Source organism: Cololabis saira, chromosome 17, assembly GCF_033807715.1.
Source record: "Cololabis saira isolate AMF1-May2022 chromosome 17, fColSai1.1, whole genome shotgun sequence".
Taxonomy (NCBI): Eukaryota; Metazoa; Chordata; class Actinopteri; order Beloniformes; family Belonidae; genus Cololabis; species Cololabis saira.
In genome coordinates, this window is record NC_084603.1 from 9,480,498 (window position 1) to 9,543,020 (window position 62,523).

Here is a 62,523-nt window from a genome sequence, read left to right on the forward strand (position 1 = left end):
TTTTTTTATTAATTTTTGAAATCTGCCTATATTCCTGTGTATTGGGTATGATTTTAGGATGTAATTATTAGAAAATGCTAGGGTAAAAGAACTTGAAAATGATGTCAGAGGTACTTGAGGACATGCTGAACAAGAATATCTTACAGTGTGCTGACTAGTATTTGATTAGATTTTTTTATGATTTTTTTTAATCTGCCTATATAGAAATGAAGGGGATTCTGAATGGGATTGGTTTTTTTTTTTGTTTTTTTTTATCATTTTGTTAGACTTTAGTAAAATGCTAGGGTAAAAGAACTTGAAAATGATGTCAGAGGTACTTGAGGACATGCTGAACAAGAATATCTTACAGTGTGCTGACTAGTATTTGATTTGATTTGATTGTTTTTATTAATTTTTGAAGTCTGCCTATATAGAAATGAAGGGGAATCTGAATGGGATTGTTTTTTTTTGTTTTGTTTTTTTTTATCATTTTGTTAGACTTTAGTAAAACTACAAAAAGGAATGACATATGTATCTATTTCAAGACGTGAAAATAATAATAATTAAAGCTGCAAGCAGCGATGAACGGGCCCTCGCACTCACGGCCACCGCCCCCCATAAGCATATCAGAAAAGACACCACCCACGACTTCCTATGTCAAAACATTCAAAAGTTATAGCGGAAAAAAGGGACAACCAATCAGAAGAAGGGGCGGGGCTAATTCTGGCCAATGAAGGTCAAGGACTCCATACAGAATCTGATGACACCACCCAGGACTCTCTATGTCAAACCATTCCGATGTTATAGCAGAAAATCGGGACAACCAATCAGAAGAAGGGGCGGGGCTAATTAAGGCCAACAAAGCTTAAGAACTCATTACAGAGTCCCATGACACCACCCACAACTTCCTATGTCAAACCATTCAAAAGTTATGGCAGATAAAAGTATTCTAGGGGGCGCTGTTGAGCCGTTCGGCCACGCCCATTAATGCAAACCATGAAATATCAAATTTATCACCAAGTCTGGCTTGCATGCAAAATTTGGTGACTTTTGGAGAACTATCAAATATGGACGCCTTTTGGCGTCTAGCGTCGCCACGGTAACACTTTTGAAAGAGAAAAGTAATGCGTGGTGTCGCAGGATGTAGACGCACATTTTGATGTATAACACACCTGGGTGCACATTACGGTTCGGGCTGAATTAACTGCCTAAGGAATGGCATAAATTTCGCCAAAATGACAAAATTTATTCAAAATGGCTGACTTCCTGTTCGGTTTCGGCAATGTCGCCAAGAGACTTTTCTTTAAGTTGTGTACTGATACAGGTGTGTACCGATTTTCGTGCATGTACGTCAAACCGTATCGTGGGGCTTGAGGCACAAAGTTTTCAAGGGGGCGCTGTTGAGCCATTTTACCACGCCCATTAATGCAAACCATTAAATATCAAATTTATCGCCAGGCCTGGCTTGCATGCCAAATTTGGTGCCTTTTGGGGAACTATCAAATATGGACCAATCAGATGAAGGGGGGGTGCGCTTGTTGGCGTCTAGCGTCGCCACGGTAACACTTTTGAAAGAGAAAAGTAATGCGTGTAGTCGCAGGATGGAGACGCACATTTTGATGTATAACACATCTGGGTTCACGATACGGTTCGGGCTGAATTAATTCTCGAAGGAATGGCATATATTGCTCCAAAATTACGCGATTAATTCAGAATGTTCAAAATGGCCGACTTCCTGTTAGGTTTCGGCCATGGCGCCAAGAGACTTTTCTTTTAGTTGCGACATGATACAGGTGTGTACCGATTTTCGTTCATGTACGTCAAACCGTATTATGGGGCTTGAGGCACAAAGTTTTTTCTGTCGAACCAATCAGATGAAGGGTGGGTGCGCTTTTTGGCGTCTAGCGCCGCCACGGTAACGCTTTTGAAAGAGAAAAGTAATGCGTGTTGTCGCAGGATGGAGACGCACATTTTGATGTATAACACACCTGGGTGCACGTTACGGTTCGGGCTGAATTAACTTTCGAAGGAATGGCACAAATTTCGCCAAAATGACACGACTAATTCAAAATGGCCGACTTCCTGTTCGGTTTAGGGCATGACGCCAAGAGACTTTTCTTTCAGTTGTGCCATGATACAGGTGTGTACTGATTTTCGTGCATGTACGTCAAACCGTATCGTGGGGCTTGAGGCACAAAGTTTTCAAGGGGGCGCTGTTGAGCCATTTTGCCACGCCCATTAATGTAAACCATTAAATATCAAATTTTTCGCCAGGCCTGACTTGGGTGCAAAATTTGGTGACTTTTTGGGCACGTTTAGGGGGGCAAAAAGGCCCTCCTTTCGTCAGAAGAACGAAAGAAAAAAGAAAGAAAAAAAAAAGAAAAAAAAAAAATTCCTACAGATACAATAGGGCCTTCGCACTGAAGGTGCTCGGGCCCTAATAACCGTTTTGAAGCCGTCCACACGCTTTACCGTACAACGCGCTGTAGACGCGCAATCGATTTCCAAGCGCAGATACCGCGACTGCGCCTCTCCGAAGCGTAGATGGCGTGACCGCAGTCGAATTTAATAAAGATAATACATCGCTTATAATGTCTACTCACTGTATAATTATTGAAGTGAAGACAATGTAATTTGAATAACCTCCTGTAGCTCTGAAAAAGCTTAATTTGTAAGGTTAAATTACAATTATTACAAAAAGACAGAGGCATTCAGTAGGCAAATAAACTTGAGTACCAATACCGAGGATAATTAGGTATTTCAAACAAATCATCAAATACATATTAGAAATCTACCTAATGAATATAGCTTAAAATAACTCCACTCTCCCTCGAAAAGTCTGCAACATGCAGTTGTTTACTATTTTAAAAAATGTTAACCAATAGAAATGACACATTTCCAACATCCCTGAAAGTGTTTTTTCTGCATTTCTACATGTATAGCTTCCTGGTGCAGGGCTTCCTTCTTGACGTGTACTGTTGTGCTTAAGTTTCAGGTTTCAGCTGTCCAGTTGATGCCCTTTCAGTATTTCAGAACACCTGTCAAACTTTGAACGCACCATCTGCAGGAAATATTAAATAATCAAAATGAGCAACCCTTTAACGCCTTATATACTAAATAATACACAGAAAATCTTATAAAATAGGATACATTAAGTATTCATAGGCCTTGTAAGGCTTTTTTTTAGTGTGTTTGAGTGTGGAGGCCACTGAAGGAATGATGTGCAGATGCTGCCACCTAGAGGTTGAAGATGGTACTGTGCACAGATTCATGTTAATGTTTTTATGTCTATGTCTCTATTATATTATACCTTTTTATATTAATTATATTAAAACTCTTAAATTTCCTCCACAGATTCATTTTTAAAGCTGTCTTAAATGGCAAATCCTATCCACAAGGTGTGGGGAAGACCAAGCAGGATGCCAAACTAAATGCAGCTCAGAATGCCATAAAATGTTTGTACGAGGATGACAATCAGGACAAAGTAAGTTTATTGCTCCTCTCCGCCCAACCAGAGCATGTAAAAGAGTAAAAGGCAAGTGTTTATTTAATGTTGATGTATTATCTTAACAGAGTGAACATGCAAAAGAAGCTTCTGCATCAGTGTCTTGTGCAAATGTCAACTTCATTGGTTGGCTCAATCAATATAGTCAGAAAAAAGGGGTGACCCCAAAGCCTGTGGAGAGCTTTAGACCTGGAAAACGCGGTGCAGCATAGTAAGTCTCTCCTGTGCATCTTGTTAATCATATTCACAACTTGGAATTCATCAAGCACTTTTTTGTTTATAATTAGTTGGTGTAAGTTTGTGGTTGGTGACAAGGAGTACCCAGAGGTCTCAGGAAAAAACAAGAGGGAGGCCAAAGAGCAGCCAAACTGGTTTATGACATACTATGTAGCAGTAACACCGAAGAGGTATGTGTATATATACACAAACCCCCAGGTCTAAAACATTCTCTATAGACCACATTCCCTTTTATTAATCTCAAATATGTCCTGTTTTTATTTCTAGACTGCAGATGTATCAAGTCAACAAAATATGAATTTAAGTAAAACTGCTGCAGACATGTGGTGAGTGAATCACAGGGGCATTAGTTTTTACCTGTGCCATCTTCAGCACATCTTCATCAGCGTTGCATGTTAACTACAGCACTTGTTAATTGTTTGTTAATTACAGCACTGACACAAACACCTGGGGTTTTAGCACTGAAGACAGTAGCCGCACGGAGACTAATTTCATTGGAATCATAAACCACTACTGTCAGAAGAAGCAGTTGAGTTTTACGTACATTGAAGTGAAAAGAGAAGGTCCTCCTCATTGCCTCCAGTGAGTATGAGTTTTTACCCTGGAAAGTTTCTGTTGTCAGTATACTACCTTGCGACTGATGTGGGCCAGTATTGTGTAAAGACAAACAGTTTCTTCTGTTTTCTGTACACAGATTTTTCTACAGTTTAAAAATAGACAATAAGGAATACCCCATTGGTGAGGGTGGGAATTCGAAGGTGGCCAAACAAAAGGCGGCTCAACTGGCCTGGTCTGCTCTCCAGGAACAGTCAGACTGGGACAGCAAGGTATAGGAGATGTTCTGAGTCATAAAATTGTCAAATATCAACTGGCACAACGGTGCATGGAAATCACATTTGCACAATATTATATTGCATACTTTTTTATTTGTGCATTTCAGGTGTCCATCAGGTCAACAATGTCTGAAGACAATGTAACATCTACATCTTCAGAGCAAAGTTCATCAGAGTAAGGCACTCATGGATGTAGAATTAAACACCGTGACTGTATAACTGTATTACCAGTTGAAAGTGCTGAAGACGCTGTACTTACTTCCCTTACTGATGCATCTTCTGTTTTTAGGAACTTGAATAATCCATTAGCAAACAACATGGAAGAGAGAAAAAGTGAATCCATCATATTTGCTGATTCATCTAATGTCCAGGTCTGTCTACTCATAATTAATCCTTAACATATGTTGAGACTGCATGCCACAATAAAAGATCTGAATATTTCTCCTGTGCTCTGGAGACGCCATATCTGGAGAGTATTTATTGATCAGTGTAGTTAATGATACTGAATAACTGCAGTGGGAAAAAAAATAGGGTTCAGCTAACATTAAGGAATGTATAGTAATTAAAATAAAACCAAATCCACCATTACTTTGGAAATATAATACATCCATAATAACTAAATACATTTTGTGCATTTTAGGCACCCCAGGCTGGAGAAAATACACCATCTCCCCTGTAAGACTTTCTTTAGTGACACTAACATGGAAACAGATTGTTAAGTATGATAAACAGTGCTGTGGAACAATCATTTCTTGCTTTTTTTCCTTGAAGAGGGTCTGAAATGTCGCCAATGAGCCCGTCAACCAGTACTAGTGACTCTGCAATGGAGACTGGGTCGTCTCATCATTCCAGCAATAAGGTTTGTTATTTTTCTCAAAAATGTTGTAAAGGTCAGACATGGAAAATAAGGTTCATCATTGTTGATTCTCAATAATAATGCTATTTTTAAATCCGTCAAGACATTTTTAAATGTAAAAATGAGACAAAGTTGCTGTCAAAAATCGACGTTTAGTATTTGGACCTTGCGTCTCTGGATGTCACGACTTTAGGATGTAGGACCCAGATGCAGGAGACTGAGGCGGCAGGAGAGCCAAACCAACGTGATTTATTTAAACTAAAAACGCTGCTGAGCAGGATTGCAAGACAAAAACAAAAGCCCAAACTTGACAAAACCAGAAACAAACTACACAGAACCAGGACGGAGTACGTGAACAAAACAGTAACCATGGCAAGAAACAGTACGGACCAGCTGAGGGGAAGGGAAAGACAAGACGAGATATACTCACTTGGCTGACAAGACACAGGCGCAAACAATCAGGGCAGATGGGACAGAACTAAAACACAAGGACACAGACTTTCAAAATAAAACAGGAACAGATGTAAACCCAAACCGTGACTGGAGGGTTTGGACACCCTGAAATACAGTAGCTACAAAGGGGTTGCAAACATCCTCATGGCAAATTAATTTGCAGTCACTAGCAGTTGCACAATTAAGTAGTCCAAATAAATGTCATTTTCATTCTCATTTTTTATACCTTCTGTAGCAAGCTCGTTGCCACTGGGGCCGACCGACAGGACAGAGGACACGGGGTTTAGTAAAGGGACCGTTTTATTCAATCACTCACGTGCACCAGCACTTCCAGCAGAGACCCCTTTGTTGCTGTGCAGCCACGCCTTATGAAGGCAGGTAGGGTGGAGAGGTTGATTGGACACACCTGTGCCCAATCACCTGAGTGGCTGCACCTCCACCCTGCCACACCTTCCAAACAATGTGACGCAGCAACTCCCAAATCTTAATAATATTACAAAAGACAAATAAGACATGCCTCTTTTTCTGTTATTGCATTCTTTGAAATACACAAATCTAGATGACTGTAAAATAATTCATCAATAGAAATATTTATGTACAATACAAAAAGCCTTCAAATCAAATAAAAGAGCGATAGCTCATTTATATTTTGATAGTACCCGATTTATGATTTATGTCACTGTGTCACTCATGTGACGTGGAAGTTGTGAAAATAAAAAAAAATGAAATAAAAAAAGTCCCCATTAAAAACATGAATATAAACTAGAAAAATAACTTAAATGTAATTAAAAGAAGCATCTCTTTTGTCTTTTGTGAAAACACAATTCTGCTGAGGTCACATGGCGTAGATGCTAATAAAAAATTACATGAAAATGAATAAAAATCTAACATTTTCTTCCAAAATTGAAACATCAAATAGGAAAGCCCTCAAATGCATTTTGTGTAGTTACAATTCGGCTCAAGTTTGGAGTCATTGGACCAAATGGTTTGGCAGTTATTAAATTATTCTGTGTGAACAAGCAGCCAAAACTGGTATTTTGAAATGAGAATTAATATCTTTTATCTCTTTTTTTGAAAAATACCTATGATGTTTTTTTTTAATCCACAAGTTTATCAATCTTCAAGTCACTGTAGCTGTTTACTAATACTTCTAGTAATTTTTGCCAATAAGTGAAGACATGCTGTTGTAGAATCAGAATCAGAATCAGAATCATCTTTATTGGCCAGGTTCGAACATTGTCCAACAAGGAATTTGACTCCGGTAATTTCGCTCTTTGGTATTACAAATAAACAAATAAACAATAAACAAGTGTGGTATTTCTATGTACAGTATAAACATTTTAAAGGTGCAGCAGTTTGAGGTAATGACTTTTTAGAAGGACAGTTCTGAATAAAAATAAGAATAAGAATAACCTATTTACTATTTACAATTTTAACAGACAAATTATGCAAAAAATACAAAAAATTATACAAAAGAAATACAAAAGTGAGAGGTGCAGCAGAGTGAGGCAGGCATGATTATTAAAGAGGGTCCTGGATGATTTTTATTGCACGTGTTTGGTTACTCTGAGACTGTTAGTTGTGAGAGTTCATCAGAACAACCGCTTGCGGGAAGAAACTGTCCTTGTGTCTGGAGGTTCTGGCGCACAGAGCTCTGTAGCGCCCTCCAGAGGGGAGGAGTTGGAACAGGCGGTGTCCCAGGTGTGAGGGGTCGGCAGAGATTCGACCTGCTCATTTCCTGGTCCTGGACCGGTACAGGTCCTGGATAGATGGGAGATTAGTCCCAACTATCCTCTCTGCAGACCTGATTGTCCGCTGCAGTCTGTGCCTGTCCAGTTTGGTGGCTGATCCAAACCAGACAGTGATGGAAGAGCAGAGAACAGACTGGATTATTATGGCAGTGTAGAAGGTGATCAACAGCTGCTGTGGCAGGTTAAACTTCCTGAGCTGCCGCAGGAAGTACAACCCTTGCTGCGCCTTCTTTCTTACGGAGTTGATGTGGGTGGACCACTTCAGGTCCCGGGAGATGGTGGATCCCAGGAACCTGAAGGAGTCTGTGGTGGAGACGGTGCTGTTGAGGATGGTGAGGGGGGGGAGTGGCGGTGGGTTTTTCCTGAAGTCCACTGTCATCTCCACAGTCTTTTGTACAGACTCACTCGGCACTTTAAAACCTAATTTTGTACATTTCCGGTCTACATTTTATTCTACTGTTTATACTTTTTATTGTTTATACATTTCATTTTATTTTATCTCTTATCTCTTATATATTTGTTTTTATATTTGTATTGTGTTGCACCAATCCCCATAACAATTTCCTCGTGTGAAAACTTGGCAATAAACCCTTTTCTGATTCTGATTTCTGATTGAGCGGGTTGAGCTCCAGGTGGTTCCGACTGCACCAGTGGACCAGCTGATCCACCTCCTGTCTGTACGCGGACTCGTCACCCTCCCGGATCAGGCCGATGACGGTGGTGTCGTCCGCGTACTTCAGGAGCTTCACAGACGAGTCCCCTGAAGTGCAGTTGTTAGTATAGAGCAGGGGTCACCAATCCTGGTCCTCGAGGGCCGGTGTCCCTGCAGGTTTTAGATGTTTCCCTGCTTCATTGCACCATGATACAAGGAGCTGTGTCATCAACAGAACTATCCAGACTTTGATGACAAACTGGTGACGATGATTAATTAGAATCAGGTGTGTTAAGGCAGGGAAACATCTAAAACATGCAGGACACCGGCCCTCGAGGACCAGGGTTGGTGACCCCTGGTATAGAGGGAGAAGAGCAGTGGTGAGAGGACGCACCCCTGGGGGGCGCCAGTGCTGATGGTCCGGGTGCTGGATGTGATGCTCCCCAGCCTCACCTGCTGCCTCCTGTCACTCAGGACGCTGGTGATCCACTGACAGGTGGAGGCAGGCACGGTGAGCTGGGTGAGCTTCTGGTGGAGGATTGCAGGAGCGATCGTGTTGAACGCCGAGCTGAAGTCCATGAACAGGATCCTCGCATAAGTCCCTGAGGTGTCGAGATGACGCAGGATGTGGTGCAGTCCTATGTTGACTGCGTCATCCACCGACCTGTTTGCCCAGTAGGCAAACTGCAGGGGGTCGAGCAGGGAGCCTGTGGTGTCCTTCAGGTGGCTCAACACCAGCCGCTCAAAGGTCTTCATGACCACAGACGTCAGGGCGACAGGCCTGTAGTCATTTAGTCCTGTGATGGTGGGTTTCTTGGGAACTTGGATGATGGTGGAGTGTTTGAGGAATGAGGGCACCTCACACAGCTCCAGGGACCGGTTGAAGATCCGTGTGAAGGTGGGAGCCAGCTGTTCGGCGCAGGCTCTCAGGCAGGAGGGGGACACGCCGTCCGGGCCTGGAACCTTCCTGATCTTCTGCCGCTGGAATAGCCGACACACCTCCTCCTCACAGATCCTGGGTGTCGGGTGGGGGGAGGGGGGTCGACAGAGGTGGGGGGGGTTGGCTGTGGTGAGGTGTGAAAAGGCGGGCAGTGGGGGGGGTGATGATGATGATGATGATGATGATGATGATGATGATGATGATGATGAGCCGTTGGCCATGTCATCGAACTGGCAGTAAAAACTGTTCAGCTTGAGGTTGCCTGCAGGGCGTGTAGCTGTTCTATTGAGCCCCGTGATGTTCTGCAGACCTCTCCACACAGAAGAGGGGTCAGGGTTGGCAGAGAGACGATTCTGCAGCCGTTCACCGTAGGATCGCTTCGCTTTCCTGATCTCCCTCGTCAGCGTGTTTGGCCTGTTTGAACAGGGCTCGGTCACCGCTCTTGTAGGCATCCTCCTTGTCTCGGCGCAGCTTCCTGAGGTTCGATGTGAACCAGGCCTTGTTGTTACTTTTTTTTTTTTTTTTTTTTCAGAAAGGCTTCCGCTGTAGCTTTTCATGCCTCATGGAGCTGGGCTCGAAAACGATTGCCCTTTTTAACAATTCATTTTGACATTTTAAATCATTTTATGTTTTATTTTATTCTCTTAGAATGATGCCAAAAAGGAAAGTCTGGACAATGCAAGAACTACGCAGTCAAAGTACGGAGAACTTTAAAACAGCACTGCGAGGATGTGGTTGAGAACCAGGCATTGCGTTTACCTTCATGCCTAAACAGTTTCATCACTATCTGCAGATTTACTTCAGATTTTGACGACATTGAAAGGCTGGGCAAAGGAGGTTTCGGCCATGTTTACAAAGCAAGAGAAAAGCTGGTGGACAAGGACTTTGCTGTCAAGATTGTCCGTGGTACAAAGTAAGTGAAGGATGCAGTTTTGTTTCGCAGAATACAAACAGTAATATTTAGCGAATAGATGCGTTGCAAGGATTGTTTGAGTGTTTTATCAGTTATTTTTGTTATAATCCTTTCAACAGGAAGGCTCTGCGAGAGGTGACTGCCTTATCAGACCTCCAACACACCAACATTGTTAGATACTACAATTGTTGGATGGAGGACTCAAAATACGAAGATTATAGCTCCAGCTCCTCTGAGTAAGTCTCATCTTCTCATGAGATGTTACTGTATTTTATTTACAGAGTAACAGCCATGTCCCTTTTGTACTTTCTTGTGTAGGTCTAAAAGTAACTCATGTCAAAAGTACCTCTACATTAAGATGGAATTATGCAACTCTGGAACACTTAGAGACTGGATTAACAAAAAGAATAAAGATAGTCTGCAAGATACTCAGAGAAGAACAGAAAGTCTTCCTGTTGCTCAACAAATAGTGAAAGGAGTCGAGTACATCCACTCCTGCCACCGCATTCACAGGGACCTGAAGGTGAGCCTTGGTCTTTTCTACAGTTTAGTAGGTTTATGCAGAAAACGTATGAATCCAGTACAACATATTGAACTTGTTTTTGTTTCACTGTGTACAAAGATAATTTAAGTACCGGTAGCTTGTTTTTAACTGTTTTTCATTGCTGTTCTTACTTTTCAATGGCCAGCCCCCCAATATCATGTTTGGAAAGGATGGAGTGGTGAAGATTGGGGACTTTGGTTTGGTCACTACGGAGATCGAGGAGGACGATGAAAACCTGATGAGTAGAACAAAAAAAACAGGAACCAGGACTTATATGCCCCCTGAACAAGTGAGACTGTTTACTGAATGACACAAATATCTCATTTTTTAAATGCAGGTGTTTGTATTTTTAAACTCACAGAGTAGGCCACTAAGTTAAAATATTTCAGCAATCCAGCTGTTAATTATCGTTTTATAGTTCAGTTCCAGAAATATGCAAATATCCCTTTTACCTTCACTGAAAATATATGAACTATATTTCTATTACAGATGACTAATACATACAACCATAAAGTGGACATGTTTGCTTTGGGGCTGATCTTCTTTGAACTCCTTTGGAAAATTTCTACTGGCCACGAAAGAGCAGATGTGAGTCTAACATAAAGACAAGGTGTCAGAAAAGTTTAATATGAATCGAATAAGTTCATATTCAGATTATTTGTAGTTATAAGTAAACTCCTTAATATATTTTCTTTTAGAGTAATGTTTGCTGTCCATGTGAAATTAATCAGCATGTATTAATGTTTAGTTTAAAAAAAACAACAAAAATCTCCCATCTAAATTTTCATTTTCTTACTGTTTCTTTAAATTATTACTTGCACAAACAACACTCTTCTTCCTCTGCTCCCTTCTGTCGTCATCACAGCAAGTCATTCATCTCCATGTACTCCCTCCTATCCTCTGCATTCTCTTCTCCCACACCAACAACCTCATGTCTTCCTTCACTACATCCATATATCTCCTCTTTATCTCCTCCCTTCACTATCCCTCCTCTGTACTGTCCAAACCATCTCAATCTGTCCTCTCTGACTTTATCTCCAAAACATCTGACATGTACCGTTGCGTAAACTATGCTAAAAATCCTCTTATTCTTTCATAAATGCTTATTTTCCAGATATGGAAGGATGCAAGAAAAAGGACGTTTCCCAAAGAATTCTCAAGGGCTTTTCCCCAAGAGGTGGCCAGCTTTGTTTGTCTGACAAATAAATGCTAATATTAGTTAAAATAAAATTGCAAATATTAAAGCTGATACACAGATCTCAACCCATTTCACTCACTCTCTTTTTTTTCTTTTCTCGTTTTAAAGTTCCTAATAATTAAATCGCTGCTTTGTGAGAAGCCACAAGACCGACTTGAAGCAAGTCGAGTCAAGGAGGAGCTGGACAAGTGTGTATTAGATGTTCAAGGAAGCAAAGAACATGAGAATCGCACAGTCTGACTCAGGTCTTAAAGAGCAGAATGAGCACTTGAAGGCCTTTTTATTGTTTAATGACTTTTTTTCCTTTTAACTGCTTGGAAGCACTTTTATTCCGTTACAGTTTTACGTTGAGGATGATGCAATGAATGAAAAAGTATTAAAAAAATGTTTTTTAAATCACACTGTAGGCTAATAGGATTTTAACATCACTCCTATGTATTGTGTCATAAAGTAATCATGTTTATGTCATTTTTAATCATTTTTAGTCATCTTTATTCTGCTCTGCAAATCTCCACTTTTGTGATCCATTTATTTGTCTTTGTGTGAACTGTTACTGGGACTGTACTTTTTTTAATTATTTGTTACATATAACATTGCAAACATGAATTCATTGTAAATTAAAAATTATTTACAGTCATAAAGAGAAATTTTAGACATTTTAAGTATTTGTGAATACTACATGCCTTATTAAATTCACTGACATGGCAACATCTTATTGTAAATTGTCAACAAATTTACTTTAAATATGTCAAGTAACAGTGTAAAAAAACAATTGTTCTCCAGGTCAAAGTGGTTGTTACAGACTTGCATGCAAAAGTATTTCAATTTGCCTTCAGATTCGAGAAGAAAAAAATGTCTTCCTTACAACAGAGCAGGAATAAAGCTATTAAAAACCATGCCCATATATGATTTAATGATAAATATCTCCAAGTAAGGTGGTGGCTGCAACTTCACTGTTTGGAAGAAACATACTTCCATGAGGTTATAATTGTAATTTTCATGTATTTGCAGTATTAATCTTATAAATCATGTATGGAATAAGGACCAAAAAATTGTATTCATAATGCATTCAGCTTACACTGACATCTGTGTGATTGTTTGAATAAGGAGTGACAAAACTTCTGGTTTTTTTTTTATTATTGATGCAAACTACAATAAAAAGTGAGAAACTGGGCTGGTTGGTAGATGTTCAGTGATGGTATCAGTTACAAAGCCCTCTGGTGGACATACGACTTCATGTTATCAGTCTGGATCAGTGATTTTAAGTATGAATATGCCCATTTAGGGTGTTTTTGAGCTTTTGTAATGATTTATGGATTCCTTGTGCCAGGATTATGGAAATTGGCGGTGAAAATGTTTTGTCTGAAAACAAAAAAGAAAAGAAATACAGGTTTAAAATCTGACAAACGTCTCTTGGAGTAAAGGCCTGAAAGTGTCAAGGCAGATTAGTCCACAATCTTGCAAAGAGCTGATGTCGGGGAGTAGTTTTTATTGATGAAACTTTTCCCTGTAGTCAAGCAGGGAAAGATGAAAGTAAGAATTGAGAAAGAGACCCAAGGCTAAGGTGCCTGGAAGCAGATTGATCTCATCAGTGGAAATCCCTGACAAGCTGCTGGACAGCATATTATAGGTCGGTCATTTACCATATAGGAGCGTAGGCGATGGAAAGGGAGGACAAACCAGACTGGGTGCCACATGTTTTAATTTTCAAATGTAAAAAGTGGCGTCAACACCAGAATTGATGTCAAAGAAATCAATAAAACATGGATGGAGCATTTTGGAATGATGAAAGAGGTGGGTATTTAAAAAGTAAAAGTGTCCCCAACCAGCCATGGCTGTATAATCCCTCTGTAAAGTTCAGCATCTGCATGGCCTTCCATTGGGGATGAATTGCTAAGATTTTTACGATTCCAATTCCCTTTTCGATTCTGCTTAACGATTCGGTTCTTTATCAATTCCCTTATCGATTCTCATTTGGAAAAAGGGTTACATGCTGCGTGCGCAAATGTTTTGGCATGTTGGGATTATTTCCAACGTGGGTGACGTCATTTGTGCCCATTGGAATCGAAAAGGGAGTTGTTTGCATTTTTTAATTAACTTTGAATTCATTCATTTATGTACTACTCTCCCTACTTCTGTTAAGTTTACTGAAATTAATAACAATATTAGTTTAATCTGATTCATTATTTATCTATTTTAAGATACATATATATTGGAGCGCTTGTCTGTCTTGTCCTTGAATATAATTTCTTTTCAATAAAAAAAGGGAGTCGTTTGCAAGATTTGCAAGCGATTTCAAGGAATTGAAATACTGGGAACCGGTTCTGATCAAGAAGGGGTGATGCCAGATTTTTAGTGTGTTCGTGAACTTATTTGGCTCTTCCTCACTTCATCCCATGACATATACAAGGATTTCGGTTTGCTGAAAAAAAGAGGAATTTATGAATCTATGAAGCCATCTAAGATCTTCAATAAAGAAATACATGAGCAATGTCATGCAACCCACACACTAAAAGTGTATGGTCACTAAGGGGTTAACGCTGTGCGAGTCATTCTTTTTGATCCTCGGCAGCACCCGTTGGAACGGCAGATCCCGCCCTCCGCTGGTGTGTCTTGTAATTAACGGGCACGCGGGAGAAAGGAAAAAAAGGAGAGTGTCCAATGCATGTGAACGGGAAGGTGAAATGAGTGCAGGTGAAATTATAAAGGAAAAAACGATAGAAGAGACGATAAAGAGTGCGGGAGGGAGTGCTGCATGGTGCAGTATTGCTGAAAGAATTGGTTAAATTGACAGAAGAACTCCGACTGGTTTTTTGAGACCCCCTTCTATTGCATGAGGGAAGACTTCGGCTGTGATGGCGAGTCAGACCCACGGACGATGCGTTGCGGACTACTGGAGGTTCCTGCCAGTAGACTGGCCAGCTGCTGCAGGGATTGACAAGATCAGCTTGAACTCAGGATTTCCCAGCTAAGGAAATACCGTAACACCTACACTTATACCTACCCGGGTAGTGTACATACATACAAGACACGGAAAAGAACAAGAAACCAAAAGAACATTTACCAGTACAAAAAGAACTGGAAAAATCTCAGAAGGGAATTCTTTATTTTATTTTTATTTTTTTAAGAAAAGAGCTCTATTTTATTTTGGGGTATTTATTCTTTTTTCAGTCACTGTAAGTGTGATTTATATTTTGTTTTGTGTTACTACAATAAACTTGTCAGTTGTTTACGATACATTATATTCTTTCTTGCTCCTCGAAGAAGTGCGCAGGCAGCCTTGAAGTCCGTGACCCATCAAAACGTGAGTGGAAAAACTTTTCCTGTATCTCTCACTCACGATCACACACACGCAGCTAATGTTATTCAGTCAATTCAGTATTAGGACATGTATTGTAAAAGCCTTTATTTTAATTGGGCTATTTTTAAACACACACACGCACGCACGCACACACACACACACACACCTATATGTTAAATCACTTTGTCCATTCAGTCACACACAATTCAGTATTAATTGACATAATTGTAAAAGCATATATTTCAATCATGGATTATTTACATTCACGCGCGCGCACACACACACACGTTAAAACCCTAAATCCCATAAAATTTAACACATAGACAGGGGAAGTGGTTTGAGGAAGCTTCTGAGGCAGGGCGTTGGTGGCGGTGGAAGACGTGGCTGATTGTAATCAACTGAACCGTGAGTGTAGGATGGTTGAATGTTCGGAGGGAGGGTCTGAAGAGGATATGCACTGGCGTATTGCATCAAACTGAAGAAGGAAAAGACAGGGCTAAGATAGATAGAAGCGAATCTTGGTCAGATCAAAGTGGTACAGAGGAAGTGGGCATGAGAAAGAATGGAAAGTCATTATTTTGTTCGGAAAAGAGACGGGGCACTTCCGTCCTGTTCGAATGACTAAATCTATGGAAAAAGAAATTGGAAAGATACGTTTTGCCAAATTCCTTAACAATCGCAGAGTACTTATTTCAACCATGAGCAAGCAGCAACAGGACAAACAAATTCTCAACATAAACACGCTTGACGGAGTAAAGATCAAAACTGAGAGGGGTAATTACTAATGTGCCGCTAGAAATGTCTGAGGAGGAAGTCAAGAAAGAAATAAGAGGAGGGAAAGTACTGGACATCAAGAGGCTTCAGACTAATAAAGACGGGCTGAAGAAAGAAAGTTTGTCAATGCTAATACAGTTTGAGGACACGCTTCCCAAAGAGGTCAGAATGGGATGGATCAATTGTAAAGTAAGAGAGTATATCAAAGCCATTATCAGATGCTTCAAATGTCAAAGAATGGGGCATATAGCCCAACAGTGCCGTGGTAAGCAAAGATATGCAAAATGTGGAAAGGATATGCAAAATGTGGAAAGGAACAGGTGTGGTCACAGCCGTACGTGAGAACAGTAGTGTCGCTTCCACACAAGACTACTGAACTACCGTATCAGTGATGTCTGATATGTGCCAGGCTGTGATGTCAATATCACCATTGTTCTGTCCCAGGAAAAGTCTGGGCCCCATGGAGTTCAATCAACTTACTCTATCCCTGTGATGATAGGTAACAGAAAACATATCAAACTGGTCATAAATGAAAAAAGTTCAATTAAATCTGCCAATCTGTTGAGTATAGCAGGGGTTCTTAACCTTTCTGACCTTGGGGCCCAATTTTTTCAGTACAGAGTGGCCCGGGGCCCATTAAATATAAACACTGTATAGCAGGGGTATTCAACTAAAACTTTAAGAGGTCCATTTAGAGAAAATTTACTCAAGCGAAGGTCCAGAACATCATTATATATATATATATATATATATATATATATATATATATATATATATATATATATATATATATATATATATATATATATATATATATATATATATATATATATGTGTGTGTGTGTGTGTGTGTGTGTGTGTGTGTGTGTGTATATTCAAGTAGCCTCATAGTTGTATCAACATCTGCGACTGTTATATTAAAAAAAGTACATATTTGCCAATTAACATGTTTAACTTGAATTAAACATATTTTTTTCTCTTAACAATAAAGTAAATTTATTTTATTTTTCAAATGCTATCTTATATTATTTCTCTACCAGCAGTTTGAATTTCCCCTTTTCTTTGTTAATTGTCTCAACACATTTTTATACTAAATTAATATAAACACATCTTAACAATTTAACAGTTCTGCAGTTTTTCTTTCTTCCCCTCTTATAATCTTATGCCCCCACTTTCTGTTGTTCAGTGAGAGAACTGAGCTCTAACTTCTCCTGTCAGGACTTTAAATCTGGGCTGGATGGTGTCAGGTTCTCATATGCATGTGGAGGTGCTCATTGATGAGCCTGAAACGATATTTAGTTTTAATTATGTTCACTGTGGAGAAAGCTGCTTCACAGCTGTATCTGGACCCAAACATGGGCAGGATGTTTTAAGATGGTCAGTTTATTTTTCTGTGACTTCAGTTCAGACTTGAGTGGATATGTTTGATGAAAAACTTTGTGTTTTGTTTCAGTGGCGTTTCACTTTCGCACTTTGAACGCCACGGTCTCTGAACGTATGAGACACTGGTTTTGTCCCAGTGGGAAGACTGAACAGGATGAATTTGTCCATTCCGGGTTGCATATTTAAAAATACAGCGAGGACAAAACTTAGTTTGATTTTACTTTAAGTTATTTACATTAATAAGTTGTCAGGACTCAGTGTGTCGGGTTCATCCGAGCCTGATCAGCTGCGACGGGCACAGCCCGCACCGCAGCTCTCTGGTCGCGCTGCAGCGAGTCACTTTCCGATGCTTTTTCGAAAGCTCGAACAGTCCAGTCCAGCAGACACGACAGCCCACGCATCTACATCTACCATCCTTCAGCAGTAACGACGGAGCCGCGGCCCGAGCGGCAGCCTCAGCCGACCTCCCCGGCCGCGGGGACGCGCCGGGATAAATGATCACGCCGCGCTCGCTTGCTCTGGGCGCAGACCCAAGTAATCGATCCCTAATCCTGGCGGATCTAAACCTACTCTGTGCAAAATGAAGGATTTTCTCTGTAAAGACACACCATTTCTCTTACTATTACACGTACAGCTAGCTGAGTGTCTTCTTCTCCTCATTTGGTTGGGAGTTGCTATGCAGTTCCGCGGCCCTCGCGGCCCACACGTACAAAACTGAATTTTTTTTGGCGGCCCACTAGATGGCGCTCGCGGCCCAAGTGTGGGCCGCGGCCCTATGGTTAAGAATCACTGGAGTATAGCATGTCATCCTCGAAATGATCAATTCCCTTATCGATTCTCATTTGGAAAAAGGGTTACATGCTGCGTGCGCAAATGTTTTGGCATGTTGGGATTATTTCCAACGTGGGTGACGTCATTTGTGCCCATTGGAATCGAAAAGGGAGTTGTTTGCATTTTTTAATTAACTTTGAATTTATTCATTTATGTACTACTCTCCCTACTTCTGTTAAGTTTACTGAAATTAATAACAATATTAGTTTAATCTGATTCATTATTTATCTATTTTAAGATACATATATATTGGAGCGCTTGTCTGTCTTGTCCTTGAATATAATTTCTTTTCAATAAAAAAAGGGAGTCGTTTGCAAGATTTGCAAGCGATTTCAAGGAATTGAAATACTGGGAACCGGTTCTGATCAAGAAGGGGTGATGCCAGATTTTTAGTGTGTTCGTGAACTTATTTGGCTCTTCCTCACTTCATCCCATGACATATACAAGGATTTCGGTTTGCTGAAAAAAAGAGGAATTTATGAATCTATGAAGCCATCTAAGATCTTCAATAAAGAAATACATGAGCAATGTCATGTAACCCACACACTAAAAGTGTATGGTCACTAAGGGGTTAACGCTGCGCGAGTCATTCTTTTTGATCCTCGGCAGCACCCGTTGGAACGGCAGATCCCGCCCTCCGCTGGTGTGTCTTGTAATTAACGGGCACGCGGGAGAAAGGAAAAAAAGGAGAGTGTCCAATGCATGTGAACGGGAAGGTGAAATGAGTGCAGGTGAAATTATAATGGAAAAAACGATAGAAGAGACGATAAAGAGTGCGGGAGGGAGTGCTGCATGGTGCAGTATTGCTGAAAGAATTGGTTAAATTGACAGAAGAACTCCGACTGGTTTTTTGAGACCCCCTTCTATTGCATGAGAGAAGACTTCGGCTGTGATGGCGAGTCAGACCCACGGACGATGCGTTGGAGGTTCCTGCCAGTAGACTGGCCAGCTGCTGCAGGGATTGACAAGATCAGCTTGAACTCAGGATTTCTCAGCTAAGGAAATACCGTAACACCTACACTTATACCTACCCGGGTAGTGTACATACATACAAGACACGGAAAAGAACAAGAAACTCCAAAAGAACATTTACCAGTACAAAAAGAACTGGAAAAATCTCAGAAGGGAATTCTTTATTTTATTTTTATTTTTTTTAAGAAAAGAGCTCTATTTTATTTTGGGGTATTTATTCTTTTTTCAGTCACTGTAAGTGTGATTTATATTTTGTTTTGTGTTACTACAATAAACTTGTCAGTTGTTTACGATACATTATATTCTTTCTTGCTCCTCAGAACCTAGATCTTCATAGCCTATACCTTTTTGTTTTGCAATCTTATAAGTACAAGTGCTACAGTCACTTTTGGTTTTACTGAACTTACTAATTTATTGAAAGAGGTGGGGCCGTAAATGCTCGTTTCCCTACGTATGGTGTAAAGCCAGCCTCCAGCCTCCAGCCCCTGTTGAACGGAAACTGATGTTACTTCCGCGCTGACATCAGTACGCACGCACGCACGCACGCACGCACGCACGCACGCACGCACTATGAAGTACTATTAGCGTCTTTAATAGAGGAGCCGCGCGCAGCAGCGTGTGTGTGCACGCGTGAATAACATAGAGAATTTTGTTACACGTGCGTGCGTGCGTGCATTGTTACGTACGCAGACTACATCACGCGTAACAAGAAGCTGCGTGCTACACTAACAGCGTGTGCATGTCTGTCTGTCACTGTTAGAAGATTTCTTTTACGCGATCACACACACGTGCATTCGCATTCTCTGACTGTTCGCAACCGGAAGTACATTTCCTCGGTGCGCAACAGACGCATCACTTAAACGTGTCGTGTAGTTTCTCTGTGTTCCATTTTCATCCAGTATATGGTGCTATCGAGTCAATAATAGGCACAACTGTCCTTAAAATGAATAAAGAAGGAAAGTAAGACAGCTTCCTTTGCTGGGCTAGAGAAGCTTAGGTAGCGTGCAGTAGCACATGGCTACTTAATATGCAGAATTACATCATTCTGCATTCTGCACTGCAGGAAGTAGGGGTCCTGGGGGTGCGGCAGCACCCCCTCCTCTTGGTACAGCACCCCCTCCCCCAGCTCCCGCCCCCCCTCCAGACAGGAGGGAGGGATGATGGAAAAATAAAATAAAATAAAACCTGTCACATTATTCAAATAAATAAAAAGTTGGCATAGGCTACTGTATTTTATAGTTATGACGGGCTGTTATGACGGGCTGCTGTGCCAGTGTGCCACTGTATAGGCCTAGCCAGGGCTTAATTTGAGGGGGAGCAAGCCGGAGCGCGCTCCGGCAAACCTGTAACAAATAAATATATACTTTTACGCACCGCTGCGCGCTCATATCAATTCCAAAAACACATAACAGCACAACGGCATAATGGTAAACGTTATACAAGTAGTAAATCTATGTGGCTTAAAAAGTACAGTTGGGTTGCTTAATGTGTCTCACACAGCACATCTGTGTGTGTGTGCTGTTTTATGTTTCTTCGTTCCATGCGTAAAAGCCAAAAGCGCACTGGAAATGGGCAATCTCCAGCTCTGTCTGTGTAAATGTAGGCACCATATGCTTGTTTTACTCCCTTTGGGCCCGATTTACTAAAGGTTTGCGTGCGTAAAAACCTGTGCAAACTTGACAGCACCCGCAAACCAATGTGCAAGCTGATCTACTAACAGCGTGCAAAGACGACTGCGTCTCTGAAATGCGCAAAATTGCACACGCAATCCATTTAGTACTTTTGCCCTGATGAATAATCAATATGGGGCGTACCCGGCAGAAATCCTAAATACTGGGAGGGGAAAATGCAAATATGTCCATTTACCACGCGCAATGAGATTTACCAAGCCTGAAAGTAATTGCGCGTATTGTGATTGCGTCTGTATTTAATACGTTCGAAAGGAAGGTGCTAATCTGCTGCTGCTGTTATTGTGGCAAGGAGGCGACATCCAAAATCAAAGAATACGTAGAGAGAGAGTCTTTATTCTGCTGCATGCTATTTTAAAAATGGTTGCACAAGTTTTATTAAAGGCCACTTTTTCTTTAGTTCTCCGCCTTATATCTTGCCACCTTCTCTTATTGTGCCCCCCTCCACTCGTCCACAAGCAGGCCAAGCCTTTGTGCCAAAACTTTGTATTTTATTGATTACTTATCTTATTGAACGTGAAATCATCCTTCGTAAATTACATTTAATTAAAACCCGTGCTTATTAATCACAAAACACAGTTTAAACATCATGACCAAATCCGCTCCGACCCGGTGTGTCAGGATCAGCGCTGACAGACTGCAGCTTCGCCTGAATTATGGTTCTGCGTTAAATCGACGGCCATATGATGGTCCCGTCTGTCACACATTTACTGTCAGTGTTTGCTATATAATATATAATATTTGCAATATATTGTGGACATCTGAATAAAAACTTAACTCATAAATAGATGAATCAAAGCGCTCTCCAGCTCTGTGTCTGATGTCTTTTTCTCCTCAGATCATTCCGAGCACCGCCGGGTCACGCAAACCCGACCAATTCAATATTAAAATCAAATTCGGTCCTGTGGCCCGTTTTTCTATTTCGTATTTTTGATCTGTGCCTAAAATTGAAATATGAAAAACCAGACGTTTTTCCGTTTTTTGTGTTAAATTTCTTTGCTGTAGTTCATGAATGTGTTTATTTGCCTCTTCCACTAATATCTCTAACTTCAACTCGTCAAATTTCATTTTGCGCTTGTGACTTGTGACTGTGCTTTCCATCCACTCTCCATGGCGCAGAGTTTGCGCTCGCAAACCTTAAGACACGCAACACCTCATTTAAATACTGCTGTTTGCACCTGTTATCAATTGCGCACGCAATCTTAGTTGATCACCCGCAAAACTCACGCAAACCACACGCAAACAGCACGCGCAAACTTTTTCAGTGCACACGCAATTTAGTACTCTTTATTTAGGATCTTAGTAAATCGGGCCCTTTGAGTAGGAACCATTCTCTTGCATTGCCCCGTTATCAAAATATATGCCTAGGCCCAGTGCTTAATTTGTAAAGTGGGAAGTCCCGGAGCGCAGAGGATGAGTGCGGTGCGAGAGGAAAAAAAAGCGCCACACACACACACACACACACACACACACACACACACACACACACACACACACACACACACACACACACACACACACACACACACACACACACACACACACACACACACACACACACACACACACACACACACACACACACACACAGAGCTGGAGATTGCCCATCTCCAGTGCGCTTTTGGCTTTTACGCATGGAACGAAAAAACAGCACACACACACAGATGCGCTGTGTGAGACACATTAAGCAACCCAACTGTACTTTTTAAGCCACATAGATTTACTACTTGTATAACGTTTACCATTATGCCGTTGTGCTGTTTATTGTGTTTTTGGAATTGATATGAGCGCGCAGCGGTGCGTAAAAGTATATATTTATTTGTTACAGGTTTGCCGGAGCGCGCTCCGGCTTGCTCCCCCTCAAATTAAGCCCTGGCTAGGCCTATACATTGGCACACTGGCACAGCAGCCCGTCATAACAGCCCGTCATAACTATAAAATACAACGCCAACTTTTTATTTATTTGAATAATGTGACAGGTTTTATTTTATTTTATTTTTCCATCATCCCTCCCTCCTGTCTGGAGGGGGGGCGGGAGCTGGGGGAGGGAGTGCGGTACCAAGAGGAGGGGGTGCTGCCGCACCCCCAGGACCCCTACTTCCCGCAGTGCAGAATGCAGAATGATGTCATTCTGCATATTAAGTAGCCATGTGCTACTGCACGCTACCTAAGCTTCTCTAGCCCAGCAAAGGAAGCTGTCTTACTTTCCTTCTTTATTCATTTAAGGACAGTTGTGCCTATTATTGACTCGATAGCACCATATACTGGATGAAAATGGAACACAGAGAAACTACACGACACGTTTAAAGGTGACCTATTATGGCATTTAATGTATATTTTAAACAGGCCTTGAATGTCTTAAAAACAATCTAAAGCTTGTTTTTTCTACATAAATCATAAATCCAGCCTGTGGGCCCTGTCACTAGTTTTACCGCTTCTAACCTCTTTTTCTGCGCCTCATTTTTAGGGAAGGGGGGGGTATGATAATGAGGCTCTGTGCTGATTGGCTCCCTGAATGACGTGTAGCAGGGGAGGAGCATAAACCTCGCTCCGCCAGAGCAGCCCGAGCCTGTAAATTATCACAACACTGAATTTTCACAAATGGAAACTTTATTGTTAAAAAAATAAAATATGAGTTGTATATAAATAACATTTATGCACTGTTTCAGCCGGATCTGCCCGGCGGATGCTGAACGCTGGCCCCGGAGCCACGCCGGGCGCCCAGCATGGCTCCGCGGAGCCATGCTGGGCGCCCGGTGTGGCTCCGGGGCGCATCGCCCGTTATCGGGGATCAAACCGACAGATTTCGCTGAAAATCTCGTAGGGTGAAGCTAGTCCTGCCTGGGACAGACCCCCAAGGACCCAGCTCTCAAACCACCCGGGAACCTGGATGATTTAACCTGGATCCGCGGCGCCGCGTCAGACTGGCTGAAGGAAGCCCTGCTCCAGCAGCGGAGAGAGCTGGTTGTGGGCGTGGTTTCAGCAGCGGAGGCCGAACCTCTGGAAATCTGCTCCCGTCGTGACGTCACGACGGGAGCAGATTCTAAATGGCTCAAAAAAAACCACGTGACACTGGGGGACTCTGGCCGGCGGGAGTCAGAGACCTTGCAGAAATTCATGGTATTTTATCTTCCCTGTGCTGGCAGGGTGAGGGGAGACCACTTTATATATGTTAAAACAAGAAAAAACGTGTTTTTCATAATAGGTCACCTTTAAGTGATGCGTCTGTTGCGCACCGAGGAAATGTACTTCCGGTTGCGAACAGTCAGAGAATGCGAACGCACGTGTGTGTGATCGCGTAAAAGAAATCTTCTAACAGTGACAGACAGACATGCACACGCTGTTAGTGTAGCACGCAGCTTCTTGTTACGCGTGATGTAGTCTGCGTACGTAACAATGCACACACGCACGCACGTGTAACAAAAATGTTCTATCATCTTCATGCGTGCGTTCATGCGTGCGTTCGCAAAAAACTTGTAAATGTTACACGTAGTCACTACGCGTACTGTGATCACGCGTGTGCAGCAGTCATTACGCATGAACGTGCGCGTACACGCGTGACCGTTATAAATCAATGGGGAAACTACATTACATGTTACCCGTTGCTTTGCTGCACAGGCGTCAAAGCACGCGCGAGTGACACGCTCAGTCGACAGGTGCGCACGCATTATGACTCGTATGGAACTTCATACACGCACGCACGCACGCACGCACGCACGCGCGCACGCACGCAAGCACGCACGCACGCACTATGAAGTACTATTAGCGTCTTTAATAGAGGAGCCACGCGCAGCAGCGTGTGTGTGCACGCGTGAATAACATAGAGAATTTTGTTACACGTGCGTGCGTGCGTGCATTGTTACGTACGCAGACTACATCACGCGTAACAAGAAGCTGCGTACTACACTAACAGCGTGTGCATGTCTGTCTGTCACTGTTAGAAGATTTCTTTTACGCGATCACACACACGTGCGTTCGCATTCTCTGACTGTTCGCAACCGGAAGTACATTTCCTCGGTGCGCAACAGACGCGTCACATAAGCGTGTCGTGTAGTTTCTCTGTGTTCCATTTTCATCCAGTATATGGTGCTATCGAGTCAATAATAGGCACAACTGTCCTTAAATGAATAAAGAAGGAAAGTAAGACAGCTTCCTTTGTTGGACCAGAGAAGCTTAGGTAGCGTGCAGTAGCACATGGCTACTTAATATGCAGAATGACATCATTCTGCATTCTGCACTGGGAAGTAGGGGTGCTGGGGGTGCGGCAGCACCCCCTCCTCTTGGTACCGCACCCCCTCCCCCAGCTCCCGCCCCCCCTCCAGACAGGAGGGAGGGATGATGAAAAAATAAAATAAAATAAAACCTGTCGCATTATTCAAATAAATAAAAGGTTGGCGTAGGCTACTTATGACGGGCTGTTATGACGGGCTGCTGTGCCAGTGTGCCACTGTATAGGCCTAGCCAGGGCTTAATTTGAGGGGGAGCAAGCCGGAGCGCGCTCCGGCAAACCTGTAAATATATACTTTTACGCACCGCTGCGCGCTCATATCAATTCCAAAAACACAATAAACAGCACAACGGCTTAATGGTAAACGTTATACATCTATGTGGCTTAAAAAGTACAGTTGGGTTGCTTAATGTGTGTCACACAGCGCATCTGTGTGTGTGTGTGAGTATTATTTTGGTTATTTTACCCTAATTTAATGGATCTTATTGAGGGAAATGCATGAACCATATGCTTGTTTTACTTCCTTTGAGTAATAAAACCACCAATTCTCTTGCATTGCCCCGTTATCAAAATATATGCTTAATTTGTAAAGTGGGAGGTCCCGGAGCGCAGAGGATGAGTGCGGTGCGAGAGAAAAAAAAAGCGCCCCCCACACACACACACACACACACACACACACACACACACACACACACACACACACACACACACACACACACACACACAGCTGGAGATTGCCCATCTCCAGTGCGCTTTTGGCTTTTACGCATGGAACGAAAAAACAACAGCACACACACACAGACGCGCTGTGTGAGACACATTAAGCAACCCAACTGTACTTTATAAGCCACATAGATGTATAACGTTTACCATTAAGCCGTTGTGCTGTTTATTGTGTTTTTGGAATTGATATGAGCGCGCAGCGGTGCGTAAAAGTATATATTTACAGGTTTGCTCCCCCTCAAATTAAGCCCTGGCTAGGCCTATACAGTGGCACACTGGCACAGCAGCCCGTCATAACAGCCCGTCATAACTATAAAATACAGTAGCCTACGCCAACTTTTTATTTATTTGAATAATGTGACAGGTTTTATTTTATTTTATTTTTCCATCATCCCTCCCTCCTGTCTGGAGGGGGGGCGGGAGCTGGGGGAGGGGGTGCGGTACCAAGAGGAGGGGGTGCTGCCGCACCCCCAGGACCCCTACTTCCCGCAGTGCAGAATGCAGAATGATGTCATTCTGCATATTAAGTAGCCATGTGCTACTGCACGCTACCTAAGCTTCTCTAGCCCAGCAAAGGAAGCTGTCTTACTTTCCTTCTTTATTCATTTAAGGACAGTTGTGCCTATTATTGACTCGATAGCACCATATACTGGATGAAAATGGAACACAGAGAAACTACACGACACGCTTATGTGACGCGTCTGTTGCGCACCGAGGAAATGTACTTCCGGTTGCGAACAGTCAGAGAATGCGAACGCACGTGTGTGTGATCGCGTAAAAGAAATCTTCTAACAGTGACAGACAGACGTGCACACGCTGTTAGTTTAGTACGCAGCTTCTTGTTACGCATGATGTAGTCTGCGTACGTAACAATGCACGCACGCACGCACGTGTCACAAAAATGTTCTATCATCTTCATGCGTGCGTTCATGCGTGCGTTCGCAAAAAACGTGTAAATGTTACACGTAGTCACTACGCGTACTGTGATCACGCGTGTGCAGCAGTCATTATGCATGAACATGCGCGTACACGCGTGACCGTTATAAATCAATGGGGAAACTACATTACATGTTACCCGTTGCTTTGCTGCACAGGCGTCAAAGCACGCGCGAGTGACACGCTCAGTCGACAGGTGCACACGCATTATGACTCGCATGGAACTTCATACACGCACGCACGCACGCAAGCACGCACGCACGCACGCACGCACACACGCACGCACGCACGCACGCACGCACGCACACACACACACACATGGTGGCGGTGGAAGACGTGGCGGATTGTAATCAACTGAACCGTGAGTGTAGGATGGTTGAATGTTCGGAGGGAGGGTCTGAAGAGGATATGCACTGGCGTATTGCATCAAACTGAAGAAGGAAAAGACAGGATAAGATAGATAGAAGCGAATCTTGGTCAGATCAAAGTGGTACAGAGGAAGTGGGCATGAGAAAGAATGGAAAGTCATTATTTTGTTCGGAAAAGAGACGGGGCACTTCCGTCCTGTTCGAATGACTAAATCTATGGAAAAAGAAATTGGAAAGATACGTTTTGCCAAATTCCTTAACAATCGCAGAGTACTTATTTCAACCATGAGCAAGCAGCAACAGGACAAACAAATTCTCAACATAAACACGCTTGACGGAGTAAAGATCAAAACTGAGAGGGGTAATTACTAATGTGCCGCTAGAAATGTCTGAGGAGGAAGTCAAGAAAGAAATAAGAGGAGGGAAAGTACTGGACATCAAGAGGCTTCAGACTAATAAAGACGGGCTGAAGAAAGAAAGTTTGTCAATGCTAATACAGTTTGAGGACACGCTTCCCAAAGAGGTCAGAATGGGATGGATCAATTGTAAAGTAAGAGAGTATATCAAAGCCATTATCAGATGCTTCAAATGTCAAAGAATGGGGCATATAGCCCAACAGTGCCGTGGTAAGCAAAGATATGCAAAATGTGGAAAGGATATGCAAAATGTGGAAAGGAACAGGTGTGGTCACAGCCGTACGTGAGAACAGTAGTGTCGCTTCCACACAAGACTACTGAACTACCGTATCAGTGATGTCTGATATGTGCCAGGCTGTGATGTCAATATCACCATTGTTCTGTCCCAGGAAAAGTCTGGGCCCCATGGAGTTCAATCAACTTACTCTATCCCTGTGATGATAGGTAACAGAAAACATATCAAACTGGTCATAAATGAAAAAAGTTCAATTAAATCTGCCAATCTGTTGAGTATAGCATGTCATCCTCGAAACTCACCAGTGTCTCCTGTTAAGGATTTACATTTAGCCCTTTTAAATATCAGGTCTCTGGTTGGCAAATCTTCCTTAAAGCAGCACAATGTAACTTTCAGCTTTTGTTGAGTTTGGCGGCTCCTTTGGACAAAAGCGGTAGTGCTTTACCAGTAGTGTGGAAGGGTTCCTACCATCCACCTCTAAGTTACATAGTGCCAGTGAAGGCGACACAGACCCCTCTCAGACCATGACAGAGGTGTCATTAAACCTGTTGTAAGTTGATGTACCATCACAATGACTCTGGAAATATTATATTAAGGTGGAAAAGTTACACTGCTTTAATCAATGATTTTATTAACAAGCGCAACCTTGATTTTATGTTTTTAACTGAAACTTGGTTAAGTCAGGATAATAGTGCATTAGTTCTTATTGAGTCAACATCCCAGAATTTCAGTTTTTTTAGTGAAGCAAGAATACATAAGAGAGGAGGCAGAGTTGCCACTCGAATGTAAGAAAGTGTCTTATGGTCAATTTGATTCCTTTGAATATGTTGCCATTCAGTTCAAATCCCCCTGTTGAGCAATCTTAGTGACCATCTACAGCCCCCCCAAATATGATGCAAGGTTTTTTTGACGAGTTTGCCAAACTACTGTCAATTATGTGCATGGATTTTGATTGTGTTGTTTTAGTGGGTGATTTTAACATTCATGTTGATAATTCCGAAGATGGGTGTGCTAAGGAACTTTTAAATATTCTGGATCATTTTGGGCTTTCCCAGCATGTCACAGATTCAACGCATAACCGAGGACATGTTTTAGATTTAATTATTTCCAAAGGTCTTAATATCTCAGAGGTTGTGGTGAATGATGTTGCTCTGTCTGATCACTACTGTGTATTGTTTAAAATGACCACCGTTGCCACACTGTTTTCTGTGGTAGACAGACTGACGAACCCCACAGCCTCAATTCCCCCTGAACGGCTCTCTGAAAAGGCCTGCAATGACTTTGCTGCCTTTTTCACAAACAAAATATTACAGATAAGGCCAGCAATGTGCAGATCCACCTCAGGAATGATAACACTCTGGCCTTCCCGTCTAGTAAATATGGGACAGTTCAGCATCTTAGATTATACAACCTTAAAGGTGACCTATTATGGCATTTAATGTATATTTTAAACAGGCCTTGAATGTCTTAAAAACAATCTAAAGCTTGTTTTTTCTAAATAAATCAGAAATTCAGTCTCTGGGCCATGTTTTTATTTTTTCCGCTTCTAAAGCCTTTTTCTGTGATTCATTTTCAGGGCGGGGGGGGGCTATGATAATGAGGCTCTGCGATGATTGACTGCTTGAATGACGTGTAGCAGGGGACATAGACGGATTACCGCATGGGCAAAGTGGGCGTGTGCCCAGGGCCCTGGAGCCAATGGGGGCCCTCGGCTTTCAAACATTTTTAATTTTTTTTTATGTGTAAATTAAAATAAATTTACAAGCTCATAGGGCCCAATGATAGGGCCCCGTTTTGTGTGATACGTTCATATATAATCGTAAATTGTAGGCTATAATTACGATAAAATGTGCATTGTGCGGTCAGTGTAGACTAATTCTTACTTTACAACTGTCCTGAACGCATCAGGGCCGTGAGCCAACGCTGATTGGCTGGAAAGCCTGATTTATGGTCCCACGTTAAATCGACGCAGAGCCTCCGCGCATCGCCGCGTATCCTACGCCGTAGGCGCTGCGTTGGTGTAATATCCTACGCCGTAGGCGCTGCGTTGGTGTAACGCGGACCATAAATCAGCCTTAACAGTTAGAGCCAATTTGCCGACTCTGCAAATTTGCGGCCATGAAGGAGATGAGCGCTAAACTTTAAAAGAGGACTAAGCATGTACAAAGTTTTATGGAAGAGTCAACTACCATTGGTGAGTCAGTGTAACCTTCATAAATAATTTCTTTATCAGAATGTTGTGGTATTCTCGACCACCTGCCTATTTGAATGAGCTTTGTGTTGTTGTCAACTAGACCGCCGAGTCTATTCTCTGTTATAGAGCTCAGAAATGATGTTATAGACGCTGTGTCTACATCTATCTAAATATATTGTGTAATGTTTTTTTTTTTTGTATTTAAGCTGTATCAAAGATGAAACTGAGTCAGTCCGTGACTATCTGAGTTTTCAGCGCCACGTGATTGACAGCTGTCAGGCCTGTGTGTGTGTGTGTGTGTGTGTGTGTGTGTGTGTGTGTGTGTGTGTGTGTGTGTGTGTGTGTGTGTGTGTGTGTGTGTGTGTGTGTGTGTGTGTGTGTTCTTCTGAACAAGTTTGTGACTTTACTCTGCTTTCTGCAGCATAGGCCTATAGGCTTGCTTAGCTCAATAAAAGTGAGAATAAATGTTGTTTGATGGGTAGGATGAGGTGTTGTTGAACGTTAAAATGACTATCATAAGGGCCCATGGAGAATGCTCCGCCCCCTCGGTACTGAGACCCGCCACTCCGCCATCCACAATCACACGGTGTGATTGTGGATTCTCTGCGCCATTGTGTGACCAAACTGAGTGATTGGGGAGGGCATGCACCGTGCACGTAGGATATTATTGTAGGTAGGGGCCCATAGCGAGTTTGTGTCCAGGGCCCGTGGTCATGATAATCCGTCCTTGGCAGGGGAGGAGACAAAGCGTCGCTCCGGGCAGAAGAGCAGCGGCTGCGTAGCAAAGCGTGTCCACGGTTCTGCGTTAAATCGACACGTAACCTACGCCGTATGCTCTGCGTTGGTGTAACGCGGAACCATAAATCAGCCTTTAGTCACCTCGTCTTCAAACAGGAAGATTAAATTTAATTCTAAACAGTTACACCACAGTTATTTACTCCAATTCCTCATCATTTCACTTCTTATGTTACAAGACAAATGAATCATGTTAACTGTAAAGAAATCACAACACTGAACTTTCACAAATGGCAACTTTATTCTTAAAATATATAAATAAAATGTATGCACTATTGCTGGCTCAAGGAAGGACCGCGCGTCTTCTGAATGTGAACAGCTCCAGGTGCTTGAAAGATCTGAAACCACAGAAGAAAAATGTATTACGGTACTAATAGAGCCCCGAGCCCGGGGCTCTTCGACGGTCCGGTCCGTGAGCAGCTCCCGCAGCTCCGTTTGCGGCGCCGGGGCTCCGGAGCTAAGCTAAATACTTAGCCCATGCAAAGATCATACAAATATAAATAACATTAAAAAAAAAGGAACATACCGCTGACTCGTGTGCAGTTACCGGGTCCGTGCTGTGGGAACTGATCCTTTTATGAGGGTAAATGTCGATGCAAAATCTCATTTCTACTCTCCCTCGCTGTTCAAACAGCCACCGCTCCTGAACAATGGCGGACGCTCGAGCCGACGGAGAGAGCTGGTTGTGGGCGTGGTTTCAGCAGCGGAGGCCGAACCTCTGCGCCTCGGGTGACGTCATCCTAGGCGCAGATTCTCATCGGCTCAAAAAAAATCACGTGACACTGGGGGATTCTGTAAGGCACAGACCTTGCAGAAATTCATGGTATTTTGTCTCCCCTGTGCTGGCAGGGTGAGGGGAGACCACTTTATATATGTTAAAGGAGCTTGAGGCCGGATTGTGGCAAGATTTATGAAAAAAATCCGTATACATTTTAAGTTTTCTAGTAATAATGTCAGATTAAGCGTTCCAAACCCAAAAGAATGAGCCCTCTAGTGTATCTCTCCTTTGCCTTGAACAGGCTGTGTGCTGCAAAATGTGCTGCAATTCGGTCCCGAATTTCCCGCGCTGGGCTGCGGATGTGACGTCACATGACGCTGCATGTGCGTTCTCCCCGTTCTCCCGTGCCGGCTTCACTGTTGGCTGCAGTACCCCCAACGGCCGTCGTGGTGAAGGGTGGCGCTAGAGAGTCTCATTTCTTAAAAGGAGCCTCAAGCTCCTTTAAAACAAGAAAAAACTTGTTTTTCACAAACAGTTTCAAAATTAAAGTCCACAACATGCTGTCTTGATATTCTGCCTTCAAACTTTTTTAAAACAGTTGAATTGAAATGCTGTAACTGTGGAGGAGAACATAGTGCAGCATATGGAGGCTGTTCTGTACAGATTAAAGCACAAGACGTGCAGTCGTTTCATCTGACCTTCGGCCGCATGTCTTGGACACTTGGGTGAAGAGAGGGGCTGAGCTGTCAACTGATCACCACCTGGTGGTGAGTTGGATGCGCTGGCGGAGGGAGAGGTTGGACAGACCGGGCAGACCCAAACGGATTGTGAGGGTCTGTTGGGAACGTCTGGCCGAGCCCTCTGTCAGGGACATCTTCAACTCCCACTTCCGGGAGAGCTTCTCTCGGATCCCGGGGGAGGCGGGGGACATCGAGTCCGAGTGGACCATGTTCTCTGCCTCCGTTGTCAACGCGGCGGCTCGAAGCTGTGGACGCAAGGTCTCCGGTGCCTGTCGTGGCGGCTATCCTAGAACCCGGTGGTGGACACCGGAAGTACAGGATGCCGTCAGACTGAAGAAGGAGTCCTACCGGGCTATGTTGGCCGGTGGGACTCCTGACGCAGTAGATAGGTACCGGCAGGCCAAGCGGGCCGCGGCTCGGGCACTCTTGGAGGCAAAAACTCGGGTCTGGGAGGAGTTCGGGGAGGCCATGGAGGAGGACTTTCGGTCGGCCTCGAGGAAATTCTGGAGGACCGTTCGGCGCCTCAGAAGGGGGAAGCAGTACTCTGCTTCACCGTTTATGGTGCTGGTGGGGAGCTGTTGACCTCGACTGGGGACATTGTCGGACGGTGGAAGGAATACTTTGAGGATCTCCTTAACCCGACTGACATGCCTTCCACTGAGGAAGCAGAGGGTTGGGGCTCGGAGGCGTGCTCATCCATCACCCCAGCCGAGGTCACCGAGGTGGTTCGTAAGCTCCTCGGTGGCAGGGCACCGGGGGTGGATGAGATTCGCCCTGAGTACCTCAAGTCTCTGGATGTCGTGGATGACGCCTCTGCGACATTGCATTGAGGAAGGGGACAGTACCGCTGGGGTGGCAAACCGGGGTGGTGGTCCCTCTGTTTAAAAAGGGGGACCGGAGAGTGTGCTCCAACTATAGGGGGATCACACTTCTCAGCCTCCCGGGGAAAGTCTACGCCAGGGTACTGGAGAGGAGATTACGGTCGATAGTCGAACCTCGGATTCAGGAGGAACAATGCGGTTTTCGTCCCGGTCGTGGAACACTGGACCAGCTCTATACCCTCCGCAGGGTGCTCGAGGGTTCATGGGAATTTGCCCAACCAGTCTACATGTGTTTTGTGGATCTGGAGAAGGCATTTGACCGTGTCCCTCGTGCCATTCTGTGGGGGGTGCTGAGTGAGTATGGAGTCCGGGGCCCTCTATTAAGGGCTGCCCGGTCTCTGTATGATCGAAGCAGGAGTCTGGTTCGCATTGCCGGCAGTAAGTCAGACTTGTTCCCAGTGCATGTTGGACTCCGGCAGGGCTGCCCTTTGTCACCGGTCCTGTTCATAATTTTTATGGACAGGATTTCTAGGCGCAGCCAGGGGCCGGAGGGGATCCGGTTTGGGAACCTCAGGATTTCATCTCTGCTTTTTGCAGATGATGTTGTCCTGTTGGCTTCATCAGACCGGGACCTCCAGCATGTGCTGGGGCGGTTTGCGGCCGAGTGCGACGCGGCAGGGATGAGAATCAGCACCTCCAAGACCGAGGCCATGGTTCTCGACCGGAAAAGGGTGGCATGCCTTCTCCGGGTGGGTGGAGAAGTCCTGCCTCAGGTGGAGGAGTTCAAGTATCTCGGGATCTTGTTCACGAGTGAGGGAGCAATGGAGCGTGAGATTGACAGACGGATCGGTGCAGCGTCCGCAGTAATGCGGTCGATGTACTGGACCGTCGTGGTGAAGAGGGAGCTGAGTCGAAAGGCGAAGCTCTCGATTTACCGGTCAATCTACGCCCCTACCCTCACCTATGGTCATGAACTTTGGGTAGTGACCGAAAGGACAAGATCGCGGATACAAGCGGCCGAGATGAGTTTCCTCCGCAGGGTGGCTGGACACTCCCTTAGAGATAGGGTGAGGAGTTCGGTCACCCGGGAGGAGCTCGGAGTCGAGCCGCTGCTCCTCCACATTGAGAGGAGTCAGCTGAGGTGGCTTGGGCATCTGTACCGGATGCCTCCTGGACGCCTCCCTAGGGAGGTGTTCCAGGCATGTCCCACCGGGAGGAGACCCCGGGGAAGACCCAGGACACGCTGGAGAGACTATGTCTCTCGGCTGGCCTGGGAACGCCTCGGACTCCCCCCGGAAGAGCTGGAGGAAGTGTCTGGGGTGAGGGAAGTCTGGGCATCCCTGCTGAGGCTGCTGCCCCCGCGAGTCAGACATCCACTGTCAGGGTCACTGTTGATGGCACACAGAGATACACTACACCACTGCTTCGTCGAGCCAATTCCGTAACTCTCCAGGCCCCTATGGAGGCAGTGTTGCCGAGCCTTCGAAGTACTGAGAGGAGGCTCGCCAAAGACTCTGACCGTGCCAAAGTATACTGTCAGGAGATCCAGAAATTGGAGAAGATGGGCTATGTAGCGGTGGTGCCACCAGAGATAGCTACAGCAACCACAGAATCGTGGTTTATACCTCACCATATGGTGCGGCATAACAACAAAGACAGGATTGTCTTTAATTGCTCTTTCCAGTACAAAGGGACTTCCCTCAATGACATTCTTCTCCCTGGACCTGCCCTAGGTCCATCGCTGCTAGGCGTCCTCATTCGGTTCCAGCAGTATCCAGTCGCTGTGAGCGGCGATATTAAAAGTATGTTCCACCAGATACGTCTTCTGCCAGCCGACAAACCAGTTCTGTATTTCATCTGGCGGGATATGCAGAGGTCTGAGGAGCCAAGGATTTACGAATGGCAGGTTCTGCCATTTGGCACTACGTGCAGCCCTTGCTGTGCCATCTATGCCCTGCAGCGGCACATCCAGGACACAGGCGAATCCAACAGCGACCTCGTCAACTGTGTCGAGCAGTCATTTTATGTAGATAACTGCCTTCACAGCACCCATTCAGAGGAGGAAGCTAAGAACCTCGTCGATGGTCTGCGCCAGCTACTCCACACCGGGGGCTTTGAGATACGCCAATGGGCCAGCAATGTTCCGACGGTCATTGAACATCTTCCACCCGACGCCAGATCTGAGAGTAGTGAGCTATGGCTTTCCCAAACCAGCATGGATCTTCAGGAACCAACCCTCGGATTACGTTGGGACTGCCTCCGTGACTCCCTGAGGTACAAACACAGACCGGTGGAGAGAGCTGAACCCACGTTGAGGAATGTCTACAAGGTTCTTGCTTGTCAATATGACCCACTAGGCTACATTGTACCATTTACAACAAGAGCCAAGATTCTTGTCCAGGATCTTTGGAAGGAGCAAATCGGCTGGGATGACCCAATCCAACCACAAAGCCTGCGGGACAGATGGTTCGCCTTGGAACAGGAAATCCCTGACCTGACCCAGATGGAAATCCCCAGATGTTATGCACCAGCGGCTGCAGACTCACCAACTTCAAGCAGAGATCTTCACATCTTCTGTGACGCTTCTGAGAGAGCGTACGGGTCTGTTGCTTACCTGCGGACAGAAGATGCCCAGAACCAAGCTCATATCTCCTTCGTCTTGGCCAGATCCCGTGTGGCGCCAAAGAAGCAACTCTCTATGCCTCGGTTAGAGCTGAGTACTGCTCTCACTGGTGCTCAACTAGCCAGTGTCCTTCAAGCTGAGCTCACCTTACCTATCAGAAAGATCACCCTCTGGTCGGACTCCACGACAGTTCTTCATGGGATCAAGTCCGAATCTTGTCGCTACAAGGTCTTCGTTGGCACCCGCGTGGCAGAGATCCAGAGCCTTACTGATGTGAGCAACTGGAGGTTATGTGGATAGCGTGAACAATCCTGCTGATGATATAACGCGGGGCAAGACCTTGAAGGAGCTGTCCCGACCACACCGCTGGCACCAAGGCCCGAAGTTCTTGCGCCACACTGAGGATCATTGGCCAGCTAGCCCGTCAACCTATCCAGAGCCAGAGGATAGCGAACTGAAGAAATCAGTTTTCTGTGGCCACGTGACATGCAATTCCAGTCCTCAACTCCCTGATGTCAGCACATTCTCCACATGGAAGGACCTCATGCAGGCAACAGCATGATCCCTCCATGGGGCGGCTTATCCAAGGTCTAGCTCACCTACTGAAGCAGCTGATTACATCAAGGCAGAAAATCTCCTTCTAAGCCAAGCGCAGTCCGAGTCATTCTCGGAGGAGGTCAAGGCACTCATGTCTGACCGACCCCTACCAACCAACAGTCGTTTGGGATCCTTATCTCCCGAGTATGATAAGGATACAGGACTCCTCAGAGTCGGAGGGAGACTTCGACGAGCTGAGCAGCTCAAGTCGGATGCCATCCACCCGGTCGTACTAGACCCAAAGCATCCTCTGACTAAGCTCATCATCCGGGATTTCGATGAGACTCTCCTTCATCCTGGACCAGAGAGAGTGCTGGCTGAACTGCGTCGCCGGTTTTGGATTCTGCGGGGGAGGGAAGCAATCAAGAGGTATCAAAGCAACTGCATGCAGTGCCAGGCGTGGCGAGCCAATCCTCTGTGCCCAAGATGGCAGATTTGCCACCAGCTCGACTTCGCTTGTACAAGCCAGCCTTTTATTCGACAGGTGTCGATTGTTTTTCGGCCCCTTTACTGTTAAGATCGGACGTTGGATAGAGAAACGTTGGGGCATAGTCTTCAAATGCATGACTACTCGATGTGTGCATTTAGACCTCCTGGAGAGCCTCGATACTGACGCCTTTCTGATGTCTCTGCGGCGTTTCATTGCCAGGAGAGGCAAACCCTTTGAGCTCCTCTCCGACAATGGGACAAATTTTGACATTTTATTTTTGTCATTTACATGAGCGTTGAAGATGGCAGTTAAGTTAGCAGACTCTTTTATTATTACATAAATGTATTTAATAATGGATGTAAAACAGAAGCAGCAGTGGTCTACGGTACAATCTATCAACAGTAACATCGGCGGGCTCCGTGCCCACCGATGGAGCGCAGCCTCGCGTCCGAGCCCGCGGGGAAGCGTTCCAGCCCGCGGTTCTGGTTCCGCGTTACACCAACGCAGAGGCTACGGCGTAGGTTACGTAACCTACGCCGTAGGCTCTGCGTCGATCTACGCGGCGACGTGCGCCGTACGCCGTAATTTCTTAACAGGCGTAGCTACAACTGATAGATTTCATCTATTAAACCAATATTTATCTTCCTAAATGATTTATTTCATCCAGCGTAATTCTCAACAGAGCTGCAGGTTTCTCCCCCGGGAAGACGGCGCAGGTTGAGCCGGCTGTGAGGAGCTGCTGTGCCCCGGGGCTGCCGGCTCTCGAGTCAAATTTCTTAAGCTCTTAGGCTTAACTCGTATGCAATTGGTCTTGTTGAGGAATTTATCAAACCAGTTCAGAAGTCCGCTTTGTGGTTTATGAAGTTTTATTAAGCAGGCGGTGAGCACGTCGACACAGACCAGGGGTCTGGTTGAAATGCTGACCTCGCGTGATGTTGTAACCAGATTTTTATACAAGAAGTTTAACACCAAAATGCAGGAATACACAAATCAGGCGAGAGACAAAAAGTAATTTACAGTCGGATGGGATTCGGGCCAAATGTCATTATCAGACATTTGGCATGACTGTCACAGTTCTCGTGATTCAAGTCTGTTTGAACCAACTTCCAGGTGTCGTTTGCAGGGGGTTGGGTAGGGAGCTGGGTAGGAAGTTTGAAGCTAACACAAAGGTGTTGGGTCCTAGTTCAAAGCCCTGCAGGGGACCACGTGCTACAATGCTTCATCAGTCTGTAAGGTCTGCAAACAAATGCCGTAAAGAATAGTAAAGCTGCGCTGGTTAAAATAGAAGTGCCCCGTCAAAATGTAGAATCCCTCTGTAATTTATTAATTACAGGTCTGGATCCACGTAGGATGGCGTCTGGGTCTGGTCCCCTTGTTGAAATAGGAGTAATACCACATTCACTGATCAAATGACATAAGGGATGGAAAGGGGGGATGGCAGTTTTACAGGGGGCATGATTTGGACCGTTTTTATTTCAGGGGGGGATGCCAACCCCCCTCATCCCCCCTCAACTCGAGTACTGTTTATAAGGAGGAAAAAAGGGAAGTAGATAAAAGTTTTGCTCCGCAGACGTTAAAGCTTCTCTAACGGCAACTGTGACTGGAAGCGTTGGGCGGAGATATTTATACTCGCCCAACAACCGGAAGTACACACTTTCACCTGATTGGTCGGTGTTTCTTTGCCGTTATCAATTGCCGATATTGTGATTTGCATGGATGCCGTTTTGTTTGTATTTACATTTAAACTGCGTCTAAAAAACAGCTTCGTAGTTCCCTGGTTGCTGCAGCATGAAACAAAGAGCCACATTGTTGATTTATAATATCTTTCGTTTTAAGTTGTTGCCGTATTTAATCCAGCCCCCGGGTCTCGCTCTCAGAAGGCACGTCGATCTTTTCCAGTGTCCAGCCGCGGTACTGCAACAAAAAATCCCATGGGGCCCAGAAAGCTTTTTTCCCATAGACCGCAATAGTAAAAGAGAAGCCTCTAAAAATGTTCACAGGACACCTCCAGCTGTAATCACCAGCAATTACTAATCTTTGTATTCTATATTTTTACGTCATGGACTTTATATCCGTCAAAAATGTTTTATAACGGCCAGAAAAGTCAAAGAAAAGTCTCTTTCTGGGCGTGACGTCACAGCTGACGTCACAGCCGTGTCCGTGCATTCCACGGATGTTTTATATTAATATATATTATATAATTATATTATATTAATACATTAAAAATATATGTAATACTATACATGTCATAATATACATTAATTAATATATTATATTAAACGAGCTGTATGTAAGAGCAATAATAAAACGAATCATAAAATGACCCTGATATGTCAACAGACATTTAAAAATCATGTTCATTTCAAATACTTATGTCACTGACAACAGCACTCAAGCCAGGATATTCCAGTTTAAAAAGAGGAGTTGCAGCCCTCAACTGATGTTTATGTTGTCATTTTTTGTTTTGCCCTGAAGCTCCACCCTCCACCTATCTCCCAATCACGAAGTCAGTATTGTTTCGGCATCCGGGTTGCCAGCTCGGCTCTAATTATGGCAGCCATGGCAGCCTACGTTCCTGCTGCATTCTGCAGCCTACCTGGCAACCTCTGGTCGGGGGGAGGAGGGGGAGGGTACACGCCGCTCAACAATATTTTGAAAGTTACTGCAGTACCAGTTTTGGCCATTTCTTACAGACGGCTCCTTTAATACATATTATATTAATACTCGCGTCATTGCCCCGGGGCATGATGGGAGGCCCCAGAGCATCATGGGAGGTGACTCAACTGCGCATGCTCTATGGGCCCGTGTATGCGGAAGTAAACCCGGAAGTCAGAGATTTTTTCGGCGTATGCGCTGGCTGAGCAAAATGCATTGAAATGAATGGGCGGCCATTTTCAATTACCCATCTAGTTAATATTATAGATCCATGATTTAAACCCACACAGCCTTTCATCTCTTGTAATCTCTAGTTTTACAACTAAACACACTTCCGGTTACAGGCTTCAAAATAAAATACCTAAAAATGTATTTTGTGGTTAAAAATATTCCTTGATACATAAATTATCAGATTTCCTAATTTTACATATATTAAAATATGTGGTATATATCTGAGAATGTTTATACATCCTTGTCTCTCGAACTTAGTCATAAAAAGTTTTTACTCCGTTTCCGCAGCCCTAAAAATGAAAGGGAAAAGATCAGCGCTCACCTTGGCTCCATGTCATTGACAGCTACAAATCAAGCCAGAAATCTTGGTGTAATTATTGACTCAGACCTGAACTTCAACAGCCATCTAAAGTTTATCGCTAAATCTGCCTATTACCACCTGAAAACATTGCTAGAATTAAAGGGTTTGTAGGAGCCATTTGTTATGTTGTGCAGGTATTTGCTTTTCCACTAGGATGCAGTATGACTTCAGTTACTTTCTTTTACCCCAACCCTTCCCCCAGCTGCTGTTGATCAGAAATGGTGATTAGTTTGAGTTGAGTGTTGGAGGAAGACACACACAGTTTTTACACTGCAGCCAGAGAGACAATAGAAACCCTTTTTGTTCTGTCAATTTACCTTTTTGTTCAAATAAACAGGAACCTCACCCAAAGATATTACTTTTGCAACCTTTCCTTTTTATTCACTCTGGAGTCGAGTCAAGAACAAACCATCCCAAACCACCATCAGGTGGCAATTTTTGTTTTTTGAGTAGTCACCATAGCTCAGTAAGTATGACAGTGTAATTAAATTACACCTCGATGCCATAAAAGAACAGCAGAAATCTGGAAAAAGACTTCTTGTCTCGCTCCTCTCAAACAGAAGCCAGAATAATATCATCAAAGCTTTGGTCACTTCAGTAACACGCATCATCCACACAGAAATCCAAGAAAGTGAAATCTTTTCCATATTGATAGATGAAACGAAAGTTACGCCTGTAACTACAGTTCTATGAGTCCCGGATGACCGCCAGGCGGTGCTGTAAGCACTGGATATCTCCCCCTCGCGCATGCGCATGTCGAGTACAATACCAACAATGTCACGTCACCCGTGACCCCTGCATGACCCCCGGAAGGGTATATCTTCCGGCGTCAGCATGGGATCTTCTCCTAGAATCTTCTCGCGAGAGCACGAGGATTCGGAGTGACCGGCAGGCCTGGCGGTCATCCGGGACTCATAGAACCGTAGTTACAGGCGTAACTTTCGTTCTATTTCGTCCCTACTGACCGCCAGGCGGTGCTGTAAGCACTGGATGACGAATACCAACAATGTCACATAGAATCCCGGTCACATACCTCACTGATCAGGGGCAGAAGGACCCGGGAGTAGAACCACGCCCAATGGTTGGGGAGTGGCGACATTGATCCGGTAAAACCTGGAGAACGTGTCTGGCGACGTCCACGAAGTCGCGGTGCAGATGTCCTCCAGAGGCACCCCCTGCAGGGCAGCCAAGAAGCTGCAACGCTTCTGGCCGAGTGGCACCTCACCCCCACTGGTAAGGGGCGGCAACTGGCCCTGTGGGCGCGCTCGACGGTGTCCACCACCCAGTGGGACGGCGCTGTCCAGAAACAGCACGCCCCCTGTTGGGGCCACCATGGCAGAGAACAAGCTGCTCCGACCGTCGCACAGGCGCGGTAGCATAAGCAGCAAGGGCCCGTACGGGGCACAAAGGGCTCGGCCCACTCTCTGCAGGACCTAGGGCAGGAACGCCACGTTCGGCCACAACATAGCCCCTGAGCTGACTGACAGGTCATGTAACTCATCGACTCGCCGATGTCATGGCGAGGAGAAAAGCTATCTCCATAGAGAGCCACTTCAGGCCCACCCGGGCCAAGGGCCCAAAAGGGTGGAGAAGAGAGGGCACCTAGCACCATGGGCAGGTCCCACACTGCTCGGGGGTTTATATTCACGTATATGTTCTGGTTCTCTGGAAAGCGTCTAGAGACAACATCTGTTGTATTAGACGCTATATAAATAAAATCGAATGGAACCAAAAACTGGGGCCTTTGGGCCCCTCGGGGGGGTGGGGGGGCGTAGCCTCAGAGCCCCCCTGAGAAAGAGAAACCAGCCGGTGGCACCCCACGGTGGCATTCTCAACCAGGGCATGTTGCGATGAAATGACCGCCACATGCACCCTTAAAGTGGACTGAGCACGGCCACCATCCAGGAGGGACCGAAAGGAACCCCAGGATCGTGGCCACGGGGCAAAGAACAGGGTCCTCTGCCCCGTCTGCACACCAGGCAGAGAATCTCCCCCACTCGCACTCATACCAGAGGCGGGTGGGAGGCACATGGGCATTCGAGATGCCAGCCCTGACGGGTTCAGGACAGCTTGACAACAATGGGTCGGGCGCCGCAGCGGCCAGACTCAGAGCCAAAAACGACGGGGTCGGGGTGCAAAACCTGAATCCCCGGCTGGAAAAGACGGTCCCTCTGGGGGGCGTCATGTCGTGTCGCAGCAGAGCCTCCGCAGCAGTGGAAACTACGTTTCCCCGGTCGGAAGGGGGCCACCAAGAGGAGCCCGTGAGCCCTCTGGGGGACCCTCTGCAAAGGCGGCTTGCGCCGGGAGAGGAAGTCCGTCACCCGGTTCCTGTCTCCAGGCAGGAACATCGCCCGAAGGCCGGGCAGGCGAGGAGCTGTCCACGCTAGGAGGCCCCGGGACACCTGCAGCAGCTGTGCAGAGTCGGGGCCCCCTCTGGTGGCCGATCAAGGAACAGTGGACACACTGTCTGACTGACCCGGCACGTGCCCCCCCCCCACAGGAGTTGCAAAAAAAAAAAAAATGTTAGTGTGAAGTGCAGAGCCCAGAGCTCCAGCACGTTGATGCGGCGCGTGCGGACCCGGGAGAACCACTGATGACAGCCTCCCGGCAGGGAGGGGACAGCATCTAAGGGCACACCCCTCAGCCGGAATGTCCCGTCTTTCCAGGGTGCAAGGGTATTGACACACACCTGCGAAACCCTGACCAGCCTGCGCGTCTTGCCATCCAGGCGAGGGCTGCACATTGCAGGGGGCGTAGCGACAGCAGGCCCAAAGGTATAAGAGGGGCAAGGGTTGCCACCACGCACCTGGTGAAAAAATCCTCGGTGACAGGGAGGGTCCGCACAGGAGCACCCTGAACCGACAACGGTGGCCCCGGTAGGCGAACCCCCGGAACCACCGGTGACGTGCCGCGACCGGCACGTGAAACAAGCGCCCTGTAGGTCCACAGTTGCAAACCACTTCCTCCTGACCAACGCAGAGCATCTGCTGTGGTCAAGCCTCCGGAAGGGCAGGACCTTCACGTATTCGTCGAGGTCCCTCAGGGCCAAGATGGGACGACGTCCGTCATCTCTCTTGCTGACGAGAAAGTAGCTCAAGTAGAACCCCCAGGCCGCGGCGGGGGGTCCACCGGCATGATGGTGCTATGATGGGCCAGAATGTTTGCCGGGTCTCTGACGATGGTCATCTCAACCCGGCTGGAGGTAGGAGGCCGGTGTCGGAACTGCAATACGTACCCCTGGGCTAGGGTGGAAACCACCCGGGCCCCGATGAGCAGGCAGCCCAGTAACTGAGCTGCTGCCGGGAAAAGCAGCCGACGACCGGCCCCGTGGCCCTAGCGTCGTCTCCCCCGGCCTCTGGACGTGCCGGGGGGGCGATGGTCGAGGTCAACACCCAGACTCTGCCGGGGCGGTCCGCGCACAGGGGGGCGAAAGCCCCCGGCAGGCTGTCCAACGGGCCATTGGGAGCTGCGCTGGCTCCCGTGGGCAGGTGGTTGGGGGCGACGTCCAGGGGCGGACGAAGGACCCCTCGGTGTACTGGAAGCGGGCGCCCTCCTGTGAAGGTGCACCAGTCGCTGCCTGGTCTCATCGGCCAGGGCGGTGCGGTCCAGAGCTTCCAGGGCAGTTGCCCCAAACAGCTCCCCCGGTTCTGCCGGTGCCTGACGAAGAGCCCTGCGAGCATTTCTGTCAGGGGTGACTGCGCCAGCCAGACATGACGGCGCGTGTGCACCAGGGTGGACATCAGCCGCCCCAGCTCCCTCGTCTGGGAGGCAAAAGCCTGTAGGGACACATCACACAAGTCCCGTGTGGAACCGTCCACCTGTGCACCCTGCAGGGAGGTGGAGAGAGCCAGTAGCAGATGAGAAAGGGTGTTCCCCAGCCGGCCGATGCGCGCCGCTGTGTCATAAGCCTTACAAATATGCCCATCAGTAACCCTACACTGGGTAGAGGGGCACTTGGGATCTGGCTTCAGAGCCTCATCAGGAGCCACTATCAGCGCTGCAATGGAGGGCTCGATGGGGGGCATGTGGTGGAGACCAGCCACTGCCGCGTCCTCCATCGCCGTCAGAGCGCGGTCATCAGCTGTCAGCCTGGAGAGGGCTGTGACATCTCTCCAGCATGAGTGCAGCTCCCTCAAAAAATCCGACGACGGCGGAATGGTGAATTCCACCGGAGAAGGATTGCGCCTGTGGAAGGCGCTAGAGGCCACCTCCGCACGCGGTGCATCCAGCTGCAAGTGTGCCAGGGCAGTGCGGATCACGCTCTCCACGGAGGAACAAGCCGTCCCCTCCCGAGAGCTCTGGGCAGATGAGTGCGAGGAGAACCCCGAGCGCTGTGAGGCCGGGTCCCCTGATGGCACGTTGAAGTGGCTCGCCGAGGCTGCAATGGAGATGGCGTCCTCTGGCAGCGGCGGTGGCGACCCCAGAGCAAACTCTGGCATGGCAGGTTCCACCTGGCCAGTACCAGGTTGCAGATTGAGGAGGAGCGCCTTCATCTGCTCCATGTCGGCAGCCAAGCGATCTACCTTCGAGGAGAGCTGGCTCGTCATCCGCCGTCGTTTGGGAGCCCCCACCACTCTCTTTGCCGATCGCTTCAGAGAAGACTGCGGCTGGGATGAGGGGAGGCTGGCCGACGGCCCCGGCTGCTCAGGGCCCAGGCATGACACGCAGAGGTCCTGGTCAACCGCAGGATCCAGGGCGGCCATGCACCCTGAGCATGAACGCTCCATCACAGCGACCGGTGGGAGAGGGAGCGGACACGCTGCCGTCACCACGGATGTGCTGGCAGGAGAGAGGAGCGGACACGCTGCGTCACCACGTAGGTGTCAGTGGGAGAGGGGAGCGGAAACGCTGCCGTCACCACAGCGAGCACGCTGCCGTCACCACCAATATGCAGGCGGGAGAGGGGAGGGCCACGCTACCGTCAGCACAGATGTGTCAGTGGGAGAGGGGAGCGGAAACGCTGCCGTCACCACAGCGAGCACGCTGCCGTCACCACCGATATGCAGGTGGGAGAGGGGAGGGCCACGCTGCCGTCAATACGGGTGTGTCAGTGGGAGAGGGGAGCGGAAACGCTGCCGTCACCACAGCGAGCACGCTGCCGTCACCACCGATGTGCAGGTGGGAAAGGGGAGGGCCACGCTGCCGTCACCACGGCTATGAGAAAAGGCAAAAAAAGGCGTCTTTACTCAAAAGGAAGAGAACAATCCTCTCCTTTTTCTTTTCCTTTTTTTTTTTTTTTTTTTAAGAAAAAATAATTGCAAGGAAAAAAAAACAATGTTGTCACATTAATAAAGTGGGAGAGGGAGCAAAACGCTGCCGTCACCACAAATGAGCCGGTGGAAGAGGGGCGTGGCCTTCACCACGGCTGTAAGAAAGACCAAAAAAGGTGTTTGAATTGTTTTTTCAAAAGAAAAAAATAATCCTTTTCTGTCTTCTTTTTTTCCTTTTTTTTTTCAAAAGAAAAAAATACTCTGCAAGGAAAAAATAATGTCACATTAATAAAGTGGGAGAGGGAGCGAAACGCTGCCGTTACCACAAATGAGCCGGTGGGAGAGGGGCGTGGCCTTCACCACGGCTGTAAGAAAGACCAAAAAAGGTGTTTGTATTGTTTTTTCCAAAGAAAAAAATAATCCCTTTCTGTCTTCCTTTTTTTTTTTTTTTCAGCAGAAAAAATAACTGCACAGAATGTTCAGGTGTCGGGCGCAGCCAACAGCTTACCTTCTGTCAGCTGGGCCAGGGGGGCGGGGCGGGGAGACGCCATCGCCGCCGCAACGAACACCAATAAATACCAATAAATACCGCGCGGCCACAGCCTCTCGGAGGACGACAGAGATCGTTACTCCTACCTTACGGCACGAAGCTGCACGGGGGCCGGCGGTTTTAGGGAGGAAAGGGAGAAGCTTTCACAAAGCTCCTATTTCCGTCCTGTACTTCAGACGCGCGATGCGAGAAGAAATAAGGAGAAGATCCCATGCTGACGCCGGAAGATATACCCTTCCGGGGGTCATGCAGGGGTCACGGGTGACGTGACATTGTTGGTATTGTACTCGACATGCGCATGCGCGAGGGGGAGATATCCAGTGCTTACAGCACCGCCTGGCGGTCAGTAGGGACGAAATAGAACCACAGATGTGTCGCATACCGAGCAGGTTTCGGTAGTAATCAGGTATATACACAACATGGAAATCAAAGAGCACTTCCTTCAGGTGTGTAATGTGCAGTCAACAAGTGGAGAGGCTCTTGAAAAGGTAGTGATGCCTTTCCTGGAAGAAAATGACCTGAAGATAGAAAACATCAGAGGTCAAGGTTATGATGGGGCTGCAAACATGAGTGGGTGCTTTCAGGGACTTCAGTCAAGAATCCAAAGAAGAAATCCGAAGGCCTTGTATGTGCCCTGTCAGGCACTTTGTCTTAATATGGTGTTGGTGGAGTGTGCAAAGTCCAACATGTGTTTTGTCAGTTTTTTCAACTTGGTTGAAAAACGTTACTGTTTTGTTGCCAACTCCTCTAAACGGCACAAGAGTTTGTGCCCTGATCAGCTTCCACGGGAGCTGCAGAAGCTGTCAGACACACGGTGGGCCTGCAGAGAAACTGCCCTTAACACTTTAAGGAAGGTCCTCCCTGCTGTTATGCAGTTTCTTGAGGAAATGACACTGCAAGATCCTCCAGACTCTTCAGCAGGTGATGCAATGATCCTTCTCAAAAGCATCAGCTTTGAATTTGTCTTGTGTCTGGAGATGACTTCCAGGTGACTGCAACTGCATCTGATGCATTGCAGCAGAAAGATATAGACTTGGCTGCAGCTTATGAGATTGTTGATGGGGTTTTGCAGAGGTTGGCCCTTACCAGAACATAGGAAGGGTTCAAGAAGCTGTATGAACAGGCCACAGAGAAAGCTGCATCAGCAAGTCTGGACCCCCCTCTCAGGTTCCAGGACAAGCCAGGAGGAAAGTTCCAGCAAAGCTGAAGTGTTTTGCCTCAGCAGCTACAAGTGACCATGCTTTTGCGACCATTCAAGATTACTACAGTTAAAGTGTACTACACTTTTGTGGACACCATGAAAAAAGAGCTTAAACGGCGCTTTAAAGGAGGAGATAATTCCACATGGGAAATCTTGAATGCCTTCCATCACCTGACAGTTCCAGAGTACTGGAAAGCAGCAAGCATCTCAACACAAACACTCCAAGCTGTAAATAAACTCTGCAGGTTCTGTGACATTGAGGAGAGAGAGAACACCCATGTTACACCCTTTATAAATATGGGTTGCTCTAATACATTCTGTTATCCTGAATGTTATTGTCGGAAAGTGTTAGTCGTGTTCCATGTGCCCCTTTTTAAATTTCATGACCTGCCCCTCCAAAGGTCTCTGCACGTCCCTGCTAAGGATGTGTGGTCATTTCCTACCCCTAAGCCTAGGATTGTGGATATTGCTACCAGGGGAAAGAGGAATACTACCTTCCTAACTTTATACCTATAACAAGACAGATGGAGGAGGAAAAAGGGTGGGGAACAAATAAGAGGCTTTTCAAAGGACACGAAAAAACCACAGCAGAAGATTTCATCAAACGCTGCAAATAAAACTAAAAATAGATCACCACCTCCTGAGTCTGAATCACATGAAGAAGATTTATTGAAAGAGGTGGGGGCATAAATGCTCGTTTCCCTATGTGTGGTGTAAAGCCAGCCTCCAGGCTCCAGTCCCACTGAAACTGGTGTTACTTCCGCGCTGGCATCAGTACGGAAGTTCCCTGGTTGTGACTGAGAGGAGCTGCGTTGGTCTACTGCAGAAGTGCGCAGGGAAAGCAGCCTTGAAGTCCGTGACCCATCAAAACGTGAGTGGAAAAACTTTTCCTGTATGGTGAGGTAGGGCTGGGCGCAGTGGTGGACAGTAACGGAGCAAATTTACTTGAGTACTGTACTTAAGTACATATCCAGAGGATTTTATACTTTACTTGAGTATTAGATTTCTTTGGTACTTATTACTCTTACTTGAATACATTTCCAAGACAAATATTTTTACTTTTACTCGAGTAAATTTCTAGGAAGGCTGAAAAGTACTCTTTACTTTCAGGTCTGCTCTTTTTTTCTTCTTCCCTAAAATCCTATTGGACACAAGCTGTTTTTGTCAAAGGAGGAGACCTATCACAGTGCACGCTCTCCACTGGGATGTACGGAAAGCGGAAATATGTCAAGCATCCTCAAAACGATACCGCCAAGTAGCCTGCGTTTGTCAAGACAGAGCCGCAACAAGTCAAGACAGAGCCGCAACAATGGCTACACCTGCGTCAGGAGAAGAAAGACAATCCGCTGAGTCGTCTGAGTCTGATAATGAGCCGGACTCGGAGCAGGGACTTTCACAAAATCCTTGGCCGTATCTTAACTCAATGTTTGAGTTCGACCGAGTAAAAAACGAGGGCACAGACAAGCCACAGACATTTATTTTCAAATGTTTATTGTGTCTGCCGAAGCAGAACTACGTCTCTGCTTTCAACAACTCAACATCGAATTCTTAGAAAAACAAGAGTTAAAAGATCCTTAAATTAATTTAGGAAAAATATAGTAATTTACTGATGTGGAAAATAAGAAATTTACTCTTACTTTTACTCAAAGTAAATTTAAAAGCATTTACTTTTGGATACTTAAGTAGGCTACCTTTAAAAGCAAGTACTTTTCTACTCTTACTCGAGTAATATTTTGACTGAGCTACTTTTACTTGTAACGGAGTCAATTTTGACCAGTAGTATTTGTACTCTTACTCAAGTACTGGGGTCGAGTACTATATACATCGCCTATATACGATATATCGAGTATAGGCGATGTATCTCGGCTTCTACTCTGTGCGATGTACAAAATGACTACATGAATACATTTGCTTTTAGCCGCGGGCATTAAATTACAGGCTTTTCTCACTCTCTCGTCTCGTCCCGTCTCGTCTCTCCTTCTCTGAGACATAAAACAAGCGCACCCTGTTACACACGTCAGTCACGTGCTGTCGTGTGTGCATTATCATTGGCCCCCGACCAGCTGCTGGTGTCAGCGCTGCTGTCCGGGACCACCGCTCACTTCCACCCCGCTTTAACTTTCCCAAACTCGCCTGTTTGCGCCGTGAGTTCATCTGCGCGGTTGCTACGCGCAACAGACTCTTTTCAAAGCAAACCGGTTTAGTAAAGACGGGAGGGGATGTTTTCTCCTCGCACGATGCGCCGGCTCTCCGGAGAGCCGAGGACCCTCTCAGTGCGACACGCGCAGCCGAGCCTTTAGACGGATTTATGGTTCCGCGTTACACCAACGCAGTGCCTACGGCGTAAGGGCGCGTCGCCGCGTAACCTACGCCGTACCGTACGGCGTAGGTTCTGCGTCGATTTAACACGGAACCATAATCCAGGCTTTTCTCTTCCACAGCTGAGAAACGTCACCTAGTGTTGCTTAAATGTGGCCCCATGAAATCAATCACTATCATCGAAACAAAGTCAAACAAGACTATATGACGTCATATTTCTAAAAGTAAGTGAAAGTGATGCAAATTAAAGGAGGAGAGGATAAAACATTGCAGTCCCTGCACCTACAATTAGTCTTAATATAAAGGTGCTCTAAGGGCCGTCCTGCTCAGAGCAGCTCATCCTGGTAAAACCAGGTGAAACCAGGTAAAACCAGGACCAGAACATGTTCTTAGCAGATGTTCTTCAGACGGGGAGTCAGAGAGATGCAACATGCACTTTCTGTTTTGAAATGACACTTTTTATGTTTGTGCCACTCACTGCTTAGTAACTGTTTAATAAATACAGTTTTGGTAAATTTGACTTATTTGAAAGTTTAAAATTAGCATATATTAATGCAGTATGAACCAGAATGTTTTAATGTAGACATATAGAATCATCATACTGGTGTGATTGTAGCATCAAAGTGTTAATTCAAGGCTAAGGCAAAATATCGAGATATATATCGTGTATCGTGACATGGGCTAAAAATATCGCGATATTAATAAAAGGCCATATCGCCCAGCCCTATGGTGAGGTGGAAGCAGGGTGGAGGTAACGTAAATAAAATATTAAAAATAGACCTGATACACATGAATTAAAAAATTAAGTAGCAAAATGTCGTTACATCGTAAAAAAAAAAAAAGAGATTGATATAGTATACCGTGTAGCCATATTCCTTAACAAATTTAAAGTTAACATCATTGAATCATTATCTTCAGACGAGGGTAGATTAATTATTTTGGTTTTCAAATTGAATAACTCCATTTTCATAGTTTGTAATTTGTATAATTATAATAAAACAACTCAGGGCAAAAACTATGTTTACACAATTATGTATGAAACTTGAAGCTCTTAAATTGAAATACAAGGGAGCACACATGGTTCTTAGAGGAGATTATAGTCATGTGTAGTATAATTTCCCCCCTAAAAAAGGCACGTGTGTATTATAATATAAACTATAAACTATCTTGCTTTTACTAACATGAGGTCTGATGCCATTAATACGCTGCAGGTAGAAGTACAGTAAATGTCATGGTACAGAAACTTGATAAGAATGTGGAATTTTATATGATATTCCTGTCCATATCTTGGTATTTATGTTTGTTAATTTCTTTCCCAAAATGGTAAAAACTAAAACTATATTAACTTTATGGTTTAAACGAGACTTATCAAGTTTAGGAAGAGTCCTTTTGACTAATGCAGAGGGTTTTTCCAGATTCGTGTACCCAGCCCTTTCTCTCAATGTACATGACTTCACATGTAAGGATATTATTATCATGTTTTTTAACTTTGTATGGATAAATAAGAACCATCATCTGAAGAAATCATGGCTTTCTGGACTTAAGGATAAAGGTGGTTTTGATCTACTGCACTTCATGGACTTGAATTATACATTTATGGTCAAATAGCTAAAAGAATGCTTAAAAGCTCCAGAACCATGGCATTTCATCCCACCACAATATATTCAAGAAGGTTGGAGGTATTCAGTTCTCGTTGTCAGGCAATTATAGTCTCTCAAAGTTACCAGTTAAGTCCAGATTTGATCAACAAGCATTGTTAACGTGGAAACTGTTATTCACGTAATTTTTCTCTGCATAAATCCATCATCTGCAACAACGAATGTATCACTAAAAGGAACCATTCACTCTATTTACAGGATTGGGTTGATACAAATATATGTACCGGTATATAATATACATTTTAAAGACTTATTTAACTCGTCTGTCTGCTATGTAATACATTTCATTGATTTGTTAGTCATTTCATATTTAAACTTGAGATAGTAGACCTGTTGATGTACTCCAGACATGGAGTTTGTTCCCTGTCTGGAACAAACTCCCAGAAACCCTCAGATCAGCTTAATCAGCTTAAACACAAGTGTATTAAATCCAGGTTGAAGACACACAAATTTTCAGCTGCCTTTTAATGAAGCTCTAAATCTGCAGTTCCAAATCTTAATCCCATTTTAACTACTGATTTCATTTATTGTTCGTATTTCTTTCTTTTTGGTTAAAATTTTTCTAAATCATGCTTTTTATGAATGTTTTAATTTAATTTTCTTTGTAAAGCACTTTGAACCACCTTGTTGTTGCTATAGAACTAAACTTGCCTTGCCTTGCCCTGCTATGCACATAAACTGGTCTGGTCTGCTCTTCAGGAACAACTAGACGGTGAGGTAAATGACGTGTTCTTAACCCTTTGTTGTCAAATATTGACTTACAAAATGGAGCATGGCTCTGTATTATTAGTGATCTGATAGGGTTGTGCTGTAATATATTTTTTTGTGCATTTCAGTTGTTGGCCAAGTCCCGGTCTGTTCCCTCATAGTTAAACAGAATCTACGTATAAGTATAGAAATAGTCTTCAATATCCCTCCCCTACTCCCACTATAGCAGGCAAGTAGAAATTATCCGATTAATCCCATTACTAGAATTAGCAATTCATAGATATACAGTAGAGTGAGTGATAGAAAAATATCACTCAGACTGCTGTGTTGAGTGTTCAGTAAAGATTACAATTGTTAATGATTCTGAGTAGAAGAAGATGTATTTTATACTAACTAAATAAAAGATTCTGATGACATAAAACACACAAGTGATTAATTGTACAGTACTTAAAATAAAACCATTGGAATATATCAACCGCATGACAATCAAACACATTTTTGTGTCTTATATGTTTCCCAGGCAGTTCAGTCAAGAGGAAATGGATCGTCCAACATCCCCGGACAAAATTCACTGTGAGTCCTTTTAATGGATTTGATATTAAAATGGTTCTTAAGCTCACACTTTGTTAATAATTCCTTTTAACATGAAATTTAACATGCTGAACTTTTTCCTATTATAAGCTCTTGAAAGTTCATCAGAAGGCCTGACAACTAGTAGTAGTGACATTCCAATGACTGTCTCGTTGGATCCCTCCAGTGATCAGGTTTGTCATTACTTTCAAAATTCCTGTAAATATGAGACGCTTAAGTTGAGGTTCATTCATGTATATCCTTGCATGTTTTCTTAGTAAAAGAATAAAAAATAAAGCTTATTGAAATTAAAACACAGTATACCAATTATTCTGTATTATTTCAGGAACAAATGTAAGAAGAAATTTATAAGAAAACACTATGTTTTGACAATATTTTCACAATATTATAATATATGTAATGCAAGAAAAATGTAAGGATCAAACGTCACAAAGTTTGGGTACAGTTGAACATACGTGCTCTGGAAATATTTCTTGTGTAGGTCTGAACTTAAATCTGCCAGATAACGAGAGGTTCAGATAACTTTACACAAAACCTTCCTAATTTGGTCGTAGTAGTTGATGATGCTGGCAGCGTTTCACAGGAGGGCTAGGGTTTTTTGCTGACCCTGATCAAACGTAATCACAAAGGTCTGACCTAACGGATGGGTGTGCACGGGTCTCAGTAGTGTTGCACCTTCAGTGTAGAGTTGAGGCCTGTCTCACATCGTCTGGAAGACTGTTCCAGATTTTCAGAACATGAAGCTGAAACGCAGCTTCAGCTTACTTAGTCCTGACTCTGGTGCACCAGCAGGAGACCACTTTCTGAGGTTCTCAGAGTCGGAGTTGGTTCATATGGCTCTAACATGTCATGTATGTAGTTTGGTGCTAATCCATGAAGACACTTGTACACAAGCAAAACTGTTTAAAAGTCTATTCCCTGAGCGACAGGAAGCCAGTGCAGAGACCTGAGAACTGGACTAATATGGTCTTGTTTGCTGGTTCTAGTCAGGACTGGACCAGGATGCAGTACATCCGTAGCTGTCTTACAGCCCAGCGAGCAGGCTGCTACAGTAGTCTAACCTGCTGGAAATTAACACGTCTTTCTAAATCTGGTTTAGACAATATTCCTTTGATTCTGCCGATGTTTTTAGATTATAAAAAGCTGTTGGCTTGTTTAAGTTCAGATACTACCTCAAGATTTCTAACCTGGTTTTTAGGTTCCAAAGAGAGTTGCAACTACCCCTCTTTACATTTAGAATAAAACTTTAAAATGTTTTTTTTTTTGTTTTCTAAGGATAAATTCAAGAACATTGAAAATATAAGAAGTACCTCAACCGGTTCAAGGTATGGAAAAGTGTTTTCTGTAATTGCACTAGAAGAATGACACTGATGAGCAGTCATGACTCTTACCTTCATCCTTGTTTTCATGTATGTAGATTTATATCAGACTTTGATGTTACTGGAAAGCTCGGCAAAGGAGGCTTTGGTCGTGTTTTCACTGCAAGAAAAAAGCTCTTGGACAAGCAATATGCCGTTAAGATTGTCCGTGCAACAGAGTAAGTAATAGTAGGTCTCCACCCCTACGCTGCTTAGAAATTATTTCCATAAAAGTTATGTGCTTGTCTTTTATGGATAAGGATGCTAATATTTCACAAATAGATACCTTACAAGAAGGATGCTTTCAATGTTTCATCAATAAGATTTTCATTTTTTTATTCTTTGATCAGAAAGGCTCAGCGAGAGGCAAAGGCCTTATCAGACCTCCAACACCCGAACGTTGTCAGATACTATGACTGCTGGATGGAGGATTCAAAATATCGAAGCAACTTTGGCTCCGGCTCCAGCTCCGGCTCCGGCTCCAGCTCCTCTAAGTAAGTCTTTTCCCCTCATGAAACGGTATGGTCGTTTATTACAGAATGACAACCAAATCCTTATTTTTTTTTCTCTTTTCTGTAGTTCTAACAGTAACTCGCGTCCACAGTACCTCTATATAATGATGGAATTATGTTGCTCTGAAACACTTAAACACTGGATAAACAAGAGGAATGAGACTCCTCTGCAAGACTCACAGAGAAGAGCACAAAGTCTTTCCATTCTCCAACAAATTGTCAGTGGAGTTGAGTACATTCACTCTAAGAACTGCATTCACAGGGACCTAAAGGTGGGTTTTGTGGTTTTACTCACAAATATAATAGTTCTCCACGACACTCTTACTGTGTTTTCTGTTAAAGGACAGTGAATCTGTGTCAGAGAGGTGTCAGTATGAATTTGTTGAGATTGCATGAGAAAGAGAACCTGACCTGGCCTACAAAACACAGAAAGTAATTAACCTCATAGGGTCAGCAAAGTCATCAGTCCACATTTCATTGAAAAAGTTGAATATTTTGACTATTTAAGTTTTCAGAAATTTAGTGTCAGACTGAACTACCGGTATGTATTTTTTTGTTTTTGGGAAATGGAGAAAGATCCCTGAGCAACCTGCTTCACGTGGCTTTTGTGTTTTTTTTTGCATTAGTTTCATGTTCTCTGGTTTTAATTGCTGTTCTTACTTTTCAATGACCAGCCCGCCAATATCATGTTTGGAAAGGATGACGTGGTGAAGATTGGGGACTTTGGTTTGGTGGCTACAGAAATTGAGGATGATGACGGCAACCTGATGAAGAGGACAAAAGAACAAGGAACCAGATCTTATATGGCTCCTGAACAAGTGAGACTGTTTACTGAATAATGACACAAGTATCTAATTTTTTTTAAATGCAGGTGTTTGTATTTTTTTAAACTCACACAAAACTACTAAGTTAAAATATTTCAGCAATCCACCTGCCAAGTATCGTTTTACAGTTTAGTTCCAGATACATGCAAAGATCCCTTCACTGAAAATATATGAACTATATTTCTATTACAGATGACTGATACATACGGCCATAAAGTGGACATGTTTGCTTTGGGGCTGATCTTCTTTGAACTTCTTTGGAAAATTTCATCTAGCCATGAAAGAGCAGATGTGAGTTTGCCATTAAGAAAAGCATGAAACAAAAATAAACAAAACTAGAAAAATAAGAAGATCTTGTAACACAACATGTGGACAAGCCTCCCCCTGAAGTTATGTCAGCCAAAGAGGGGGAGAAGGGTGTGCTAACGTTTTCCTCAGTAAGAATACACATCTATGTTGACAACATTTATTTAATGGGTAAAACAAGGTTGGTTTTTGATGTGAATCTGCACTATAATCACTTTGTTTTCGAGAAATGAAGAACAACATTAGACATTGGTATGTAAACATTTCTTAAGAACTGTATATTTATTAAGGGATCCTAGTTTTTTCACGGTTGTAGATAGCAGCATGTTGTGGTTAGCTGTAGCGAAGGCTGAAGATAGGTCAAGATGGACAGGAAGAGAGGATTGACCCGGTGCTCTCAGTAGAGACGTTTCAGTGGAGCAGCTCTTTTTGAAAACAGACCAGTTTGTATAAAAGGTAATTTTGTGTGAGGAGGTCCATGACCTATTAAGAAACTGCTAATCATTCAATAACCTTTAAAGGAAGGGAAGCGGGGAGACCCTGCGTCTGCGGAGGTGGTAGAGGTGTTCTGTTCTGTGACCGTGGTGGGAGGGGACTAGGTGTGTCATCAGGGCAGAGGAACAGGAAACAAAGAAGTGTCGAGACTTAGTGAAGTTGAAGAGAATGAAGAATGGAAAGGCGGATGGTTCTGATGCTGTACTGGTGTAAGTATGGGAGGATCTAGCAGAGAAAGGGGAATATTTATCTAAATCAGGGGTCGGCAACTCGCGGCTCTAGAGCCGCATGTGGCTCTTTAGCACCGCCCTAGTGGCTCCTGGAGCTTTTTCAAAAATGTTTGACCTTTTTTTTCCTTTTTTTAATTTTTTTCTTCTATTTTTCTTCTTTTTTCCTTTTTTTCTCTTTTTTTCTTCCTTTTTCCTTTCCTTTTTGATCTCGACATTTAGAAATTTTGACTTTTTTCTCGACATTTCGACTTTTTTCTCGACATTTCAACATTTCTCTCAACATTTCCACTTTTTTCTCGACATTTCCACTTTTTTCTCGAGATTGTACTTCAACATTAATATCGACATTTCCACTTTTTTCTTGACATTTCCACATTTTTCTTGACATTTTGACTATTTCCTCAACATTTCGACTTTTTTCTCGACATTTTGACTTTTTTCTCAACATTTCTCCTTTCGCCATTTGCCTTCATTCTAAGGCTTATACAAGACTTTTCATTCTTTGCGGCTCCAGACATATTTGTTTTTTGTGTTTTTGCTCCAATATGGCTCTTTCAACATTTTGGGTTGCCGACCCCTGATCTAAATTGTTAAACATCTTGGGTGGCGTAACAGAGGGTTTCAGGTGGAAGTGGGACTGTATCAAGGATCTGCACTGAGCACCGTCTTGTTTCCCACAGTGATGGATAAGAGGAAGGATAGTAAATACATTGATAGAGTGATGGTGGAGCAGTCAGGAAGGAGAAAAGGAGACCAAAGAGGAGATGTTCTGGTTGTTAGAGTGACAGAGGAAGATGCTTCTGTTTGATTTTGCGTTAAATTTTGAAGGGATTCCTTAGTAAACTCTGCTGGGCGAGTGCTCGCACCTAAAGAGAAAACTACAGATATTTAATCCATAGCATAGAAGGAATTTCCTGTAAGGTGACAATTATATTAGATGAGATTGTCCTTTATTTCTCCCTCAATAGGGAAATTCTCTTTGTGCAGCAGCAGTACACTCAACACACACATGCAGGGAAAGGGTAAAAAAAGTAAAAAAAATGTATTATTACAAAATATAAGCAGTATACATTGGAATGAAAAATAAAAAGTAGTGCAGTACGGGAAAGAAAGAAAAACTGTGCAAAAAAAACAGATAGGATTCAAGGCAACCCAGGAAAGGTACATGCAATTAATTAATCTGTGCTCCTAAACATATACAGTATAGAATATGACATGGACTCTTGTAAGCAGATTAAACAAATATCGTTTAGTTTATAACAAGGTTGATTATAAAAGGATTGCTGTCCATGTAGAGTTGAGTTCTTGTGAATTAGTATTAAAAAAAATAACAATTATATTAAAACTGATCATGAATAAGTTACCTCATGCTCACATTTAAAATCTTCCATGAGCAGAGTGCTAACTAACCAACTGCAGTTAGCTTCTTTTCTGCATGGTGTCTAATCACAGCAGAATCACATGCAGAAAGAGCCTTTTAAATCTTTTAACCTGTCATTAACTTTTTACTATTTATAGGACATTTCAGTAGAATTTAGTTTAAATGACTTATTAACTAAACAATGTTCTATCTTATCCTTTCTGACTGTGTGTATACCAGTTATTTGCTGATGCAAGAAGCCAGAGGTTTCCTGAAGAGTTTTCACAAACTTTCCCCCAAGAGGTAGGCTGTCCTGTGTTTTTTCTTCAGTAACTGATAAATAAATTAGAAAACTGAAATGTATATGCAGAAAAACCTATATGGAGCTTCGGCCAGAGGATGGATGCTCTTATTTTACAGATATGCAATTCTCAAACAATCTTCATCATTTTTCAGTGTCGAATAATTAAGTTGCTGCTGTGTGAGCAGCCAGAAGACCGACCTTCAGCAGGTGCATTGAAGTTGGAGTTGGAAAATTATGCTGCCTGAAAAAGGGACAATCTCCTGGTAGCTTTTGAAAAGCTAAATGAGCACATGGAGACCGCCTGTAATTTGCAAACAAATTTTGATGGATGTTCTAATTTCTTTGAAAATGTTTTAACAAATTGCACTTTTATGTGCAGGAGATTAAATCATGAAAAATTAGCTTGTGCATGCAATCAGGAAATATGAATTTCAAATTATAACTGTATTTTTAGGCCAACACTGCACAAATATTTTTTAGCAAAACCGTGTTTGAGTATGAAAGGCCTCCTCTACAGTACAGTAGTCTTGGTCAGTTCTGTAGGCTTTTTCTATGCCGGTTCTACTCATGTACTGTAAAAACAATGGATGCAGCGTCAGTTATGTGATTCTTACATGTTCTACTTAACGTGCCTTTGGTGTTATTTGTTAGAGGTCATATTTTATTGTACTGTTGATATCCATTATTGTGTTTTTTTGTTATATGTTAATTGAAACTGTATATTGTAATTTGAAATGTCTTTGCAGTTGTTAAGGGAAAAATGTTTAGACATGCTAAGTGGTTTTGAACATAAAAATTGTATTTACAATTGTATTGTATTCGATTTTAATGTTCCTTTACTAGTTTTTACTAGTGCCTTAATGGTCTTGGGCCTTCTTATTTGTCTGCACTACTTTTACCCTATCAACCCTCGCGGACCCTGAGGTCCTCCGGTGCCTTTTAACGATACCAAGAGTCAGAACCAGGACACACGGGGAGGCGGCATTCAGTTTTTATGGTCCCCGATTGTGGAACAGCCTCCCGGAGAACCTCAGGGCCGCAGAGACTGTTGATGTTTTTAAAAAGAGGCTCAAGACCCATCTCTTTAATCAGGCTTTTAACTGACTCATTTAACTCTTTTACATTTTTTATGCTCACCCCTATTTTTATTGGATCTTACTACTCTGTTTTTTATTAATCTTTAGTTTATCCTGTTTTTATCATATTTTATTTTCATTGTTTTATCTCAATGTTATATCTAAATGTTTTAGTCGTTATTTATGGCCTATTTTATACATTCTACTGTCTTATCTTTTAGTTTTTAATGTCTCGCTTTCTACACATACTTTTAGGATTTTGTGTTATGTTATACTTTTTAAACTCTATTAGTGTATTTTATCCTGCTTTCTTGTAGCTGCTAGTCCCAGTGTGTCCTCATGGGGAGCCTCCATGCTGGGAGTGACTCTGGCCTGCAGGGGGTGGTCCTGGGGATGGTTCTGGCCTGGATGGTTCTGGAGCTCTGCACCACGGCTTTACCGCTGTGGTGTGGACTCCTCTATCCGTCCGGGCCGGGATGGTCTCTGTGGAGGAAACCCTTGCAGCTGCAGGCTATGAGACCTCCTGACGTGGACGGCTCCCTGTTACCGTTTCCTCACCTGGATCCTCTGTGCTCAGCCATGTCTGCACCGTGTGTCTGCATGTGTGTCTGTGTGTGTAACTTGGGTGAATTGTGGTGGGCTTGTGTCTGTCTGTGTGTGTGCGGGGAGGGGGGCAGGGCATTAATACGTTTTATGTTTATTTGTTTTATGTAAAGCACTTTGTGTTGCATTTTATGTATGAAAGGTGCTTTATAAATAAAGTTTGATTTGATTTAAAAAGGCAAAGAAAGTACAAAAGTTAGGACCCTTCATTGATCCTCAATTTTATTGTGTGGAAACATAATAAAAATCATCTGATCATAGTTGGTTATAGTGTCGGGGAAACACATATTTAACAGTAAACAACATTGTAGTGGCTATTTGTCCTCCAGGTGAATTATAACAAAATAAATAAATAAATCAAAATATTCAACTCAAAGTATCAAACTATAATAATCAAACGGCCACTGAGACACCTAGGGAGTGGATTTACGCAGGATACAGAAAGTCCATTGTCCAGGCAAAAAATATAGTTTCCAATGGTTTATTTTCCTGGCAAACAAACGAGCAAAGATCTCTGACGCCTCTCTTGCCCTGGTAAAAAACCATCTGCCCTCCCAGGTGCCTGGCTCACCTGTGTCTACCAACCCATATATATAATCTCACCTGGTGCGCTCCAGCTACCCAGTACTTTCAAAATAAAACATGGTTAAGTAACAAAATAAACTTAATCAATACTAAATATCATAAACAAATTAAAAGTGTATTCCCAAAACTAGACCACAAAAACTAACTAAATAATAAATGAATTAAATAATACAAAAATGACAAATAGCTCCTACACTCCGGCCCCTAATTGTGGAAAGTGTAAACTCACAATTACAGTAATTTCTAAAAGGAGCTATTTTCTTTATCTCTCCCTAACTCTAACGGGGGGTGATTCTTCCGTCTTCTTCTGGAATACTGTAAACGAAGCGACCAGACAGAGGATAGAGTAGTAAGGTAGAAAGAGAGAATAATGTCCATGATCCTAAGCCGTGGCCTCCAGGAGCAGGCAGATCTTCGTTACAGGCCGCTCCCAAACACTGGTCTTAGTTTGAAGGCACACAGAACGGACCAATCCTTTGCCATCAGACTTGGTACTCAGGACTCGGCCCATCATCCAGGATCCTCTGGGTCGTCAGCAGGAATCGAAGCAGGCACAGGCCACTCACTCGCTGACAAACGGAGGAACTCCGGGCCTTTAATCCATCTTCCATTTGTAAGAAGGTCGTCGGCAGTCAATCCATGTGATTCTTCATCTGCAGGATTGATCTTCGTGCTCACATACTTCCACTGACCAACATTCGTCAGAAAGTTGGTTAAGTCTGGTCCCTGCAACAGATGCTGGTTCAGTGAAGTTCCTTTATACATGGCCCCACAGTCAAATACAACTCTCAACTTTCCTTTGGTAGGGTGATGTACTCCGTGATGGGGAATGTAGCACACTTTTCCATCATCTTGTTCCAGCTGTTCCGTGGGTACCAACTCAGCATAACCTTGCTCCAACATGTCACTGAGAAATGAAGTGTACTCCTCCTTGTACTTGACATCTTTCTCAAATTTCCTCTTCAGGCCTTGAAGCCGCTGCTTTGCCACACAGCGATTGTTTGGTAACGCAGGATCATCTTCTCGTTCCACTGATGTCTTTTCACTGAAATCATGGTGACTGATGAGCATCTCTTCCAGATGTTCCACAGAGATACGATTCGTCGTGACGACGGAACAGCCCGTCTTGACTCCACTGCTCTTTCCACTGCGTAGTGGTCCATTAATTACCCAGCCAACTCTGGTTCTGACTGCATATGGTCCTTCACTCTGGCTGTTAATCAGCTCCCAGGGTTCCATCACTTTAGGAGCGTCTGTCCCAATGAGCAGATCCACCTCTGCATCCAGATGGTGAAGTTTTATGTTCCTCAGATAAGACCATTTCGCAATATCTTCTTGCTGTGGAATGTTCAGTCTTGACACTGGCATAGTCTCTTGAGTCATAACATTTGGTAACTCAATAAAATCGTCCACGTCCATGCCAGACACTTCCACACCAGACAACACAGTGGTACTCACAATTTTCTTCTGTGCCATGGTTCTCAGTAAAATTTTGGCTGGTTTGCCTCTCAGGCCCAGTCTCCTTGCCAGACTGACAGTGCAAAATGTACCTGAACTCCCAGGATCCAAAAAAGCATAGGTTTGCACAACCTCATTGCTCATCTGACATTTCACCTTTACTGCAACAATGGAGAAGACAGCATCATCCTCATCACCGGCCCCTATAGCTCCACATGTCTGAGAAGATCCAGGTGAAACACTCGGCGGAGAGCTCACAGTTTGTGCGTCCTTTAAGGATGTACCTTTATCCTTTTCCTGAATGTGAAGGACTGATGGATGCTTCTGGTTACACACGATACAGACCAAACGACTCCTGCAGTCTTTGCTTCTGTGACCAACTCTCAGGCAACCAAAACAAATTCCATTTTCCTGTATGAAACTTATCTTGTCCCGATGCATCTTTAACTTGAACTGTGAGCATTTATCCAGAGAGTGACTGTTAAGTTTGCAAAATAGACAACATTTGCTATAGTTTTGGGCAGAGGAAGACTTGATGTTACTGTCCATGTCGATCTTGTTGTTTTCCTTTACTGCGCAGACACTGGTGGCAAAGGATTGGTCCGTTCTGTGTGCCTTCAAACTAAGACCAGTGTTTGGGAGCGGCCTGTAACGAAGATCTGCCTGCTCCTGGAGGCCACGGCTTAGGATCATGGACATTATTCTCTCTTTCTACCTTACTACTCTATCCTCTGTCTGGTCGCTTCGTTTACAGTATTCCAGAAGAAGACGGAAGAATCACCCCCCGTTAGAGTTAGGGAGAGATAAAGAAAATAGCTCCTTTTAGAAATTACTGTAATTGTGAGTTTACACTTTCCACAATTAGGGGCCGGAGTGTAGGAGCTATTTGTCATTTTTGTATTATTTAATTCATTTATTATTTAGTTAGTTTTTGTGGTCTAGTTTTGGGAATACACTTTTAATTTGTTTATGATATTTAGTATTGATTAAGTTTATTTTGTTACTTAACCATGTTTTATTTTGAAAGTACTGGGTAGCTGGAGCGCACCAGGTGAGATTATATATATGGGTTGGTAGACACAGGTGAGCCAGGCACCTGGGAGGGCAGATGGTTTTTTACCAGGGCAAGAGAGGCGTCAGAGATCTTTGCTCGTTTGTTTGCCAGGAAAATAAACCATTGGAAACTATATTTTTTGCCTGGACAATGGACTTTCTGTATCCTGCGTAAATCCACTCCCTAGGTGTCTCAGTGGCCGTTTGATTATTATAGTTTGATACTTTGAGTTGAATATTT

The 62,523-nt window shown here is 44.2% G+C and overlaps 2 protein-coding genes across 2 annotated transcripts; both read left to right on the forward strand.

The window, feature by feature from the left end:
* Window positions 1-2,523: 2,523 nt before the first annotated feature.
* LOC133464092 (interferon-induced, double-stranded RNA-activated protein kinase-like) lies at window positions 2,524-12,261 on the forward strand. The gene is given in 20 exon segments (XM_061746071.1): window positions 2,524-2,528; window positions 3,334-3,463; window positions 3,553-3,695; window positions 3,772-3,842; window positions 3,845-3,891; window positions 3,989-4,047; window positions 4,154-4,303; window positions 4,416-4,548; window positions 4,662-4,729; window positions 4,844-4,925; window positions 5,195-5,229; window positions 5,326-5,413; window positions 9,855-9,904; window positions 10,000-10,119; window positions 10,239-10,355; window positions 10,438-10,642; window positions 10,809-10,952; window positions 11,153-11,251; window positions 11,778-11,840; window positions 11,970-12,261. Coding segments are annotated over 20 exon segments (1,941 nt in total). The 3' UTR covers window positions 12,102-12,261.
* A 7,076-nt stretch (window positions 12,262-19,337) lies between these two features.
* On the forward strand, window positions 19,338-58,767 carry LOC133464174 (eukaryotic translation initiation factor 2-alpha kinase 3-like). Its single transcript, XM_061746213.1, has 11 exons — window positions 19,338-19,356; window positions 52,048-52,100; window positions 52,209-52,291; window positions 53,394-53,443; window positions 53,536-53,655; window positions 53,827-53,970; window positions 54,056-54,260; window positions 54,663-54,806; window positions 55,005-55,103; window positions 57,444-57,506; window positions 57,660-58,767. The coding sequence occupies exons 2-11, from the start codon at window positions 52,067-52,069 to the stop codon at window positions 57,750-57,752; spliced, it is 1,035 nt and encodes a 344-aa protein (XP_061602197.1). The 5' UTR covers window positions 19,338-19,356; window positions 52,048-52,066; the 3' UTR covers window positions 57,753-58,767.
* Window positions 58,768-62,523: the final 3,756 nt, after the last annotated feature.

Coding starts and splice junctions, on each gene's coding strand:
- LOC133464174 (XM_061746213.1), top strand. CDS start 52,067: ATGGATCGTCCAACATCCCCGGACAAAATTCACT. Junction 52,101..52,208: donor ATCCCCGGACAAAATTCACT/GTGAGTCCTTTT, acceptor TCCTATTATAAG/CTCTTGAAAGTTCATCAGAA. Junction 54,261..54,662: donor GCATTCACAGGGACCTAAAG/GTGGGTTTTGTG, acceptor TTCAATGACCAG/CCCGCCAATATCATGTTTGG.